Below are 72,089 nucleotides of genomic sequence, written 5' to 3' on the forward strand. Positions count from 1 at the left end.
ACAGTGACATCAATGCCACACTCACAAGTGCGCAAATGTCTCCTTTGAGCCCCCATAACACATATTGGTGTGGACTATTGGTTGTCATGACGTCGGCGGCGGTATCATGAATACATGGGTTTCGCCGCACCCAAAGTCCCATGGTGTAGGTTGACGTAGTGGTTAATCGAAGGGCTCATCATCGGGAACCATCAATAGACCTTGACGATTGCAACTCAACAACTTAAATAAGCTTCTGCGTACATGTATGAAGACACTGTGTTTCGGGATGTTTCCGAGAGGCAACAAAAATTCATACTCTAGCCCATCCTCATATTGACGGGCACCACAGCTCAACATGCCCCATGAACCTAGAGACTTGGGTGTGATAGATTCACGCTTAATGGTTTTGGGACAACGACTTGGCAAACAAAGTTTATGCCTTATTGTGGGGTGGTGAACCACTACCTCCCGCCTTCTTTCCAGTGGCCTCCTTACTACTGGGGACTTCTTGACTGCTTCTCGAACTCGTGAGATTTCAATTTTTTATTTGCTTCTTGGATTTTCTTCTTAGACTCTTGGAAATTTATTTTGATTACTCATGCGGGATAATTGATTGGCCGCGGACTTCGTATACTTGCTTTGACATTCAGGTTGAACTTCTTGACGACTTGTCTTTCAGGATATATTGGGGATCCACCTTGAGAACTTGGAAGGCAACTGTCACCTCCGTGGACTAGGAAAAACCCTCTAGCACTTTATATGGAGCTTCTAGTTGCACACCTGAGGGAAGCCAAAACTAAGGGGTCCTCAGGTGGTTGGACAATTGTTTGTGGGCCGACCTAATGGGCCACATTGTTGAAGACCGAACTACATGATGATCTCGTGAACAAGTAGGAAATCTGTAAAGGTTGTCGTGTCATCCAAGCTGTGTAGCCTAGATTAGCGTGTTTACACCTGGCTGAAGTCGGTTGTATCACTAGTAGAAAACATGGTTATAGTTTCGGTTGGTAAGGCCCTTTAGTCCCACTTCACCAATTAGTTCTAATAACTTGGGACTAAAGGCCCCCCTTAGTCTTGGTTTTCCACGACCCGGGACTAATTCCCTTCCACGTGGATGGCAGCGCGTGCTGGGGGCGAGGACCTTTAGTCCCGGTTGATAACACCAACCGGGACTAAAAGATTTGGAGATTTGGGGTTTATTGTTTATTTTCCATTTTTCATTTAATTCTTTTTCATTTCAAACATATCTTACGCTACTACATACAATACACGTTATATATGCATATATCATAGGATTTCTTGTAGGACACTTCATATATATCATAGTATTTCTCATACGACCATGCATATATATATATGCATATATGCACAAATATAAATATTTTTGTATATACAATTTCTTCTACAACTTGGAGATCAATTATATGCATGCATTAATTGGTGAAGTGTTATTCTCCTTTGGGATCTATGACGTGCTCAAGCAAACATCCCAAAATATCCTCTTGAAGTGCTCATATGCGTTCCTTTGGTAGGAGTTTATCCTGCATCTCATGCATCTTTAAAGAGGGAGACCAATATGAATATATTAGTTGTGTGTATATACTAGACCATGATAAAAAAATTATGAATAGTGTTTACGTACCCCAAGAGTTATTGCATCTTTGCAACTCCGTTCAGTCATAAGGCAAATGTTCTCGCAAACATAGTATGCACATAGATTAGTCCCGTGTTCCTACCGCATGTAGAACTTTACAAGAATAGAATTCAGTAAGATAATAATCAAGTATTATAATGGTATTGAAACTAGAACTAAAGAGATGCCGAATGTAGCTAGTACTACTTAATTACCTTGGATGTTGACCATTGCAACTTTGGTTTCCATTCACCGCAAAACTTCTTGATGAACCGTGTACAAACCCTGCCGGGCAAAGAAAAAGAATAAATGAGTCACTGATTACTTGATATCAGGAAATGAACTAAAGAGGCCGACATAGTGCGATAATGATTGAAATTACCTGTCGAGCATCAACCTCAGGTTCATGTACTCTTTAGGTTCTTTACTTAGTGATTCCAGTACAAGAACTTTTCCCTCGTCAACCATAATGATTAGCAGGATAAATTTGAAATTGCGTTGTATAAGAGGGCATGCATGCATAACTCGTTAAGTACTATACGTACACTTAACATCGAGTAAGCAAAACAAAGTTTATAGTACAAGGCAGTATCGGTCACGTGAAGTTGTAAGGAAATAATATTGTTGGTTGGGTATTTAGTATCTCCGAAAAAAGGAACAAGTTGTCCTTTATTTCATCTTTGTTTCTTATTAACTTCTCCTCATGAATGGTATTTGGGTTAATGAAGCCAATGCGAAAGAAGCCATCTCTTTTCATTTCAAACATCTTCATTCTCCATAACACCACACAAAAGAATATAGTGAGGATAGTTAGAGGCAGATGAATGAGCTGATGAGAGCTAGAGACTTAAATTAGAAAAAATAATAACTTACAGACAATAACAACTAAGGAGAGATTTGTCGAGTGTGTCTTGATTGAATAACTACCAGACTTTTGGATTTTCAATCCGCAAATCATTTCATTGAAGTAATGCTCTCTCTTGACTTTCACCATGAGGCTCTCTCGCCCGAGTTTTGTTTCCCTCATGTACCAGGTATGCAATCTATACATTTGCGTTGGTAGCTGCTCGACAAGCTCAGGCCTGACGAGAGGTTGCCCGGTGTCAAATGTCCATGTTATTTTATACCCTTCCACCATGGGCATTTCCTCGTCGCCTAGGAGTTGGTCAATAGTGACACCGACCTCTCTAGCCATGTAGGGGAAAGGGTTAGAAAAGTTTTTTGTGGGTGCAGAAAATCTCAGTGTAAAGACTACGTGTACTAATTGTCTCGGCTATCGTCCATGCTACCTAAGGCTTCCTATAGTCAGGATGGCTCTGATACCAACTATGTGGGGACCCCGACTTACAAGTCGAGATCGCCGAATGAATGTGCTCAGTGATCCCAGAGATCATTGCTCACCGAACACACAGATACAGAATATAGAAAGTCTTACATCCAGGTACCAAATTATTACATCACGTGACCGAGTGGTCAAGTTCGCAAGGTAGGGCCTATAAGGCCAAATCAAACAGATACAACTAGTAGCGGAAATCGTAGGGCTAAGCGGGTGCCCATGCCATCGGCCTACACCAACAACCATTCTGATTGGGAAGCGTCATAGTTCGTAGCGCCGTTTCCGAAGATGCACTCTTCTCGAAACTCCGGTCCTTCCATGTTTGGTCAATAATATAACTAGTGGCAAGCCAATGAGTACTTTTGAATGTACTCGCAAACAACCCATGATATGAACAATGGAAATGAAAGGATAACAAGTAATATCCATCTTTGGTGGTTAACAACTTGCCTGTTTCATAAATGATATGAACAACATAAGCTAAATGTTGATTTGAAGAACATGTTACAGATATCAATATATCTGTCGACGGCTGAACACTCTGGGTTCACCCTATATGCCAAGTCACCAAAAACTTGGTCATATCATCTGTTTCATAAAACACCATTTAATTTGCCATACACACACACACACACACACTTAGTTTGTGCGGAAACGACTAGACGTAGTTTAAGCACCAACACCGCACTGTCCTTGACCGTGGACACGGCTATTCAGATAGTTTTACACTCTATAGAGGTAGTACGCTGGACCCACGAGATCCAGGAATCTTCCATGTCATCAACGACTCGCGGTATATAACATACCCGAGGTAAGTACCCGATCAATGACTTTCCCCTAACGATACTAGACAAACAGGTCCACTCGATTGGTACCCAGCCCACATGATGTACGTATTAAGAGCACCGACTCTGGACAGTATCAACCATGCGGGGACCAACGGTGTGCCTGGAACACGTAAAAACAACATAGTTGCCATTCCTCGCACGACCCCCTCACGAGAGTGACCACACATCACTCCCACCACTAGGAATGTGGCTCTCTTCTAGCACCAACTAGAGTAATCAACAAAGCCCTGTCCCTTAAAGGGGTAACGTGGTCGTACATGTAAGGTTGGGACGGTCAACACATCATAAATCTAATCCCATTTCCGAAACCATACACACTCAAAATACAGCGGTGCACCACTTCACCAAAAGTGGCCACCTAACTCATCATCACCCTCGGGTATTAGTGGCACCCCATGGGGTTTTACAAACCTTAAATTTATACCAACATCATGCTCCTGCTATTATGCTTAGCTCTACTTGTCAACATGATAATAGCGTGACCCTCATAGGTGGTAGGATCATGCTCAACATGCAAGTACTATGAAGGAGCCATTGGTAACATTACTTCAATGATTTTCCGGTACTTATGATCATATGCAATGGAAATATTTGCTACACTAGCATGCAATATAACATATGCTCAGACATGGTCAAAGGGCTGCTTGGCTTGCTCAGCTAGGTATCCGGTGTATTCAAGTCCAACTCCTTCGTCACGCGGGTTTTGTATCGTTGTACTAAATAAAAAGCAATAAGTGGCCCACTCCAAAATAGATCACAAAGTAACTATAAAAATGTTGTTTAATTCTGATAAATCCATATTGTTATTCTAAAAATATTTCTCTCTGGTTTTAATGAAAGAATATTTTTAAAATCAATTTAACAGAAGCAAAACTATTCCAAATTAACCCTTTTTATTATTATAAAATACAATAGTTGTTGCAAAAATTCATCCAATGGTTCTGTTAAATACTAAACATTTTTAGGAAAAAAAAGTGGAAGAATCATATTATTTCACTCGAGTATCGGGGCCCTGTGGTCAGTGGCTGCAGGCAGCGAGGGAGAGAGAGATGAGCCACCGAGAGGTGGGGCACACATGTCGGGGTCATCTCCTACCTCTGGCCAGAGAGGAGGAGGAGCACGTCGGCGTGGCTACCAATGTCCTCGGGCCCTAAGGACGACATGAATGTGTCCGGCTCGTCGCGGCCTACCTGTTGGTGGTCTAGTCGACGGTGGAGGGGCTCTGGTTGACCCGGATGAGGTAGCCATGGAGGAGGGGTTTCAGGTGAAGGTGGAGGTAGCAGCTACGGGCACAAATTTGCTCGGGGAAGAGGGGAGAAAGCTTCCTCGTGTGGAGGGGAGTGCTCTGGTGGGCAGAGGGATGCGAGAACCGATGTGTAGCCATAGATCGACCGGAGCTCTGAGGCGCAGGGGCCTTGGTTGATCTCGAGTATCGGGGCTCTGCTTGCTCAAAGAGGTGGCTAGGGAGGTGATTGAGGTCGCAGCGAGGTGGAGTGAGGGGTTCTGGAGCGATGGGAGGGGCTATTTATAGGCCCGCGACGGTGAGCCGACTCGAGAGCGCCGATGATCCTCCATGGCGTGCATGGTGGTGCAGAGAGAGGCTGGGGTCGAAACCACGGTCTCAAGATGTGGTTTTGGACCTCTAGGACTCACTGCGAGAGAGAGGGAGAGAGGAGAGGCGCGCTATCGTGGCCGCGCTCCTCTGGCGCTTCTGGTGCGCGTGGGAACGCGTCGCACTGGCTCTTAGCGTCAGAAAGGAGGGCCCCTGAGGGTTGCGTGATGTAGAGGGGCTGTCGGGGGAGAGGAAAGACACCGTGGGGAGGCTGGAAATGGCCGATGGAGTCGCCCCCACCTCGGTTGCTATCTGTAGCGCCCAAGAGCGCAGCTTTAGCATGCCATGGCATGCTGCCACGCTCTGGGTGTCTTGGACTTGTCTAGCGTGTCCTGGGAGATGCTTTGCCATTGGAGTCCCATAGGAGCCTCGGCTGGTCAAAGAGAGACAAGGAAACATGTGTTGTCAGCCTTGGACTGAAGCATAAATTGGAGATTTTGGTTTATCTACTTTGAACCAGAGAGGGGCCACTTGACTGGAGTTAGGCATTGATGTCGGCCACCTAATCTATGAGTTTGGGAGAAAGGGGTTGTGTTTAGCTAAGGTTTGGAGGGGTTTTACGCATCTGTCAGAAGGTGCTCGACAGTGGTTTTGGGTGGTTGCACCCCACCACCGGCATTGCAACTTAACAGGATTGGGTTTGGGGCTAAAACATGGGGCTTCACCAAGTTTGAGCTCCATTGGACACGTCTAGCTTTGTAAACATGAAAACATCCCTAAATGACAAGATATGTTCCTTCCAAAGAGAGTGTGGGCAAATCAATTCCCACAAATCACATTTTTGGCATGGAGTCCTCATTTGAGGTATTAGGCACTCCTACAAAGTTTCAGCTCCATTGGATATACTTTGCTATGTAGAGTTTCTATAACTTCATTTTGGACAAAAGGGGTTTTGCACTTATTTGATGACCTTAACCACCTTGGATCAAGGTGAATTTTTATATGATACCAAATATGGCTTAGGGATACCACTAGAATTTTCTAGGAATTTATTGAGAATATTTCCTTTGGAAATATTTCAAAAGGTCAAAAGAGACATAAAAGCTTTTTAGGGTTTTATTCAAATAATAATAATAGAAATAGGGGTTTAAAATCTTATGTATGTAAAATATATGTCCTTGTGAGTATCTCCAATTTTTTGTAAGGCAGAAAAGTATTTATCCATATAGGATTACCATTTCTGGCCTCAGAAATGGACATGCAAATAAAATAGGAAAATAATTCATAAATTAATTATTTTATGGTTTTTGTGAGCTAGAATGTTTTTAGAACCAAATCACCAACTTTGGGTAAGAGCACTCCTTACCATCAAGGTCTTGTAGTGCAACCCAAAGCAGGGTTTTGAATTACGCAAAAATAAGAAAAAGGGTTTTGAAAGTAATTAGGTCATGGGAAATGTGGTTTTCGATATCACATAATCAAGCATACAAGCATACAATGACAGTCATGGCACTCACAACATTAGTTTTGAAAAAGTTTAAATAAACCCAGATTTTTGAATGACAGAAAAAGTGATAGTGGAAACAGGGTGTGACACCTCCGTAAGGTACATAACTATTGTTCTTCCATTTGCTTTTCTTCCCTTCGATTCTCTGATGCGCTCTAGTTTGGCTTGTCCGGTTTCATTCCCTTAGTAGGTGCACGTTCTCTTGAGAGACCCAACATATTCACCACCGGTCAACCCTAGCCACTAGCACACACCATGGTTGGTTATTGGTCTTACCCCGGTGCCGAGACACACGAGTTTGGTTCTTCCTGGCTTCTTCTGCCCTCACTTCGACAACACACATAGGTGGAGGTTCCTCTCCTTTGATCACATGTTCTCTGGATCGATCAATTTCAAGTGATTGTTTGCTTGTTTGTTTGTTTTGAGATGTGCTGCTATAGCGAATTAACATTTCTAGCCTTTGCTTCTCTACTCCTAACTATGGTCACCCCTTTATTGGTTGGATTTATCCCACAACTGATAATTTGGCCTTGATTTTATCTACTAGTGTAGTGACATGGCTATTCGATTCCTCCTAGGCTTGTTTTTGCATAGTACATACCACAGTGATACGTAAATAAGCTTGCCTCCTTTTATTAATGACCATGTGTCGAATCCATAAAAAAAGGTAAACTTTTCTTGATTTATTGTACCGACACTTTAGCCATGGCTGACTATGGCGATTTAGTACTATAGGCTATTCTTTTGTAGCATTTTTCTAGAACAAGTGTTGTCATTTTCTTAGAATAAATCTTATTTATGTCATGTGCTTTTAGTGTAAGGGTAGTTTTTCTACTCTTACATGTCCAGTGTGAGCTATAAATCATGTGTATCTGCATGACAAAAGGGGACGATGGTGCCTGCGTTGTAACCTCCAAGTCTAGCTACTTATGGCTTAGCAAACTACCTCTCCTCAGGCGGCTGCCTCAGCTTCCCCAACCATGATAATGCGAGATGTAAGCAGTTTGGCTGCAACCTTGTCTGTTTCTTGGTTCTGGTGCGTTCCTTGTATTCCCTCTCTCTGCATGTTAACCTGAGATGGTCTGGCCACCCAGCCAATGATTTAGTTGTCTTGTTGTTTGTGGTGGTTGTCTTGTACCCCCCATCTTGTTGTTTAAATTGGTCTCTTTGTTGCTACTGGAGAAAAATCATATACTGTTGCAAGGCAAAAACACAAAACATGTTATCTTCTTATGTTTTTGTATGTAGCAAGCTAGGGGTTTTGTACGCTTAAGTTAAGTGTTTTGCCTCTTCAGATCCATTGCAGGTCAAGCGGTGCTGACTTTGTTGCTAGAAACAATTAAACTTCTTAGGTGCCTCTAAGGTCCATCATTGCATGGTTTCTATTTTTGTTGTTGTAGCCTTTAGGTTAGGTTTTTATTTGGTAGGCATATTACCTTATTGACAGTGAACTCCATCCATTGATAAAAAAATGGATGCTATTTGAGTCCGTCAGGAATTGTTCTAAGTTAGTTACTAGGGACGTGGATGTTGTGCATGATAGATGGACTTGGATGCTGTGCATGATAGATCCATCTCTCATGCATGTGAAATCTAGAGATGCATCCTTTTGTTCGTCATATACTAGTTTAAATGTGGAGTTCAACCTAAAGCCGCTCAACATCAAACTCTTTTGTTTCAAGAAATCGATAGATGTGCATCTGCACAATATATTTGCTCAGCTTAGTGTGGTCTCACGTAAGGCTTGAAGATACTTATTTAAGATATCAAGGCCTATGACGGGGGGATAACCCCGGGGTAGGCTCACTGGCCTGCTCCACTATGTTCCGGCGTAGATTGGGGCGAAAGCCTGCTACGGCTCCCCCTGGCCGTTTGTGCATCCTGTGTCGGCTAGGGGCGCAGTAGTCTACTCTTTGGCCGGATTGCTAGCTGCCAGCCAGTTGGGCAGCACCTATTGCATCAGCTCCTCTGGTGCGACGAAGGCCTTCGCTTAAAGGCGAAGGAACTTCAGCTGGGGTACGATGGAGTGGGATACGTCTGGCAACAGTTGTGGTGGCTATACCGCTGACCAGTGTTTGCTGTGCCCCGTCAACCATATACAGTGCTCGTCCGCCACAACCCACTCCATTACCTGGCCCGGTGTGGCTACAGTGGAGGCGGTCGTACCGTTGATCGGTGCTGGATTCTGCTGGACGACGGCCTCAGTGCCATCCGTGCTTCGCGTGAGGGGCACGCACTGATCCCATTGGCCATCCGGCGGGTCCCAAAGCCTGATGGGACCCTGTAGCCGGTGGGCCCCGCCAGCAACAAGACTGCTCAATGACAAGCCCACTGACTAGCCGGAGAAGCTCACAGTCGGATCCCCCATCTTGTACTTTATAGCCATATTGTAGGCCCGGGGGTTCGTCTATAAAACCCCCTGACCCGCCTTCATGTAGAGGGTTGGTCGATCTTACACACACACACACTCATACAAGAGAGGTAGACTGCGGGCCAACTGCCCCTTCTTCCTCCTCCGTCGAACAGCTCCAGGAGCATCTTGTAGCTCCACTGGTTGATTAAGCATTCCGGCAGGACTAGGGGTGTTACCTCCCACAAAGGGCCCCGAACCTGGGTACATCATGCGTCTTATATCGCTAGTTACCAATCCCGTTCCCGAAGCCCGTCGGTGACCATTCGGCCCCAACCACTCTCGACAAGCCTAACCATGGAATCTGTCATGAGAAAACAACAAAAGTTGGCGCCCATTATGCGGTCGTCCACGGCACCGATCGGAGTTACGCTCCCGGCGTGACCCTTCGCCAACTCCACCAGAGGCATCACCTCTGGACCGATCAGCACGCCTGTGGAGCCTGCCCCCATAGATACTTCACGGTGTTGATCGTCGGCTCCACCTGCCCCGCAAGTTTCGCCATCGAGCCCCTCGGCAAGCCGCGCTGCGACGGCCTCGCTCCCACCGAGCCCCTCCGCAAGCCATACTGCGTCGACGTCGTTGCTGACGTCGATCACCTCTGCGCCCTCTTAGGAAACCTAAACCTTGACGATGGACCCCGCCACCTGGGCGAGGAAGTCGACGTCGATTCACTCTTCACGCTCTTCGGCAAGTACGACAGCTATGTACTCGACTGCAGCGACCCACCAGCATTTGCGGGGGTCTTCTGTCCTGTGTGATGCCGCCGTCTCCTTTGTCATACGGAGGTGATGGTCACTCAATCCAGCACCAGCTCGGGTCATGTTAGGGTTCCGCCGAACTCGGCTACGACCCGTTCGGGCCCTTCTGACCCTCTTTGCTCTACCCTCGAGGGGTTGCAAACGCCCATCACACCAACTGCCAATCCCGCGTCGGCTAGAGAGGGGTTGGAGGAGGCTCACAAACAACTGTTAGTAGAGGGCTCCGCCCTCATAGCTGCGAAGCGCCAGATGGAGGTTGCGCAGCACGAGTACAACCCCGCTTACGGCTTCACGTGGGCCGCCGACGGACCTAGCAGGAGTGGTGAGGTTCAAGGTCGTGGTCGGGTTGTTGCCGACATCCTAGGCAACAAGCTCTCCGTTTACGACACCCCCGCATCTATATTTTTTGATGGTTCCAAGCTATTATCTTGTCAACTTTGGATGTTTTGTATGCACGAACATGCTATTTTATATCTTTTTTGGGACTAACCTATTAACTCAGTGACAAGTGCCAGTTTCTGTTTTTCTGTGTTTTTGACCTTTTTCAAAGAAGAATATTAAACGGAGTCCAAACGGAATAAAACCCGCGGAATGATTTCTTTCCATAACAGAAGATACGCAGGGGACTTGAGAACCAAGGCAAAGCACCCCCGGGGGAGGTCACAAGCCCCCTAGCTGCGACCTGGTGGGCGCCTAGCACGCTTGTGGGCCCCCCGTGGCTCCATTGCCCTACTTCTTCAGCCTATAAATTCTTTAAAAATCCAAAACCACCAGAGAGAGCCACGAAAATAATTTTCCGCCGCCGCAAGCTTCTGTATCTGTAAGATCCCATCTGGGGACCGTTCTGGTGCCCTGCCGGAGGAGGGGATTCGAAAACAGAGGGCTTCTTCGTCAACACCATTGCCTCTCCGATGATGCGTGAGTAGGTCTCCACAGACCTTCGGGTCCATAGCTAGTAGCTAGATGGCTTATTCTCTCTCTTGGATCTTGAATACATAGTTCTCCATAATCTTCATGGAGATCTATCCGATGTAACCTTCTTTTGCGGTGTGTTTGTCGAGATCCGATGAATTTTGGATTTATGATCAGATTATCTATGAATATTATTTGAGTCTCCTCTGATCTCTTATATGCATGATTTCGTATCCTTGTAATTCTCTTCGAGTTGTGGGTTTCGTTTGGCCAACTACATCTATAATTCTTGCAATAGGAGAAGTGCTTGGTTTTGGGTTCATATCGTTTGTGTCCTCACCTAGTGACAGAAGGAGTAGCAAGGCACGCATCGTGTTGTTGCCATCAAGGGTAAAAAGATGGGGTTTATATCTATTGCATTAATTTATCCCTCTAAATCATGTCATCTTCCTTAAGGAGTTACTCTGTTTGTTATGAACACAATGCACTAGATGCATGCTGGATAGCGGTTGATGTGTGGAGTAATAGTAGTAGATGCAGACAGTATTAGTCTACTTGTCTCGGACGTGATGCCTATATGTATGATCATTGCCTTAGCTATCATCATGACATTGCGCGATTCTATGAATTGCTCGACAGTAATTCGTTCACCCACCGTAATACTTGCTATCATGAGAGAAGCCTCTAGTGAACACTATGGCCCCCGGGTCTACTTCACACCATATTTTCAGATCTACACTTTTACATTGTCCACTACAGGAATCGGGCATTTTGCCGTCATGACTCTACAGAAGGCAAAGAGGTTATTACGGATGGCAAAATTTTTGCCGTAAGCCCATGACGGCAAAAAATGTCGTCAACCCATGTGCCCGCATAGCGTATCTTTGTCGTCAGCTCCTGGTAGAGCAGATGGCAAAATGTTTGTTGTCAGTGGAATTATGTTGCCGTCAGCTTCTTTGGTAGACGGCAAAAAAATGGTCAGAAGACGGAATGGCCTAGCTAACGGACGACGTTAGCCCTTTTTGCCGTCTTCCTCACCCGTACATGACAGCAAAATATGGCATTTTTTTGCCGTCTTCCTAACCTATACTAGACAGCAAAATATGTCATATTTTGTGCCGTCTGTCTAAGCTGTAGATGACAGCAAAATATGGTCTATTTTTTGCCGTCTTCCTAGCCTGTACATGACAGCAAAATATGGTCTATTGTTTGCCGTCTTCCTAGCCTGTACATGAGAGCAAAATATGACATTTTGTTTGCTTTCATGAACATGACAGCAAAGAGCATAAATAGACAATTTATATAACATAATCCATACAACATATATATATATAACACAATTCATACAACATATATATATATATAACATAATCCATATAACATATATATATATATAACATAATCCATACAGCATATATATATAACATAATCCATGCAGCATATATATATATAACATAATCCATACAGCATATATATATATAACATAATCCATACATCATATATATAACATTCATAATCCATACAACATATATATAACATCCATAAGCCATACATCATATATATAACATCCATAGTCCTTACATCATATATATAACATCCTTAATCCATACATCATATAACAGATCAATAATCCATACATTATATATATAACATCCATAATCGATACATCATATATATAATCCATGTCATAATATTTGGCATTACGATAAATGTCTTGATGTCTCGTAGTCCAAAGAACATCCGTATGACAACCTACAAGATGAAGTCATGCACATATGTCAGATTTTGGCAAACAATAAATTAAGGTTATCTAGTTCTTGGCACACAATAAAATTTGAGGAACACATAGAAATTCTCCAAGCAGGGAGACTCACAAATAAAAAACATAACTCGCAACTACATTGTGACCGGACATGTTTCATTACAAGTAGGAATAGAGTAAGATCATAGTATAAATATAAATGATTTCTAAATAAAGATGGTGTATTGTTTGAGTGCTAACATACTCACTGTGCATCCTATTGTGTCGCATATACAACTTTGTATATAACCATCATGACAAGGAGAAATGTACAAACAAAGTAGCAGCAACAAGTTCTAAGTTTCGGGAAAAATGCATGTTGTCTCTCTCCTAATTTAGAGATGTGCTCCACCATATTTTCGAATTAACCCTCACATACATACTAGAGGAAGTGCCCTGAAGATATTTTCTTACAAATTTTAAAGATCCTAGGAAATCAGTAGATTGAAATTCAGACTATACAAAGCATAGTTTATGTATACAAGAATGACAACATGATAGTATGTAATATAGCAGTAGAAATTTAACATGATGCCAGTTTCACATTTTTAGTGACAGATTAATAATTTCACACAAGGAAACACAACGGCGTAGGTTGACATAGTACATCGAAATGACACTTAATCCCCTGCACATATACATCCAAATACAGATCATGGTATATATGCATCAGTAAAAACTCAAGACATAGGTAATGTTCAGGTCCATGTATGTACTTGGAACGTACGTCCTGACTCCCTCTCAAACATAATGAAAATAATAAATGAAACTACAAACTGAACTGAACTCTCGTGAAGCTGACTGGATATGTGCTAAGTCAGATAGTCCACCCAGCAATCGAAATGAATATATCACTTAGTCACTTAGTCAAACATAGTGGTAGTGGATCACTAGGTAGTCGTGAATGTTGGCAAGAGGAAATAAACCACTCCACGCCATCAATAATTGGTTTGAAAAGTAAATAGTAATTAAACATACTAATTTTTTTATTAATGTCGTGCATGTTACACACATGCCATCTGTACGCAAGATATTGATGGCCGGTCAATATGTTACATTCTCAAATATAAATTCTTCACTACACATGTTACCAGTATTTTAATGCTTTCTCCTTTATTAATATTAGGGATAGATATTCATGTTTATCATATATAAGAAAAACAATGACATGATATCAACAATTAGAGCATATTAACAATTCTGCTATGTCATTCTATGGGTTCAAATGGGTCAAATACATAGCTTCAAGTGGTCTCGTAATCATGAAGATATCAAGTGGTCTCTACTTGTAAATGATATATGGAGGCACTAACCATAGCAGATCTCAAAGATGCGGAGAACCATCAAGGTTACTGCCAGGAGCATGAGCATATGAAGATCCAGCATTATTCGATCCATTGGTCGATGGATGATGCATGAAGTATTACATGGTTAGAATGACACTCGGACTAAGAAATGCAATAATGATCCTTGCAAATATTTTAGTTAACTAACCATAGGACGTGGAGTAAGGGCAGAAAAATGATAAGCGGGCATACCATTCTGGGTACAATAAGCCTTCGAATTATGTTAAGAGCGGTGAAGGTTAAGCACCGATAGTAAAAGACTAGATGTGTTGGCTATTAAGGAATTGTGCTTGGCTATTAAGGAACTAATCGTAAACAACTGAAAGTTTTGAGTATGTTGTGCCCACACCGCCTGCTGCGTCCTCTCATCAATCAGTTGCCTCTCCTCTGCCCTCTCTGTCGTCCTCTCCGCAGCCGCGCATCGCCTCTCCACTATCAACTTCTCCTCGAGTAGGAACTACAGAATATGGCATCACAATCACATCTTCAAATCCAACATTATGTAATAATTACAAAAAGCATATGTAGAAGGACTTGTGTAGAATACCTCCATCTCGGCCCTTGCTGGAGTCATGCGTTCACATACAAAAGATTTTGGGAGACCTAGCCGAGCCTTTTGCTAAGCTAAAGTGCCAGCGGAGGACCTAGGGAACATGGCTCCTGCAATAGCCTCCTTGCCATGTTTCTTCCCCTCTCCAGCGATCATAACCAACTCTTGGGCAAGGGGCACCGATGCCACATCTTAGTCGGGCCCTCTCAACTTTGTTGCTACCTCTCTAACTTCGGTCACCCGATTGTAGGCGGTTTGGCTGGCACATGTTCAAAGGAACAGTTGACACATGTTGTTTTCGTAATAAATTTAGTGCCAGGCCATCTCAAACCTAACTTTTTAAGTGTTCCGAATCATCAACTATCATGTATACTAATTGTGTAAGTACTTTAGATAAATACTACACAATTTGGAATGTCATGTCTTCCAATGTTAATATAAGAACCACCATTTAGAAAATAAGCACCACCATTAACGAATGCCAAACTATTTGTATCACATGAATTCGGTAGCATAGGACATTCACAAGGAAATATGAAGAGGACTGTATACTTAGTATCTATATTTGTTGATTCACGTGTTGGCCTTCAATTAAAGATTGCAGAATACTTGGCAGAAAACCAACATAAATGATGCTGACATTATGGTGCCGATGAAGTGATTTGTCCAAGCCACATCAATAAACAGAAGGTCCGATGAAGTGGGATATTTTTTCATGTGACGAATATTGGTTATTACCCCGTGTGTTGAAGATGCAGCTGAAGTGTTGATCTTTGAAAATATACCGACCGGGACCTACATAAGTTGATTTCCTATGGTCACTTTTCCTCTGTCCCGGACTCCAACTATGCATGCAGGTGTAGAAGTTTTCTTTCCTATGGTTTTCTTTCCTATGGTTTGCAACTGCATTCCTCTCAACATGCAGGTGTAGAAGAACACCAATCCTATGCTTTCCCTTCCATTGACCTGAATAGCACCTGAGCGTCGAGGCGAATGGGGAGGGATCGTACCCTGAACTCAACAGAACTGGACTGAATAGAAGGGGAAATGGGAGGATCGACCTGCAACGTGAGAATGGGGAGAACGCAGCCCCGACCTGGATCCTTGGGCGGCACAGCGACCTGTGACCAGCGGTGGGGCGACTAGCAGGGAGGCCCGACCGGCGATCGACGGTGGAGCGGCCGGATGGCCTACCATCCTGCCATATCGCACACACCAACGACGATGTCGACCGGTGAGGGCAGCGGCGGCAGCCGGGGAGGTCACCGGCGGCGGCTGGGAGACTCGCGGTGACTGGGAGCAGCGGTGGGGAACTCTAGCTGGGGATTTTTTCACTCGCAAGAGGAGAGGGCCAGGCAGCGACCGGCGGGGAGGCGCGAATTGGCCGGTCTCCTCACTCACGGTGGGGCGGGAAGGGAGCGGAGAACGACGGCGGCGGCCATTAGGGAGGCCGGCGGTGGCGACCGAGGAGTCCGGTGCCGGTGACAAGGGAGGCCGGCGGTGGTGGGAACCTAGCCAGCTCTATGCGCGAGAGGATTAGGTCACGAGAGGTGAGGTGCGGGGAGCAGTTTTCGATCTGGGCCGGGGTTGCTGGTTTTTTTATTTTTTTCAGTCGTTGCCGTCTTCGGAGTAGAGAAAGAGACGAAAAAGATTTATTTGTTGCCGTCAGCTGACCCAAATAAAAGACAACAAATCATGTGTCCGTTTAGGCCCGCTAAACGCAGACGTGCACAGACTTTTGCCGTTAGCCCGCGCGTAAGAAGACGACAAAAATGCTACCTTTGCCGTCATCTCGCTAAATAGTTGACGGCAAAACTTTATTTTGCTGTGTATATTTTTTTGCCGTCTACTTTATTTTTTATTTTTAGCGATAGTATTTTTTTGCCGTCTACCCATGACGGCAAAGTAACCGTTTGCCATCAACACCGACGATTTACTGACGGCAAAGATTATACCTGTAGGAAAAATAGTTGATTCCTATAGTGGTTGCACTTTCCACCTTTAGGTCTCACCTTGTAAATAATAGTGAAGGGATTGACAACCCCTTTATAGCATTGGGTGCAAGTTTGTTTGTTTTTGTGCAGGTACATTGGTGCCTTATCTTGATACTCCTAACGGATTAATACCTTGGTTCTCAAACTGAGGGAAATACTCACTGCTATTTTGCTGCATCACCCTTTCCTCTTCAAGGAAAAACGAACGCAAGCTAAATATGTAGCAAGAGGAATTTTTGGCGTCGTTGCCGGGGAGGAGTATTCAAAGTGAAGCATATCCAAGTAACTATCGCAAACTCATCTCTTGCATTTACATTATTTGCCTTTTGCCTCTAATTTCCCTCTCCCCCACTTCTGAAAAAAAAAAATTTACAAAAATATTTGCCTTTTGCGTTCGCCCTTTTCTTTCGCTTGCTTTCTGTTCGCTTGTGTGCTTGCTAAGTCACCATGATTGAAAACACCAATTGTGCGACTTCTGGAATACTAATAATAATGATTTTAATATTACTCCGATTGCTCCCGCCACTAGTGCAGAATCATATGAAATCAATGGTGCCTTGCTGAATATTGTTATGAAAGAGCAATTTTCCGGCCTTCCTAGTGAAGATGTCGCATCCCATGTTAATACCTTCATTGAGTTATGCGATATGAAAAAGACGAAAGATGTGGATAATGATGTGATTAAATTGAAGCTATTTCCGTTCTCATTACGAGATCGACCAAAAACATGGTTTTCATCTTTACCCAAAAATAGTATTGATTCTTGGAACAAGTGTAAACATGCTTATATATCCAAGTATTTTCCACCAGCTAAGATTATCTCTCTCCATAATGATATCATGAATTTTAAGCAACTAGATCATGAACATGTTGCAAAATCTTGGGAGAGAATGAAATTGATGATTAGAAATTGTCTCGCTCATGGCTTGAGTCTATGGATGTTAATACAAATCTTCTATGCTAGTTTGAATTTTTCTTCTAGAAATATCTTGGATTCCGCCTCCGGTGGAACTTTCATGGAAATCACATTAGGAGAAGCCACAAAACTCCTAGATAATATCATGACAAACTATTCTCAATGGTACACTGAAAGGTCACCTACTAGTAAAAAGTGCATGCTATAGAAGAAATTAACTCTTTGAGTGCTAAGATGGATGAGTTAATGAAATTGTTTGCTAGTAAAGGTGCTCCTCTAGATAAAAATGATATGCCTTTGTCTTCCTTGATTGAGAATAGAAATGAAAGCTCAGATGTTAATTTTGTTGGTAGGAATAATTTTGGCAACAAGAGTGCTTATAGAGGTAACTTTTTTCCTAGGCCTTTTCCTAGTAATCCCTCTAATAACTTTGGCAATTCCTACAACAATGCTCATGGAAATTACAATAAATGACCCTCTGATCTTTAGAGTAACATTAAAGAGTTTATCAACTCACAAAATATTTTCAATGCGTCCATAGAAGAAAAACTGCTCAAAATTGATGACTTGGCTAGGACCGTTGATAGAATATCTCTTGATATTGATGCTTTGAAATTGAGATGTGCTCCTCCCAAGATTAATATGGATGAAACTTTGAAAGCTATGCGTGTTTCCATGAATGAGAGTAAAGAAAGAACCGCCCAAATTCGTGCTAGACATGAATGGCTTAAAAAGGCATGTTCTCGTGATGAGAATAACGAAGATCTTAAAGTGCTTGGTGTGACTCCTATTGAATCCTTGTTTTCTAATGTCAATCCTAATGATGATGGGGCTGGATATGAATCCACTTTGGTTGAGAAACGCCCCAATGATTTGGAGTCTTTCTATCTTGATGCTAAAAGCACTGAAAGGGGAGTAGAGGATATAAAAACTTTGAGTAGTGATGAAATTACTACTTAGGATTTCAAGGAATTCAATTATGATAGTTTCTCTTTGATTTAATGTATTTCCTTGATGCAATCCATGCTAAACTTTCCACATGCTTATAGCCAAAACGAGGCTTTTACCGATTATATCGTCGATGCTATGATGAAATCTCTTGAAGAAAACTTGAGTTGGAGGTATCTATTCCTAGAAAACTATTGGGGAATGTTGCATGGGAATCAAAAATTTCCTACGCGCACGAAGACCTATCATTGTGATGTCCATCTATGAGAGGATATTTGGATCTACGTACCCTTGTAGATCGCACAGCAGGAAGCGTTAAGAAACGTGATTGATGTAGTGGAACGTCTTCACGTCCCTCGAACCGCCCCACAAACCATCCCACGAACCGTCCCGCGATCCGTCCGACGAACCGTCTCGCGATCCGTTGCATGAACTGTCTTGCGATCCGTCTCATGATCCGTTCCGATCTAGTGCCGAACGGACGGCACCTCCGCGTTCAGCACACGTACAGCTCGATGACGATCTCCACCTTCTTGATCTAGCAAGAGGGGGCGGAGAGGTAGAAGAGTTCTCCGGCAGCGTGATGGTGCGCCGGTGGTGGTGATGATCTACTCCGACAGGGCTTCGCCTAAACTCCACAGAAATACGATCTAGAGGAAAAACTCCGTGGTATAGGGTCGAGAAGCATGTGGAAAAGTTGTGTCTCAAAAACCCTCAATACCTCTAGTATATATAGGAGGGAGGGAGGGGAGGAGGCAGCCTCAAACCCTCAAGGTTTGTCCGAAATTGGAGGTGGAGGAGTCCTACTCCAATCCTACTTGGAGTAGGATTCGAGCTTCCCACTCGAAAACTCTTCCACCTTGTGTTTTTCCTTCTCAAACCTTATGGGCCTTAGTGGGAACTTATTCCATCCCACTAGGGGCTGGATTATCTCTTCCCATTGCCCATGAGACCCCTTGGGCCGTGACACCCGTCCCGATGGTCCCCGGCACCCCTCCCGGCACTCCCGGTACACTACCGATGAGCGCGAAACTTTTCTGGTGACCACAACAGGACTTCCTATATATCAATCTTTACCTCCGGACCATTCCGGAGCTCCTCGTGACATCCCGGATCTCATCTGGGACTCCGATTAACTTTTGGCTACCAACACCTATAACTCAACTATACCGAAACGTCACCGACCCTTAAGTGTGCAGACCCTGCGGGTTCGACAACTCTATAGACATGCCCCGAGGTACTCCTCGGTCAAGACCCAACAGCTGGACCTGGATGCCCATATTGGATCGTATATATTCTCCGAAGAACTTAGCGGTTGAACCTCAGTGTCAATGATTCATATAATCCCATATGTTCTTCCCTTTGTCCTTCGGTATGTTGCTTGCCCGAGATTCGATCGTTGGTATCCGCATACCAATTTTAATCTCATTACCGGCAAGTTTGTTTACTCGTTGTGTAACACAAGATCCCGTGACTTACACTTAGTCACATTGCTTGCAAGGCTTGTGTGTGATGTTGTATTACCGAGTGGGCCCCGAGATACCTCTCCATCTCATGGAGTGACAAATCCCAGTTTTGATCCATACTAACTCAACGGACACCTTCGGAGCTACCTGTAGAACACCTTTATAGTCAGCAGTTACGTTGTGACGTTTGATGCACACAAGGTATTCCTCCGGTGCCAATGAGTTATATGATCTCATGGTCATAGGAACAAATACTTGACACGCAGAAAACTATAGCAATAAAACGACACGATCAATATGCTACGTTCATAGTTTGGGTCTTGTCCATCACATGATTCTCCTAATGATGTGATCCAGTTATCAAGTGACAACACTTTTCTATGGTTAGGAAACCTTGACCATCTTTGATCAACGAGCTAGTCAACTAGAGGCTTACTAGGGACAGTGTGTTGTCTATGTATCCACACATGGATTTGAGTTTCCAACCAATACAATTCTAGCATGGATAATAAATAATTATTATGAACAATGAAATATAATAATAACTAATTTATTATTGCCTCTAGGGCATATTTCCAACAGTCTCCCACTTGCACTAGAGTCCATAATCTAGTTCACGTTACCATGTGATTTCATTGAATCCAACACCCATATAGTTCTGGGGTCTGATCACGTCTTTCTCGTGAGAGAGGTTTTAGTCAACGGTTCTGAAACTTTCAGATCCGTATGTTCTTTACAAATCTTTATGTCATCTTATAGATGCTGCTACTACGTGCTATTCGGAAATACTTCAAATATCTACTCTACTATACGAATCTGTTTCACTACTCATAGTTTATTCGGATTAGTGTCAAAGCTTGCATCGACGTAACCCTTTACGATGAATTTTTTAACCACCTCCATAATCGAGAAAAATTCCTTAGTCCATTAGTTACTAAGTATAACTTTGACCGATGTTCGGTGATTCAATCCTGGATCACTCTCTATACCTCTTAACAGACTTGTGCCAAGGCACATATCAGGTGCGGTACACAGCATGGCATACTGTAGAGTCTACGGCTAAGGCATAGGGGACGACCTTCGTCCTTTCTCTTTCTTCTGCCGTGGTTGGGCTTTTGAGTCTTACTCATATTCACACCTTACAATACAGCCAAGAACTCCTTCTTTGCTGATCTAATTTGAACTCCTTCAAAAACTTGTCAAGGTATGAATTTCATTTGAAAGTTTTGTTTCAGCATGTTGATCTATCTTCATATATCTTGATGCTTAATGTTTTAAGTAGCTCTATCCAGGTCTTCCTTTGAAAAACCCCTTTTAAACAATCTTTATTCTTTACGTAAATTCTACATTACTTCTGATCAACAATATGTCAACCACATATACTTTATCAGAAAAAATATAGTGCTCCCACTCACTTCTTTGGAAATACAAGTTTCTCATAAATCTGTTACAAACCCAAAGCTTTGATCATCTCATCAAAGCGTATATTCCAACTCCGAGATGCTTGCACCAGTCCATAAAAGGATCGCTGGTGCTTGCATACTTCTTAGTATCCTTAGGATCGACAAAACCTTCTGATTGTATCACATACAATCTTTCCTCAAGGAAACCGTCGAGGAAACAATGTTTTGACATCCTGTGTGCAATAATTCATAAATAATGCAGCAAGTACTAACATAATTCCAACAGACTTTCAGCATCGCTACGAGTGAGAAAATCTCATCATAGACAACTCTTTGACCTTGTCAGAAACATCTTTGCGACAAGTCGAGCTTTTCTTAATGGTGACTTATCACCATCATCGATTGTCTTTCTTTTAAAGATCCACATTTACTCAATAGTCCTACGACCACCAAGTAGTTCTTCCAAAGTCTACACTTTGTTTTCATACATGGATCCTCTCTCGGATTTCATGGCCTCCAGCCATTTGTCAGAATCCGGGCCCACCATCGCTTCTACATAGCTCGTAGCTTCATTGTTGTTCAACAACATGACCTCCAAGACAGAGTTACCGTACCACTCTGCAGCAGTACGCGACCTTGTCGACCTACGAGGTTTGTAGTAACTTGATCCGAAGCTCAATGATCACCATCATCAGTTTCCACTTCAATTGGTGTAGGCGCCACAGGAACATCTTCCTGCACCCTGCTACACACTGGTTGAATTGATAGTTCACTAACCTCATCAAGTTCCACCACCCTCCCACTCAATTCTTTCGAGAGAAACCTTTCCTCGAGAAAGGACCCATTTCTAGAAACAAACACTTTGCTTCCAGATCTGAGATAGGAGATGTATCCAACTATTTTGGATATCATATGAAGATGCATTTATCCGCTTTGGGTTTGAGCTTATCAGACAGAAACTTTTTCACATAAGCATCGCAGCCCCAAACTTTAAATAAAGGACAACTTAGGTTTCTTCAAACCATAGTCTATACTGTGTCATCTCAACGGAAATACGTGGTGCCCTATTTAAAGTGAATGCGGTTGTCTCTAATGCATAACCCATGAACGATAGTGGCAATTTGATAAGAGACATCATAGTATGCAACATATCTAAATAGGGCATGGCTATGACGTTCGGACACACCATAACACTATGGTGTTCTAGGTGGCATGTATTGCGAAACAATTTCCACATTCGTTTTAACTGTGTACCAAAACTCGCAACTCAGATATTCAACTCTATGATCATATCGTAGACAATTTATCCTCTTGTCACGATGATCATTACTCCAAAATAGCTTTGAACTTTTCAATATTTCAGACTTGTTATTCATCAAGTAAATACTCTTGTATCTACACAAATCGTCAGTGAAGTAAGAACATAACGATATCCACTGCGTGTCTCAGCACGCATTGGACTGCACACATCAAAAATATATTACTCCCAACAAGTTACTCTCTTGTTTAATGTGGCATGATCTGCATGTCTCAAGTGATTCAAAATCAAGTCAGTCCAAACGATCCATCTGCATGGAGTTTCTTCATGCGTTTATACCAACAGGTATGGTTTGCATGTCTCAAACGTTTCAAAAATGAGTGAGTACAAAGATCCATCAGCATGGAGCTTCTTCATGCATTTTACACCAACATGACTCAAGGGGCAGTGCCACGACTAAGTGGTACTATCATTATTACTTTGTATCTTTTGTCACCAATATTATGAACATGTGTAACACTACAATCGAATTCAGTAAACCATTTCATTTCGAGTTACTAATCACTTAGCAACCGAACCAGTATCCAATACCCTCGTTCTACTAGGAGTACTAGTAAAAGTACACATCAATATCATGTATATCAAATATACTTTTGTCGACTTTTGCCAGCCTTCTTATCTACCAAGTATCTAGGGTAGCTTCGCCTCAGTGATCGTTTTCCTCATAACAGAAGCACTTAGTCTCGTGTTTGGGTTCAATTTTGGGTTTCTTCATTAGAGCAGCAACTGGTTTGCCGTTTCATGAAGTAACCCTTCTAGCCCTTGCCCTTCTTGAAACTAGTCGTTTTACTAACCATCAACAATTGACACTCCTTATTGATTTCTACTTCGCAGTGTCAAACATTGCGAATAACTCAAGGAGCATCATATCTATCCTTGATTTGTTTATAGTTCATCACGAAGCTCTAGCAGCTTAGTGGCAGTGACTTTGGAGAACCATCACTATCTCATATGGAAGATTAACTCCCACATGATTCAAGCGATTGTTGTACTCAGACAATCGGAGAACATGCTCCACGATTTGAGCTTTTCTCCTTTTACTTTGTAGGCAAAGAATCTTGTCGGAGGTCTTATACCTCTCAACAAGGGCATGAGCATGAAATCTCAATTTCATCTCTTTGAACATCTCTTATGTTCTGCGACGTTTTCAAAACGCCTTGGTCGCCTTGCTTCTAAGCCAGTAAGTATTGCGCACTGAACTATCATTTAGTCATCAAAGATGTGTATGTCAGATGTTCGCAACATCCATAGACGATGCCCGAGGTGCAGCACACCGAGTAGTGCATTAAGGACACAAGCCTTCTGCGCAGGAATGAGGACAATCCTTAGTTTTACGGACTTAGTCCGCAAAGTTGCTACTATCAACTGTCAACTAAATTTTCTCTAGGAACATACAAAAACAGTAGAGCTATTGCGCAAGCTACATTGTAATTCGCAAATTCCATTAGACTATGTTCATGATAATTAGTTCAATTAATCAGATTACTTAAGAACTCCCACTCAAAAAGTACATCTCTCTAGTCATTTGAATGGTGCATGATCCAAATCCACTATCTCAAGTCCGATCATCACGTGAGTCGATAATATTTTTAGTGGTAAGAATCTCTATGCTAATGATATCAACCATACGATTCATGCTCGACGTTTCGGTCTCTTGTGTTCCGAGGCCATTTCTGCACATGCTAGGCTCCTCAAGTTTAACCCGAGTGTTCCGCGTGTGCAACTGTTTTGCACCTGTTGTATGTGAACGTTGAGTTTATCACACCTGATCATCACGTGGTGTCTCGAAACAACAAACTGTAGCAACGGTGCACAGTCGGGGAGAACACAATTTTGTCTTGAAATTTTAGTGAGAGATCACCTCATAATGCTACAGTCGTTCTAAGCAAAATAAGGTGCATAAAAGGATTAACATGACATGCAATTCATAAGTGACATGATATGCCCATTATCACGTGCTTCTTGATCTCCATCACCAAAGCACCGGCACGATCTTCTTGTCACCAGCGCCACACCATGATCTCCATCATCATGATCTCCATCAATGTGTCGCCATCGGGGTTGTCGTGCTAATCATGCTATTACTACTAAAGCTACGTCCTAGCAATGTAGTAAACGCATCTGGAGACACAAACGTTAGTTTGAAGACAACCCTATGTCTCCTGCTGGTTGCCATACCATCGGCGTGCAAGTCGATATTAACTATTACAACATGATCATCTCATACATCCAATAAATCATATCACGTCATTGGCCATATCATACCACAAGCAGACCCTGCAAAAACAAGTTATACGTCATCTAATTTGTTGTTGCATGTTTTACGTGCACTACTAGGAAAAGGGCTATAGATGATATAGATACTAATGGCGCACCACACAAGCAGTGCGCCACTACTATATAGTAGTGGCGCACCATGTAAGGTGTGCCATTAGTGTGGTGGATAATAATGGCACACCACACTCTCGGTGCGCCACTACTATATTTTTTTATTTTTATTTTTTTTTGCAAAACTACTAATGGCGCACCAGCAGCTGGTGCGCCATTAGTAACCTGCTTACTAATGGCGCGTCTGTTAGTAGTGCGCCACTACTATAAGTTTGTTTTTTGTTTTTTTTTGCAAACTACTAATGGCGCACCAAAGCTAGTGCGCCATTAGTAACCGGTGTTACTAATGGCGCATCTGTTGGTGGTGCACCACTACTATTTTTTTACAGAACTACTAATGGCGCACAAGAGGAGGTGTGCCATTAGTAACCAGGGTTACTAATGGGGCATATGTAGGTGGTGCGCCATTAGTAACCTGGGACTAGCTAGATATTTTGGACAGCCACCTACCACACTCACTTTCCCCACTTTCATTCTCTCCACTTCCTCCTCCAAGCTTGTCTCGGGTGCCTCCTCCTCCTCACCTCATTTGCATCATAGACTCACCCAAATTAAGTGGTTAAATTACCTTTTTTTGATAGGTAAGTAAGGGGAAAGCTTTTATGTTGTAGATCTACTTTTTTCTCCCTCCAACAACGTGCACATGCACTTTTTATGGCCTAGCTAGATCTACGTATGTTTGCTATGTTGCATATGTTTGTGGTGTTGCATATATGTTTGTGTTTGCAGGTACCGGTATTTGAAATGCGGTAGTTGCCAATATTTTCCCGGAATGTTGATTCATTTCCGTTTCGGCGAGAATTTGGCACTATGCATTCTTTTTTGTCCTATTTTTAGGCAAAGTCATGCCAATTTTTTTTTGGTTCTAAAATATCGTTTTGCTCTACCCCGTAGGCGACCATGGTCCGCACGATGACCGAAGGCATCATGAATAGGTTTTTGAGCTCCGCGAAGGCCGAGATGCTTCAAAAGAACGAGACGGAGATAAGATGTCCGTGTCGAAGATGCAAGCTGAAGAGCCTTATGGACCTGGATTCTGTAAAGGTGCAGGACCACCTGCTCTTGCGTGGTTTCATGGATGGCTATCGGTGGCAAGGTGATGAAGATAATTATGAAGTCGTCCATGGGGGCCGGGAAAGAAATGACGAAGGGCATGAGCAAGACAACCTCGGCGAGGGCGGGCGAGAAGACGAAGAATCTCCATGACACAGTCATCATGTAGAAGATGCCGGACATGATGATGAGGAAGATGCCGGAGCAGACGAAGGGCATGATCATGAAGATGAAGATGCCGGAGCATACGACGATGGACCATCGATGGCCTGGGTGCAGGACCCTCATATTCAAGAGCTGCTTCTCCAGCAGACGGATAACGCAAGAGGTGCCGCCCGAGAGAAAGCCAAGATGGATCAACTGGAGATAGACGCGGTTACTCCATTGTATGAAGGATGCAGGCCCGAGGATACCCGCCTGAAAGTAACGCTCATGGCTCTGGAGATGAAGGTAAAACACAAAATGACCGACACATGCTTCGACGAGAACATCTCATTCTGGCACGAACGTCTTCCCAAGGGGAACAAGTGCCCGACCAGTTTCGAGGAGGCGAAGAAAATCTTGTGTCCTCTGGATTTACCGCACGTGAAATACCATGTGTGCATGAAAAATAGCATCATTTATCGGGACGAGCACGCGGAGTCTACCATATGTCCGGTGTGCGGCGTCAGTCGATACAAGAAAAGGAAGAATGCTCCACGAAGAGTGGTGTGGTACTTTCCGATCAATCCTCGCCTGCAACGATATTTCGGAGACCCTAAGGTAGCAAAGCTCCTCCGTTGGCACGCGGATAGGGAGGAGAAAAAGCGAGAAGATGACGCAAATGATCCAGAGATAAATAAAAAAACACAAGATGTTGAGTCACCCTAAGGATGCGAGCCAGTGGCAAGCGTTGAACTACGAATACAAAGAATTTGGGGACGATCCAAGGAACATCGTGCTGGGCGCGAGCACCGATGGAGTCAATCCGTTTGGCAGCCAGAGAAGCACACATAGCACCTAGCTTGTGTTTGTGTGGATGTACAACCTTCCCCCCTGGTTGTGCATGAAGAGGAAGTACATTCACATGACTATGCTAATTGAAGGGCCAAAACAACCAGGGAACGACATCAATCTATATCTGGGGCTGCTGAAAGAGGAGCTAGACAGGCTGTCGAAAACGCCAGCCAATACGTGGGACGCCGCAGAGAAAGAATATGTCCCTATGAGAGCCACACTGCTCACGACGGTGCACGACTATCTCGGTTACGGATATGTCGCGGGGCAGGTGGTCCACGGATTTTCTGGATGCGTGAGGTGCATGGATGACACAATGTATCGCCAGCTAGATAGAGATCCCGGGTCTTCAAAAACCGTGTTCATGGGACATCGAAGGTGGCTTCACAACGATGACACATGGAGAATCGCAAGTATCTGTTCGATGGTGAAACCGAACCCCGAAGACGCCCCCTTATGAGGAGCGGCGAGGAAATATACGAGATGTTGAAAAATTGGAAAGAGTGCCCACCGCCGGGACAGGCGCCAGAGCCGGGAAAGAAGCGAAAGGCGCCAGAGCCGCTGCTGAAGGTATGGAAAATGAGGTCTGTTTTCTGGGACTTGCCGTACTAGAAGATCCTCCGTGTGCCACACAGCCTTGATGTCATGCATATCACGAAGAACGTGTGTGAGAGTCTGCTTGGTACCCTGCTCAACATGCCAGAGAGGACCAAAGATGGACCGAAAGCAAGGGCAGACTCGAAATCAATGGGCATCAGGGAGGATCTTCACGCTAATAATGATGATGATGATGATGATGATGAGGCGAAGCAGGACATGGAAAGTCGTCGCTAAGGCAAAAAGTCCAAGAAGACCGGAAATGACTTCCCTCCCGCGTGCTTCACTCTAAGTCAGAAGAGATCGATCAGTTTTTCACCTGCCTCGTAGGAGTAAAACTTCCTTACGGTTACACGGGGAAGATAAGCAGATACCTAGACTCAGCGAAGCAGAAGTTTAGCGGGATGAAGTCTCACGACTGTCACGTGCTGATGATGCAGATACTTCCAGTTGCAATCTGTGGGATCATGGACGCGCAAGTCTGTGAAACACTATTTGGCCTATGCAACTTTTTCGACATCATCTCTCAGAAGTCGGTTGGCGTGAGGCAACTCAGAAGGCTACAGGAAGAGATCGTGGTGATACTATGCGAGCTTGAGATGTACTTCCCACCTGCATTCTTCGACGTTATGGTGCATCTGCTGGTCCATATCATGGAGGATATCATCCAACTCGGGCCGACAATCCTGCACAGCATGATGCCGTTCGAAAGGATGAATGGTGTCATCAAAGGATACGTTCGCAACATGTCACGTCCAGAGGGAAGCATATCTATGGGATTTCTGACCGAAGAGTGCATCTCCTACTGCATGAATTATCTAGGCATCGAAAACCCCGTTGGTCTGCCCGTCAACAGGCACCTCGGTAGGCTCGCAGGATGGGGTCACCGTGAGGGTCCCCGCGAAATGCATGTCGACTTCGAGGGTCGACTCGCCGACTTTGAAAGAGCAAACCTAGTCGCGCTACAACACATAGACGTGGTCGATCCTTGGGTCGTAGAGCACAAAACCTTTATTTAAAAGACGTACAATAACCGAGGCCAACAGAGGACGGACGGAGATATAATCAAAGAGCACAACTCATGTTTCACGCGTTTGTTCAAGCAGAAGCTTCTGTCGTACCCTTTACATGAGGATTCTTCCATGGAAGAACAACTCATATTCGCCTTGTCACAGGGTGCCGAGCACAACCTGATGACGTATGAGGCGTACGGTACCAACGGCTACTCATTCTACACCGAGGGAAAGGACATGAAGAGCGATGGTTATCAGAACTCTGGGGTAACGATGGAATCCTACACCGGTAACGACAAGGACAGATACTACGGAAAGATCGAGGATATCTGGGAGATGAGCTACGCTGGAGAGAAGGTCCCGATGTTCCGTGTCAGATGCGCCAAGAGCGGCACAAAAGAAGACCGGTATTTCACCACCATGGTTATACCCGAAGCAAAATCCAAGACCGCAGGCGCAAACGTCACCGCGAAAAATGAGCCATGGGTACTGGCTTCCCAAGTGGACCAATGCTTCTTCATTACCGACCCGCCAAAGCCCAGTCGTGTTGTCGTGAGGAGAGGCAAAAGGAAGATCATCGGAATGGATGGAGTCGCCAATGAGCAAGACTTTGACAAGTATGGCGACCCGAAGATGGAATATGACGACGATGATGAAGTACCAGCATACACCACAAGAAGAAGCAAGACCACCCTACCTAAAGGATGTCCGTTCAAGAGAAGAACTCCATTTACGAAAAATAAGGGCAAGAAGATTGTGAACAAATAGCTAGCTAAGATCGATTGTATTTAAATTTGATGATATTTTTTCATATTCAATATGAAAAATATTGAATATTCATGAGGACACTCGATCTCGATCCCCTCCATCTCGATCGCTATAACCCCTCGCAAGATCCCCCTCGCCGCCGAGCACCCCCCGCACCCTCCCCTTCTCCCCCGCACTAGATGTTGTTGTTAGGCATTAGATATTCATAGGCATCTAATTGCAAACATAAAAAAAACATACTAGACATCTACTTGCAAACATAAAAAAAATACTTGGCACTTCTCAAACCAAGGTGCAACCAGCACAAGAAAACAATGCATAGAAAAAAGAGGAAAAAAAAGAGGGGGGAAGAGGATTCGAACCAGCAACCTCCTGCTAGGAGGCAAAACCCACGGACCACTGCGCTGCTACTTCGGAGGTTAACAACATAGAGAAGGCGCACCTCATATACATGCGCCATTACTATATAAAAAAACATTCAAATGGCGCACCGCTCGGGGTGCACCATTCCTAAGTCGGGTCGCGCCCTCCTCTCTTCTCCCGTGGCCTCCCCCCTACCCCCTTTCCACCAAACAGCAGCGCCCGCCGTCTCCCCGCTCGCCGACCGCCGCCGGACCTGCTTGCTTTCTTTCTTGGTTCGTGGGATTCGGCCCGGGTTCCGCCGCCGCCCAGCCCAGCCCAGCGGCCGCGCCGGAGGCGTGGGTGGTCGGTTTTTCCGGAGCCCGCTGTCCTCCTCCACCTACAGCTCGTCCCCTCTACGGTCACGCCGCCGTTCGTGCTTGGGCTTCGACGAGGTGAGTAGCAGAGCACCACCGACGGCTCCTTCTTCAGATTCCGGTGAGTCATCTTCCACCTCTCCCGTTCATCCCCTTCTCCTCGTGGCGGTGACCTAGGGTTAGGTTTAGGAGCTCAATAGTCAATAGTCAATAAGGAATTTTGTGAATTCTGCCGGCCCTTGCTCGATTTGGTGCGGTTCTTCGAGCTGTTGCCTAGGGTTGTTCGTCCGCCTGGCCTGCCCCTTTTTTGTGTCTAACACAAAGCAGGCTTGATATGTCTTTTGTCCCTTTATGCTAAATTACCCACTTATGCCCTGGAGTGTGGTCTCGGACCTGTTTGCTTGGTCTATTTCTGTTTGCATCTAGCCAAGGGTCTGATTTGACCATGCAAAAGTAATCGATTCAATTGCTATAGAAGAGCTAGTATTTTTTGGTTTGTTTGTCAGTGAATGGTGGTGCAAAACCATGATGCTTCTGTCTGTTTTCTGGATTCTGTTGGCTTATGGGAGAGTTGGCTCAGTTGCTTGGTTTATGTCGTAAACTTATTCTTGATGCTAATAATGTTCGAGTTTCTTCTGTGGGGAAGGGCCACATGTCAGAAATCTTTGTGTACGGTGGTCTTCTGCATCATATGGAAATTCTCCATCTAGTGTAGTCAATAGATTTTGTTAAGTGACTGTGTCATGGTTTTGGTTCTGTTTTTAAAGAGGAAAGCCATTTTTTTTCAGGCTTCAAGAAAATAATTTCCCAGAATAATACTGCTAAGCCCAAGCTTGTTAATCGGCATGTACTTCTCTGTGATATATTGCTAATGTCTGCTCTGATGTGCTTGGTATTGTAAAGTGTCTTTTTTTCTACATCAATAGCCTTTATGCATCCAAGTTATCAAACTATGTGAACTAGAAATGATAATAGAGAGAATTGATCATTACTTTTCTGAACTGTTGCAGAAGTCTCAATAGTTCTTTCAAGTTCGTACATTGAAAGGCTTGTTTCACAAATAGAGAGAGGCTTAGCTCTGGATCAAGAGTAAGACCTTTCCAGCTTATACCAAGCTCAGGTCTGGTTGATGGTTTAAGTTGCAAATCTAAGGTAACATCAGCTGCTCCACTCTTATTAGAAAGTTGATATGCATTCGACGGTTTCAGAGTATTGTCAATATTTAGACTCAGCTGACTGCTGACTGAAGAAAAGGGTGCCACTGAGGGAACATGTGCTTTTCGATGCTGAAAGATTCTATGATGGGGTATGTTCAAACCAGCCTGCATTGTAGGCAAACCTTCAAGTTGATTAACCGGATCCGGTGATACCTTAAGATCTAAATAGATAGTTTTCCCAAGGTAGCGTTAGAATAAGATTCTGTGCCACTTGTTGTTTGCACATCCTTGGGAGGTCTTGCTGAAGGAAAAATAGAAAACCCCTGATCTAGTTTCTCTCTCTTGAAAGGGGAACTTGAGTTGATTTTGGCATTCTCACGGGACGCTAACTGTAAATCTAGAGTTAGAAACTTGTGACTCTGTGATCTAGCAACGGGAGCAACACTCCCTAGTCTACCACTCTCTCCACGAGAGGGGGTCTCATTTGAGCCATTAAGTAGCACGCCTTTCTTCTCATTCGTTGCTGGAGTAAAACATCTACTGGGAATATCTAATTTAGATCTATTCAAGACAGGCTCATTGCTAAAGACCAGCAACTACCAAGTAATATTTGCACATAGGTTGTAAGACATTAACCCAGCCAGTTCAAGAGTAAATAGTTCGTTTGCCTGCCAACGTCAGAACAAATGGAGCAATCATCTGACAAAAACATGGAGCATAAATAAAACAGCAAGCAGGCATGAAGAGAAGACGTAAAGCATCATTGTTCCCCATCAGCATATAGTATACCGACGACAACCAAACTACAAAAGGCCTACCTATCTGTGTCATTTCAAGGTCTATTAAGCAGTGAGTTTAAGACACTGAAATGCATTGATACAAGAGACACATCTTGGTTCTTGAAACTCTATAAAACAAAAACTCATACTACTAACTAGTTATGCCCATGGTCAGCCACCGAACCCGATGCTCCAAAACCAGAATTGGCACTCTAGTGGAGATGTCATTTGTTCTACTTCCATCACCCCCTGGGCTTAAATACACATAATGTGACTATGCCCGCTTATTTCACTAGCATTGATACAAGAGGCTTATTTCACTAGCCTGCCAAGATTTCTTGCAGATTTCATATTTAACATGTTGTATTTAACCTTTTTTTCTTATCAGTTTCATCCTTATATGACTCTGCAACATAATAAAGGTGGTTGAAGAAAGTTGTGCACACGCAAGAAAGTTGGTAGTAGTATTAGTAGTTTGGGATATTCGTTTTTTAGCCCGGGCTCACCCTTCTCCGAGCTCTCCGACCATCGTGTCGTGATGATTTTGCAGGTACCCCGAGAGGCCCTTGAGTTTGCCGGAATGTCGATTAACTTCCGTTCCAGCAAATTCGGGTACTCCATATGTCCTATTTTCAGCAAAGGTCATGCTGAAATTTTCCGTGAATTTTAGCATGACTTTGCTAAAAATAGGACATATGGGGTACTTGCGACTAATGCATGGGTCGGGGTATCTTAGTACTTAATTAAGTACGATCAACTGCCCCTTTATTGTTGCTGCATTAAACCATAGGTGGCAATAGAGCCAAGTGATTAGGCCCAACTTTTTGACCAACTGTTTCCTATTTTGAGCGAAACATGGCCCACAACGATGAGGCCGGCGGTTCGGGCAAGCCATTCTGGGAGCTGTCCCAGGAGATGGAGGAAGAACCTCACCGCTATGAGGACGCCGCGGAAGACACCGATCCCGAGTACACAACCCCTAGTGGCGTCGGGGATGACACCACTGGTGGTGCCGCCGAGGATGCCACCACCTATGATGGCAGCGCACGCACAGATGGCAGCCAATCGTAGAGGCAACGGAAGGACCGGCGGCCGAACGTGCTCAGCACCGTAAAGGAGGAATTTACTGAAGTGAACTCCGACGGGTATCCAACGGTGCCCAAAGAAATAGTCAAGGGGTACGCGGTTCAGCTCGGGTGCATCCTCTGGAGCACTGTCTCGATCAACACCAAGAACCTAAGGCATAAGGACCGAGGGAACTTGCGCAACCTCCTCTTCACGAAGCTGCACGAATGATACAAGTTCCCCGGTGACATCGCAAACACACGCCTCTCAAGGAATAAAGTGAACAGTGCCGCCCTCATGAAGATGAGCAAGGCCCTGTCTACTTGGAGAATCGTGGTGAAGACAATGATTGACAAAAGGTGATAGTTATGAGAAGATCAAGGCGAAAAATCCTTCGATCAGCGAAGATGACTACAAGGAGTTCAAGATCAAGTGCGAGAGCAAGGCAACCGCGGAATCAAGTCAATGGGGGAAAGAAATGCGGGAGTTGAACTTAGAGGTCCACCAACTCGGTCCCGACGGTTACAGAGTGGCGGAACCTATATGGGACAAGGAGGACGCGGAGCGTGCCGAGCAAGGCCTACCACCCTGCTTCGAGAAATACATGGACAAGTAGACACGGAACTATGTCAAGGCCCGGTACAAGGTGGACCCAGTAACAAAGGAGCTTACCACGGATGCGAAGTCCAGGGCGCTTGAGCGTGTTCTGGTAAGGAATACACCCCACGTAATTAGCTCCATATGGTTGCATTCTGATTAATGAAGCCAAATTTCTAAATGGTTCATTCCTTCCGCAGGACACTGAAAGCAGTAGCGCGGGGTCGTCTCAGAGCTCCCATTGGGACACCAAATTTCAATAGGGCGTTTAACATAATGAAAAACAAGGATAAGTCAAGTAAGCCGTCGTCAACTGGTCGTGTGGCCGGCAAAGGCTTGCCCACGAAATGGTCGTCATACTATAACGCTGGTGGGCGAAAGGAGAGAAATACCAACTTGGAAAGCCAGTCGCACGAGGTTGAAGAACTCATGGCAAAAGTGGCGCCGATTCCGGAGATGGTCCAAGAGCTAGTGCAACACCAAGTGGGAGGGGTGATCACCGCCATTGTGCCTACCTTGATTGAGGGGCTGCAGGCGTGGACTGCGGGCGGCCAACAGGGGCCGCCCCCGATTCCCAGCTTCACGGCCAGCAACTCGCACAACGCGCAGGCGACGCCATTGGTGTCTCCGGCGCCGATGCCATTGGTGTCTCCGGCGGCGGCCGGCACCTCGGCAGCAAGCGGCCCCTCCATCACTTGCACGCCCGCCGTTGGCGGTGCCTCGACATTAGCCAAGCTCGACGCCATCATGCTAACTAAGCCTCTCTTGGCCGATGACTTCATCTCCTTGCCTTTGACTGGGCATCCCCTGATGCCCTACATGTTTTCGCAGGGCGCTGGCGCCGACGTTCCATGCACTCTCCTGCACTTCATGGGCGGCGAGTTGACCGATGTCGCCAAGGGCAGAATCGTTCAACCGGGCAACCGCATGTTCCACGGTAAACCGATGCCACCCACCATGTATAGGGTTCAACTGGTTCGGGTGCTGCCAGGCTGCGACGACTTGTTACCTCCGTTCCACCCTGCTGGGGCCGACAAAGATGATGTGATGACCCTCAGGGCCTGCTTAAGCTGGCCCTTGCTTTGGCCGAAGAGCCAGATTCGTTTGGGGGCGGGGGACACCACCCCACAGACAACACCGCCAGTCGTGCCGACGCCAAGCCATGGCAAGACCGCCGCAACGCTACCGGACATGCATATGGCACAGGATCCGGACATGCATATGGCACAGGTTTCGGACGACGACGATGACGACGATGGTACATTTACCAAGGTCGATAAGTACTTTGCCAAACATGGGTACGGTGAGGAATTCTTGGGGCCTCCTTCTCAAGAACCCAACCCTGCAAAAGACGACCGCGATCTAGCTGGTACCGCGGAGAAACCCAATTGCAACAGGCGTTGTCTGGCGTTTAGTTTTGAGGAGACGCCTCCAGCTGCCGCCTTCACCGAGCCTCAGATAGCCGAGGTGCAAAATATTATCAGCCCCAACACACTCAAGAAGGTGGTCTCTGTGCAGATGATCTGGATCCCATTACATCAGCAGAAGAAGGGACGGAAAAGAAAGACTAACCAGGGTGCGAGCCAGCCGGCACTGAGTACGATCCGTGCTCTGGACGGGCCACCTTCACCTAAGGATATCTCGAGGAGGGTGCATGTGGCGGGTAGGCCGACGCTACCGACTAATCTGCTCAATGCTGCAACCGGTGCTATGCGGAGTCTGCATGACAGTGTTCTTTGTTTGGAGAAGCGGCGTCTCTCCGAGAATAATGTGGCATACCCGGTTTTCGTGGCCAAGGTGCCAGAGGGCAAGGGCATTGTCGATAGCGCCATCGGGGGTATGATCGTCCTGCGGTTTGCTGACATCTTCGCTATGTTTAACCTTCATCCGCTGCACTACACCTTCGTTCGGCTATTTTCGCTGAGTATGGAGATGCGGATCATTAGAGACAAGACCCCGGACCTAGTGATAGTCGACCCCTTCTATATGCGTGCCAAGATCTCGGGTAGCGCTGGGGACCGGCAAGTCGTGAGTTCATACCTCAAGGGCGTCATTCTGGCAAACTCAGAAAAGGATAACTTCCTCGTGCCTTACTTTCCCTGGTAAGTGATCCCCTCATCGCCACGTAACATATGATTTCTTAGATTTTGATCGTCCTTTTTTTTCTAACATTCCGTGTTTTGTGCAGTGACACACGTTGCACACTCATCTTCTTAAGCCTGAAATATTCCACGGCCACGTATTTCGACTCGGACCGTCAGTCAAAAAAAGACTACACAAATATCAAGAAAGTTCTTGATGAAGCTCTTCCCGGCTACGCCATATCTGGAGGCACCTTCAGCAGGAGAAGTCTCAGGCACGGCAAGCACATGTTCACCCACAATACGACGTTCGCCTGCGTCAAGCAGCCGCCTGGCAGTCAGAAGGATGCCTACTACGCCCTCCATTACATGCGGGCGATCATACGGGATAGTAATCACCTTCGGCTACCAAATAATCCCAAAGATTGGGCCGCACGCTTGTCGGCAATCCAGGTTGTGGACATCAGACAAGAATTCTTTCGCATCCAGTCGGAGTTTGCGGAAATCATCCATCAAGATGTCCTTCGTACCTCGGGTCAGTTCTACCTCAGATCTCCGTTGTCCAATAGTGAGATAGATACAATGCTACAAATGCAGGTTGACAACGACCGCAATTTCATGACCATCACGAAAGACGGCGGCTTCATCCATGTTCCCGTGAATCGCTACTAATTCATGTTGCAACATTAAACTTTAATGAACTGGTATGTCTCTTTGGTTTGGACAGTCGTTCAACTTATATATAATTGATGCTATTTATTAGTAGGACCATGAATCGTGCTTTTATAGTTGTAATATTAAAATTTAATGAACTTGTATGTCTATGTGAATTGCTACTAACGTTTTGTTTGGCTAGTGCATAGAGATGCCGTCGTATGTTGTGTACAAGGGTAAGGTTCCCGGAGTCTACGACGACTGGGAGGAGTGTCGGAGACAGGTTCACCGATTCAGCGGTAACAGTTACAAAGGGTACACCACAAGGGTGGAGCCGGAAGTTAGATACGCGCGCTATCTAGCGGGAGAGAGGAGGGAGCGTTCGAGGAACCGGATGAAGACTAGTTTCATTGCGATTATGCTCATCGTGATGACCGCAACTCTCTTCTATGTGATGGTAGTTTAGATGGTCGATATATCGACTTGTACTGTGAAGACAAACTCGCTACTCGCGTGTCACGCCCAAGATGCGACCCTATCCTCAATTTGGCCCGAAGGCCTCGTCAGGGATAGAAGCGCATCTCGTCGTGTCGCAAGAATGGATATCGTTACAAGTACATGTACTGAAAAGAAGAGATATGTAAAGGGTTGGCTTACACTCGCCACAAGCTACATCAGAGTCACATCAGTACATTACATAATCATCAAGAGTAAGAGCAGGGTCCGACTACGGACGAAAACAAACGACAAAAGAAGAACGTAGTCCATCCCTGCTATCCGAGGCTGCCGGCCTGGAAACCATCCTAGATCGATGATGAAGAAGAAGAAGAAGAAGCAACTCCAAATGAACAATCAACGTGCTCGCGTCAGGTAACCTTTACCTGTACCTGCAACTGGTGTTGTAGTAATCTGTGAGCCACAGGGGACTCAGCAATCTCATTTCCAAAGGTATCAAGACTAGCAAAGCTTAATGGGTGAGGCATGGTTAAGTGGTGAGGTTGCAACAACGACTAAGCATATATTTGGTGGCTAACTTACGAGTACAAGAATAAAGAGGGGGAAGATCTACGCTTTGCGGACGTGAACTACAGATGATCAAATGAATGATCCTGAACACCTACCTACGTCAGACATAACCCCACCGTGTCGTCGAGGAAGGAACTCACGAAAGAGACAGCCAAAGTTACGCACACAGTTGGCATATTTTAACTAAGTTAACTTCAAGTTATCTAGAACCAGTGTTAAACAATGTTTCCACGTTGCCACATAACCGCGGGCACGGCTTTCCGAAAGATTTAACCCTGCAGGGGTGCTCCAACTAGTCCATCACAAATTACCACAAGCTCGCGATCTCGTCAGATTCCCTAGTGGAAAACCTCAACTCTGAGATTACCCAAAGCATCACCGGAATCCCGATACACAAGATATCTCACCAAAGGTAAAACTAATCCAGCAAGGCCGCCCGGCGTGTTGACGATCCCGATAGGAGCCGCGTATCTCGTTCTCAGGACACGACGGATAAGCACATCGTACGGTGGCCTGATAGAAATCTCCCGAGTTGCCCCGGGTTGGCCCCGCAAACGGCTCTAGTTTTGGATCAGCACCAACAGCACTGGCCCCCCTGTATTATGTGAAATTACTCCTCGGGTTCATGACGCCCTATGCTTTCAGTATTAACAAGTTATTATGTTGGGCAAATGTAGTACCAATGTTGGGCCTTGCCAAACCAGCTTTAATCTAAAACGAATTATCAAGGGGGTCCCCATAACAACCCCGATCGTGTTAGGAGCGCTCGTTTATGGAACATAACACCGGTAGCCTAAACTAAGGGGGCAAAGGTGGAACAAAACACCAGGCTAGAAAGGTCGAGCCTTCCACCTTTTACCAAGTATATAGGTGCATTAAGTTAAATAGCATTTAATATGGTGATATAACAAGGGTTAAGCAATGCACCTGGAAGCAATGCACCTGCAACTAGTAACGCTATCACAGGGTTAAGCAAGGGGTAACATAGCCAATCAGTGGTTTGCTAGGTCGAACAGGTTGAAGTTTATCATGGCATTGTTGAGAGGCTAAAATTTAACATGTGGTAGGCAACGAGACATAAGCGATAGAAGTGATAAAACTAGCTTGGCAATGATAGTAATGGTATCTAGGGAAATGATCATCTTGCCTGAGATCCCGCTTGGAAGAAGAACATCTCCAAGATGTCGGCGAACCAACGTAGTCGAACGGGTCCTCACATTCCGACACGCTTGCAGAACTCTATCGGAACGGAGCAAACCGGAAACAAACATCAACACAAATATTCACCACACGATTCACAACATGATGCATAACCTACTATGATGCATGATCAGTTCAATGATGCAAGGGATGGCATGGCAAAACACTTCACGCAAACACTACACATTAAATGAAGCTCGATATGCAACGGGTTGCATATCGACGAAACTCCACGGTTAATTATTTAATTCACTCCCGATTATTTACACGGCCATATTAAATTGTTGTTAACATGGCAAGGGTGAAGCGATGATCCTTCACGACATCCTAGTCGGGTAACACGCGAAACATAGATCGGATCTACGGCACTAAAGACATGCAACACCATATGTTATGCCATGAATGCATTATGCATGCGAGTTTCAACACGCGCAAGAAGGGAGAGAGACAGGTGTCGCCACGTCGAGCGAGAGGGAACCATGGCGGCAAATCGGAAACGATGCCACGGCAACGTTCCTATCCCGACACTCAATGAGGTAACGTGCCAACGAATAGGGAGCGCGTGCGGGAACGGTAAATAAAGATGGGGTGATCCCGTATCTCGGGTTCCCATGTGTCGAGGGCACGGCGAAAAGAAAGACAACGTGCACGGGCAAACAACGGTGCATACATTCATATAACTCATACATCACATTCGTTACACGACACGTCTCATTGGTATACCTTCGAAGCGTGCAATCGGAGCGGTTCGGTTCGGAGAAGGAGACCAACGATCGTCGTGGAAGTTATCGTACACGCGCCGGTAGTTGAAGTAGTGGTACACGGTCTCGTCGATGGTAGTCGTTCGCTCGGCGTCGTGGTTCTCAGGTCTTCGGCGTCGGTAGTCGATCACGGGTCTTCGGCGACGTCGAGGAAGTCGAACTCGTTTCCGGGGGTCGTCGAGGGCGTTGTGGTTCTCGGGCCTCGTCGGAACCACGAAGGAGGGAATGGCGCACGCGGCGGCGGCAACCAGTAGCACAAGCTAGCGACGGAGACCACGGCTACAAGCGGCAGCAACTAAGAGCAACAGCTACACGCAAGCAAGCTCTAGCATCTACAGCTACTAGCTAGCTAGCCAGGCAAGCAACAACTACAACTAGAAATGCTAGCAACGGCAAGCACGCAAGCAGCAACTAGCTACATGCATCAGCTGGCACAACACTAGTCATCGGCAACGCGGCAACAGCAGCACACTAGCAGGCACAACAACTAGCAGACGATAGCCGCGGCAGGAAGAGCAACAACATAAGCTCGGCAGCAACTACAGCAAGTAACAATAGCAAGCGGCCGGCACAACAGCAAGCAATCGGCAGCAACAGGGACAGCACTCGGCAGGCAGCATCCTCCGGCATAAAACAACCACGTGCACGGAAACAACGGCGGCGGCTATAGCAGCAACCCGGCGGTGGCTACAGCGACAGCCACAGCAGGCAGCTACGAGCAAAGGCAACAGCAACAGCATGAAGTAGAAACGCAACAACTCGGCAGAAGCAGCAGCAGCAGCAAACGCAGCAACTCGGCAACAAAAGGCAGGGGCGACGGCGAGGAGAGGAGCTCCCGCTCCGGCGAAGGGAGGCCACACCGCGGCAGCGGGGCGGACGAGGCGGCCATGCGGCGCGGGGTGGCACTGGAACCAGCAGCCGACGACGGCGCTCGGGGAGCAGGGCCGCCAGGGCGCGGCGACCGGCGCGGGCGGCGCGGCGACCTTGACGGGGAGACCTGGAGGCGAGGGACGACGCGGGGCCTCCAGCGGTCGAGGAAGAGGTGGCGAGCGGGCACCGCAGGGCGGTGCGGGCAGACGAGGATGCGAGCACGTCGGGTGCGGCGCCGGTGGAGGACATCGGCACGAGCTGCTGAGGCTGGCCGACGGAGGAGAGGCCTTGGCGGGGTGGCGCACCGGCGACGGGAGCAGATAGGAGGCCGGCGCGGCGAGGCTGGCGGCGACCACGCGGGGAGAGGAGAGGGAGCGGCGACGGCAGCTCGGGCAGGATGGCGCGACGACGGGCCTCGGGGTTGCCGCGCGAGGAGGTGGGGAAGAGGGGCGAGGTGGCCGGCGGCGGGGTCCAGAGGAGCGGCGCGGCTCGAGGAGGAGGCGGCGCAGAGGGGCGAGGCGGCCGGCGGCAGGGTCCAGAGGAGCGGTGCGGCTTGGTGCGACCATGAGGAGAAAGAGAGAAGAGGGACGGGGGCTCCTGCGGTGCTAGGGCAGGGGAGGGGCGCTGGCTGGGCCTCGGCCTGGCCGGCTAGCTCCCTTGGGCCCGGGGAACTCCCTCCCTCTATGTTTTTTTAACAACCTTTTTTTTTTAAATCAGACAAGTTTTTTACTAAAGAAAAGGCTTTTAGCAAAGAAAAGGAAAAATAATAATAATAAAAAATAAAATAAAGAAAATGCCTTTGCTCCTTTAAAATCAATCCCAACTCTAAAAGTAGATTGGGTTTTTTTTAACAAATAAAAAATTAAAACCCTTTTGGAGAATAAAATAAAACCTATTTTAATTTAAAGAATAAAATAAAAGCTTTTAAAAGAGACAAGAAAAAGAGACGGTTTAAAATTGAAACAAAAGGAAAAATAAGATTAAAACCAAAGGGTTGCCCCCACATTTAATAAAAATGACATTTTAAAAGAAGACGAGTTTTTAAAAGAGGGGTTAAGTTTGGAATCTTTAGCAAAACCACAAAAACAAATTAGGAGGGGAGAGGAGGGTTTTAGGTCCGCGGTGCAAGAGGGTTTTGCGGTGGCTCTCACGCACGCATTCTCAACACGCCAACAAACGACGTCACTCTCACAAAGCTCTAACGCCTAACAACACGGAGCGACAAGCAACACCGACAAATAACACATTTGACATGATGTCATGCATGATGCGATGATGCAAACTATATGATGACGCAACCAACAAAATAAAAATAGCCACACGATGGAAACGGAAAGAAAAGGGAATCTTGTGGAACGTCGGCATCGGGCTGTCACATCGCGGTCTCGAGACTTGTAATGTTCTAACTTTGTTCGGTATTTTAAATTCGGAGACTAATATGATGAATTGTATTCGGAGACGAATCTTCTATTGTATTCGATAAATATGTTGTTTATAGGTTGTGCTATCTATATTCTGTGCAATAATATATTTTGTAATCTGTGCAAATATCAGAAAAAAAATACCTAATATTCATACTAGAGGCGCATCACTCAGCACACTAGTGCGCCATTAGTAAGCCAGAGCATATGGGTAAATATGGCGCTGGGAGGCATACAAATGGAACACCATAAACTATACTTATGGCGCACTAGGATCTATACCAATGGCGCACCGGGATCTATACTAATGGCGCACCAGGATATATACTAATGGCGCACTACCTGGTGCGCCATTAGTATACCACATACTAATGGTGCGCCATTAGTATACCAAATACTAATGGCGCACCGTGAGCAATACTAATGGTGCACTACCTGGTGCGCCATTAGTATACCAGATACTAATGGCGCACTTGTGGTGCTCCATTAGTAAAAAAATCTAATGGCGTGATGCTAGTGACGCACCTATAGTGCGCCATTAGTAGCAAAAATAGGTGCGCCATTAGCAAGCCTTCTCCTAGTAGTGGTGGTTGCTATGGGTATCTAGTAGATCGCATCTTACTTACGCAAAAACCACAACGGAGATGTGCAAATTGCTATTTAACCTCTCCAAGGACCGCCTCGATCAAAAACAATTCAACTAAAGTTCAAGAAACAGACACCCGCCAGTCATCTTTATGCAACGAGGTTGCATGTCAATCGATGAAACCATTCTTTCGTAAGCGTACGAATAATGTCGGTCTGGGCCGCTTCAATCCAACAATACCGCCGAATCGAGAAAAGACTAAGGAGGGCAGCAAATCAAACATCACCGTCGACAAAACCCTTTGTGTTCTACTCGAGGTAACATCTACGCATGAACCTAGCTCTTGATCCCACTGTTGGGGAACGTTGCATGGGAATCAAAGATTTCCTATGCGCACAAAGACCTATCATGGTGATGTCGATCTACGAGAGGAGATTTGGATCTACGTACCCTTGTAGATCGCACAGCAGGAAGCGTTAGGAAACGCAATTGTTGTAGTGGAACGTCTTCACGTCCCTTGAACGGCCCCACAAACCGTCCCACGAACCGTCCCGCGATCCGTCCCATGATCCATCCCGCAATCCGTCCGACGAACCGTCTCGCGATCCGTTGCACGAACCGTCTTGCGATCCGTCTCATGATCCGTTCCGATCTAGTGCCGAACGGACGGCACCTTCGCGTTCAGCACACGTACAGCTCGATGACGATCTCCACCTTCTTGATCCAGCAAGAGGGGGAGGAGAGGTAGAAGAGTTCTCCGACAGCGTGACGGCGCGCCGGTGGTGTTGATGTTCTACTCCGACAGGGCTTCGCCTAAGCTCCGCAGAAATACAATCTAGAGGAAAAACTGTGTGGTATAGGGTCAAGCAGCACGTGGCAAAGTTGTGTCTCAAAAACCATCAATACCTCTAGTATATATAGGAGGGAGGGAGGGGAGGAGGCAGCCTCAAAGCCTCAAGGTTTGGCCGAAATAGGAGGTGGAGGAGTCCTACTCCAATCCTACTTGGAGTAGGATTCCAGCTTCCCACTCGGAAACTCTTTCCACCATGTGTTTTTTCCTTCTCAAACCTTATGGGCCTTAGTGGGAACTTATTCCATCCCACTAGGGGCTGGTTTATCTCTTCCCATATCCCATGAGACCCTTTGGGGCGTGACACCCCTCCCGATGGTCCCCGGCACCCCTCCGGGCACTCCCGGTACACTACCGATGAGCCCGAAACTTTTCCGGTGACCACAACAGGACTTCCTATATGTCAATCTTTACCTTCAGACCATTCCGAAGCTCCTAGTGTAGTCCTGGATCTCATCTGTTACCAACACCTATAACTCGACTATACCGAAACGTCACCGAACCTTAAGTGTGCAGACCGTGCGGGTTCGAGAACTATGTAGACATGCCCTGAGGTACTCCTCAGTCAATATCCAACAGCGGGACCTGGATGCCCATATTGGATCCTACATATTCTCGAACATCTTAGCGGTTGAACCTCAGTGTCAAGGATTCATATAATCCCGTATGTTATTCCCTTTGTCCTTCAGTATGTTACTTGCCCGAGATTCGATCGTTGGTATCCGCATACCAATTTCAATCTCGTTACCGGCAAGTCTCTTTACTCGTTCCGTAATACAAGATCCCGTGACTTACACTTAGTCACATTGCTTGCAAGGCTTGTGTGTGATGTTGTATTACCGAGTGGGCCCCGAGATACCTCTCCGTCACATGAAGTGACAAATCCCAGTCTTGATCCATACTAACTCAACGGACACCTTCGGAGATACGTGTAGAACACCTTTATAGTCACCCAGTTACGCTGTGACGTTTGATGCACACAAGGTATTCCTCCGGTGCCAGTGAGTTATATGATCTCATGGTCATAGGAACAAATACTTGACATGCAGAAAACTGGCAATATAACGACACGATCAATATGCTACCTTCATAGTTGGGGTCTTGTCCATCACATGATTCTCCTAATGATGTGATCCCGTTATCAAGTGATAACACTTGTCTATGGTTAGGACACCTTGAGATTCTTTGATCAACGACCTAGTCAACTAGAGGCTTACTAGGGACAGTGTATTTTCTATGTATCCACACATGTATTTGAGTTTCTAATCAATACAATTCTAGCACGGATAATAAACAATTATTATGAACAAGGAAATGCAATAATGACTAATTTATTATTGCCTCTAGGGCATATTTCCAACAAAACCTTCATGATGAGTGGGAACCTACTATCAAAATCAAGATTAAAAACTATGAATACAATGCTTTGTGTTATTTTGGTGTTAGTGTTTCCGCTATTCCAAAGTCTTTGTGTGATGTTCTAGGCTTCAATGAGATTGATGAGTGCACTCTTAATTTGCATCTTGCGGATTCTACTATTAAGAAACCTATGGGAAGGATCAACGATGTTCTTATTATTGCAAATAGGAACTATGTACCCGTAGATTTCATTGTGCTTGATATTGATTGCAATCCGACATGTCCCTTCATTCTTGGTAGGCCTTTCTTTAGAACTATTGGTGCTATCATCGATATGAAGGAAGGGAATATTAGATTTCAATTTCCATTAAAGAAAGGCATGGAACACTTTCCTAGAAATAAAATAAGATTGCCTTATGAATCCATGATGAGGGCTACTTATGGTTTGAGCACCAAAGACGACGATACTTGATTCTATCGCCTTATGCCTAGCTAAGGACGGTAAACAATAGCGCTTGTTGAGAGGCAACCCAATGAATCTATATTTTCTTTTTTTCTTTCTGTTTTGTTGTTTCCACACCATCATAATTCTGTTATGATTGTGTTTTTTGTGTTTCTTTTTGTGTTTGTGCCAAGTAAAACCTTTATGACTAGTTTTGGTGATGGTTGTTTGATCATGCTGAAAAAGACAGAAACTTTGTGCTGACGAAATTATTTTTAATTCCTATCCAAAAAGAGCTTTTGAGTTGGTTCTTTTTGCTTCTGGTTGATACGCAAATTTCCCTAATTTTCGAAAGTTTTCAGAATTTTGGAGAAAAAATAATTATACGAAGTATATAGATTGCTAAAGATTGGTTTGTTTTTGACAGATTCTGTTTTTGTTGTGTTGATTGCTTATTTTGATGAAACTATGGATAGTATCGGGGGATACTAGCCATGGAATAGTGAGAATACAGTAATCTAACATCAGTCTAAATATAAATCAAGTTTACTACAGTACCTACAAAGTTGGTAGTTTGTTTTCTTATGCTAATGATATCACGAGTTTCTGTTTAAGTTTTGTGTTGTGAAGTTTTCAAGTTATGGGTGATGTTCTCATGGACAATGGGATAAAGAGTGTAAAGAGCTCAAGCTTGGGGATGCCCAAGGCATCCAAAGCCAAGTTCAAGGACACCAAAAAGCCTAAGCTTGGGGATGCCCCAGGAAGGCATCCCCTCTTTCATCTTCAATCCATCGGTAACGTTACTTCAAGCTATATTTTTATCCACCACATGATATGTGTTTTGCTTGGAGCGTCGTATATTATAGGAGTCTTTTCTTTTTGTTTTGTCGCAATCATCCTTGCTGCACACCTTTTTGAGAGAGACATGCACTCATCCTGAATTTGCTTGAATACTAACTGAGCTTCACTTATATCTTTTTGAGCTAGATAACTTTTCTCTAGTGCTTCACTTAGATCTTTTTATAGCGCGGCGGTGTCATATTTTGAAGAAATAAAAACTCTCGATCTTCACTTATATCTTTTTGAGAGTTCTCTCTCTAAGTAACTTTCCAATTGGCGTGTGCTATGAATGTAGTCCTAAAGATGATAGGCATCCAAAGAGGATATAATAAAAACTTCCATATTCAAGTGCATTGATTAGTAAGAGAAGTTTGATTCCTAACAATTAGTTTTGAGATTTGGATTTGGTAATATTAGAGTTATGTTAGTAGGGTGTTGTGAATCTATAAATACTTTTGTTGAAGTTAGTGATTCCCGTAGCATGCACGTATGGTGAACCGCTATGTTAGGAAGTCGGAGCATAATTGATTTATTGATTTTCGTCCTTTGTGTGGCGGTCGGGATCGTGCGATGGTTAACACCTACCAACCCTTCCCCTAGGAGTATGCGTTTAGCACTTTGTTTCGATTACTAATAAAACTTTTGCAATAAGTATATGAGTTCTTCATGACTAATGTGAGTCCATGGTATAGATGCACCTTCACCTTCCTCAAAACAAACCACCATTGCTAGCCTCTGTAGTGCCGCGCAACTTTCGTCGGTGCACAAACCAACAATATACCTTCCTCAAAACAACCACCATACCTACATATTATGGCATTTTCATAGCCATTCCGAGATAAATTGCCATGAAACTCCCACCGTTCCGTCTCTTGACTTGCTTCGTCACATTCATATTTCCATTGCATGATCGTAAGATAGCTAGCAAGATGTTTCACCGTCATATGCTAAGCTAGATCGTTGCATATCCCGGTACACTGCTGGAGGCATTTCCTATGGAGTCATCATTGTTCTAAGTATTGAGTTGTGAGTAAGTAAAAGTGTGATGATCATCATTATTAGAGCATTGTCCCCTGTGAGGAAATAAAAAAAGAGGCCAAAGATACCCACAAAAAAAATGAAAATAGGCCAAAGAGCCCAAACAAAAAAATAGCGAAAAAGATAGAAGGGACAATGCTACTATCTTTTTCCACACTTGTGCTTCAAAATAGGACCATGTTCTTCATGATAGAGAGTCTCTTGTTTTGACACTTGCATATACTAGTGGGAATTTTCATTATATAACTTGGCTTGTATATTCCAATGATGGGCTTAATCAAAATTGCCCTAGGTCTTCATGAGCAAGCAAGATGGGTGCACACCTACTACTTCTCCTTTTGAGCTTGCACACACTTATAGCTCTAAGAGGATCCGTTGCATTGTAATCCCTACTCATTCACATTGATATCTATTGACGGGCATTTCCATAGCCCTTTGGTATGACAAGTCGATGTGACCATCTCCTCCTTTTTGCCTCATAACCTCCACCACACTCTATTTCACCTAGTGTGCTATATCCATTGGTTACGCTCATGTATTGCGTGAGAGTTGAAAAAGTTTGAGAAAGTAAGAGTACGAAAACAATTACTTGGCCAATATCGAGGTTGTGCATGATTTAAATTCGTTGTCTGGGGATGATGGAGCATAGCCAGACTATATGATTTTGTAGGGCTAACTTTCTTTGGCCTTGTTATTTCAAAAGTTCATGATCACTTTGTTAGTATGTTTGAAGTATTATTGTTTTCATGTCAATAGTAAACTATTGTTTTGAATCTTACGGATCTGAACATTCATGCCACAAGAAAGAAGTTACAAAGGACAAATATGTTAGGTAGCATTCCACATCAAAAATTCAGTCTTTATCACTTCCCTACTCGTGGAGGAGCAGGAGTTAAGCTTGGGGATGCTTGATACGTCTCTAACGTATCTATAATTTTTTATGGTTCCATGCTATTATCTTGTCAACTTTGGATGTTTTGTATGCATGAACATCCTATTTTATATCTTTTTTGGGAGTAACCTATTAACTCAGTGTCAAGTGCCAGTTTATGTTTTTTCCGTGTTTTTGACCTTTTTCAGAGAAGAATATTAAACGGAGTCCAAATGGAATAATACATGCGGAATGATTTTTTCCATAACAGAAGATACGCAGGGGACTTGAGAACCAAGGCAAAGGACCCCGGAGGAGGTCACAAGGCCCCTAGCCATAGCCTGGGGCGCCTAGCAGGCTTGTGGGCCCCCCGTGGCTCCTTTACCCTACTTCTTCCGCCTATAAATTCTCTAAAAATCGAAAACCACCAGAGAGAGCCACGAAAATACTTTTCCGCCGCCGCAAGCTTCTGTCTCCGCAAGATCCCATCTGGAGACCGTTCTGGTTCCCTGCCGGAGGGGGGGATTCGGACACGGAGGGCTTCTTCATCAACACCATTGCCTCTCCGATGATGCGTGAGTAGTTCTGCACACACCTTCGGGTCCATAGCTAGTATCTAGATGGCTTCTTCTCTCTCTTGGATTTTCAATACAAAGTTCTCCATGATCTTCATGGAGATCTATCGGATGTAACCTTCTTTTGCGGTGTGTTTGTCGAGATCCGATGAATTGTGGATTTCTAATCAGATTATCTATGAATATTATTTGAGTCTCCTCTGATCTCTTATATGCATGATTTGTATCGTTGTAATTATCTTCAAGTTGTGGGTTTTGTTTGGCCAACTTGCTCTATAATTCTTGCAATGGGAGAAGTGCTTGGTTTTGAGTTCATACCGTGCGGTGTCCTCACCTAGTGACAGAAGGGGTAGCGAGGCACACATCATTTTGTTGCCATCAAGGGTAAAAAGATGGGGTTTGTATCTATTGCATGAATTTATCCCTCTACATCATGTCATCTTGATTAAGGCATTACTCTGTTTGTTATGAACTCAATACACTAGATGCATGTTGGATAGCGGTCGATGTGTGGAGTAATAGTAGTAGACGCAGACAGTATAGGTCTACTTGTCTTGGATGTGATGCCTTTATGTATGATCATTGCCTTAGATATCATCATGGCTTTGCACGATTCTATCAATTGCTCAACAGTAATTCATTCACCCTCCGTAATACTTGCTATCATGAGAGAAGCCTCTAGTGAACACTATGTCTCCCGGGTCTACTTCACACCATATTTTCAGATATACACTTTTACTTTGTTGCACTTTCCACCTTCAGATCTCACCTTGCAAATAATCGTGAAGGGATTGACAACCCCTTTATAGAGTTGGGTGTAAGTTTGTTTGTTTTTGCGCAGGTACATTGTTGCCTCATCTTGATACTCCTACTGGATTGATACCTTGGTTCTCAAACTGAGGGAAATACTTACTTCTACTGTGTTGCATCACCCTTTCCTCTTCAAGGGAAAAACTAACTCAAGCTCAAGAGGTAGAAGTGGCCCATGAGGAGATGGCCACTATGGAGGGTGAGGAACATGTGCGTCAGGAGAAACATGTTCAAGGCCTCCTCGCTGCCGCCAACGAGCAACAGGGTCACCTTGACCCAAACCACACCTTCTCCGGATCTCCTAGTTTCGACTACGAAGGTCACCAGATACCCAACTCTGGTCAGCAGGCTCAGCATTCTTCGTCCCCTCACGACTCTGGCCAGAAGGCCGAGGGGAGCCGTGGTCGGCGCTCCTATTGTTGGAGCGAGCATACGGCGGTTTCCAGCCGCCTCCATGAGCCGGTTGAGAATGATGACCAGTCGGTCCGCGTCATCCCCCGTCTGCACGGCAAGAGAAGGCCCGCACACTTGCGCCTCCCGTCCGGCCCGAACTCTTAGCTCGGCTCGATCCGCGTATCCTCCACAGCGAGAATGACGCTCGAACCCGCCTTGACCGGCTGGCGCAGTAGGCCCTCCTCGAGGAGGAGGGTCCCATCCGTGTGGCATGCTTCGGTCCTCGAATCCGCATGGAGCCATTTCCTTCCGGCCTCGGTCCGGGGATCCGGGCATTGTCACCATTGCTGGCGACCACAAGAAGTCAATCGAGTATGCACGCAACAGCAGTTGGCTGGCCGAGGCGCTCGTGATTACGGAGGAGAAGAGTCAGCTCCACCTGCTCGTGGCTCATGCCATCGAGCAGCTGGCCGTGCCAACTCCCCCGTCCCAGTCGGCCAGCGAGGCCACGTTCGAGCCGTCCAAGGACACCAAGTAGGTGCCACTCGACCCAGCCAACCCCAAGAAGTGCGTCACCATCGGGGCCAGTCTTAGCCCAAATAGGAAGGCAATCTCGTCGACCTCCTCCATTAGAATCGAGATATCTTTGTGTAATGCCCCAAGAGTGTAGCTTCCCTTTTTGGAACCTTCTCTATGTGATTTCATGTGATGTCACCTTCTTTATTATTCCTTTGCATGCATGTATTCCATATCATTCCATGCATTGTGTTTGATGCCTTGTGATCTTATGTGATGGTGTGATGACATGTGGTGTGATGTGTTGATGCTATGTTTGAAGTTGGTGTTGCTTGTAGTAGGGAGTATCTAAGTTGCTTTGCACTAGATTTTCAAAACCCTCTTCCTCTTACTTATCTCAAGCCCAAATATTCTTTTGCTCCTTCTCTATTTTATAAATGCCCATGGTTTAGGATATTTTTTGGTCGATTTCAGATGTGATTTTGCTATTTCGAAAAGGTGTTTTGAAGGTGCAAATAATTACCAAACAGATCTAATAATACAGTTTTCCAAATAATTCTTTTCCAATTTATTCAAATAGGTCATAATTTCTTATGACCAGGGGCATTTTTGTTTAGTTTTTAACCCCAACAGATTTGTCTATAATTTATTTCCTTTCTCTCGTATTTTTGTATTTGGAAAACCCCAGGGAATTAATTCCCTTCTATCTGGCGCCACTAGTGGGCTTCCTCCCACTAGCAGGACCATCTCCCCCTCCTCTCTTTTCCTTCGCAGCCCAGGCGCGTGTCCCTCCTCTCATGTAGACGCCGTCCTATTCTCCTTCCTCCATCAGTCTTTCTTCAGAGACAGAGGCAGAGCAACGGCAGCAGACGCCATCACGGACATCGAGGCGTGTCCCTCTCCCCTCCTCCTCCATAAAAGGTCCCCCTTGGCGTCCATGCAGCTTAGGGTTTCCCTCTCGTGCCTCCACCTCCATCCCATCGTCTTCTCCCTCTCTGTCGACGACACCAGGTAAGGGGATCAGTCCTCCACCAAGGCCGCGAGATTTGGAGCTCCTCGATGTCGCTCCCGTACCTATACTTCCCCTCCGACGCCTCAGTGAGCACGCATGATCCTCCAGGAATCCATTCCCGCGGCTAGGACGTCAAGATCTGTTGTGCTACCTCTCCTTCACAATAGCGGCTTTCTTCCCAGACGAACTTCCCGAGCGGCTACTTCCTCCTTCTTCCTCTACTTCCTCTCCGGACGAAGTATCCACCTCGTCCAGTAGGTGAGGTAGATCCATCCCCCCTTCAACCCTGTCTCAGATTGCGAGCAGTAGGCCATAGGCTCGACGGCGTTCCTTCCCTGTCGCCGGAGCCGCCGCATCACGTCGAGCCGTCGTTGTAGGTCCTCTCGAGCAGAGCTAGGAGTTGAAATGGAACCGTTGGAACTCCTTATCCCTTCCATCTAGGAGCCGTAGCTGGATTTGTAGTATATCGCCGGCGAGCACCGTCCCTTGTTCTGGCCACCGTCGGGCAGAGGAGTTGTTGCGAAGGGTTACTCAAAAGGGTAAACTCCCCTCTCCTGTTAAGCTCCCATCTAGTAGCAGAGTGGTATTGGTGGTTTTGGTGCTAGTTGCAGGTCGTGGGTGCTATCCCCCCTCGGCACCCCTTTGCATTTTATTTGTTCGACACGGTAGCTTAGCAGAGAGCATTCCCTGCTCTCTTGTCTGTAGCTGTCGAGCCAGAGCACCTCAGCCGAGTGGTATTGTTGCAGTGTTGTGACCAGGAGGTACAGGGTTCGATCCCTCTCCCCCTCCTTTTTTTCTGTGTATTTGTTTTCTTGTGCTGTTTTTCCTTTGGCTTGTTGTAGTTGTTGCTGTGGTGTGCTTTAAACCATGAGGGTATTTTTTCTCCCCTCAAAACAGCATGTTCATCATAGTATTTTTGCTAGTTGTGAATAGTTGAGGGTGTAGGCTTGTGAGCATGTGTGTAGGTATGTCCTTGGGAGAAGAGTATGTGTAGGTTGTTTTGCAAGAGGGTATGTATGTGTAGAATTAAGTATGTGTGTGTGTGCCTTGTGAGTGTATGGCACTAAGGTGGTGTACCCATGTTGTGCAAGTGTGATGGATATGTGTGTGTGTGTCCTATCTTGTGCAAGTGTGTGCTTATGTGTGTGTGGATGATGTTGTGTTTGTGTGTGTGTGTTTCACACATGCCCAAGGCATGATGTGCCTTGGAGGGCACATGAGCATATTATATGTGTAGGTGTAGAAGTGCTTATGTGAGTGCAAGGTAGTAGTGAATTCTATTTAGCATGTGTAGGTGTTGTGATGCTTGTGCTTGTGGTATTGGTGTGGGTATGGTGATGTGCTAAGGCACAAGACCATGAGGTCTACCCCTCATGTGCACCAATGTAGTGTTGTTAGAGTGCAAGTCGATGTGTAGGTGATAATCTAGTGAGTAGCACATGTGATGATGCACTATTCACTACATGTGATTCCATGTAGTTTTTCTTTTCTATTTTGTGCCCATTTGTTCTATGCAAGCACATAGGTTTTATATATGTTTTTGGGGTAGAATCATCCTAGGAATCCATTGGTGTAGTCAGTTTTACCTTTGTAACATTTTCTGGAGATGACATATTTCAGATTTGGTCTATGTTTGGAGCTTGGTTCCATGAGATGTGGTGAGCCCAAGAGGTTGACTCCTTGTTGTGGCATTAGAGGGTGACCCCCTCTATGGCATGTTGGTTTTGTTTCATATGTGCAAGTGGTGCTTAGTCAAAGTAGGCATGTGGCTGAAATTCTAGTTTAGTGAAAATCTGTGATTTTCACAAAGTCTGAGAATCTACTTATGTTTTCTTCTCCTCTTGTTGTGCTTGTAGAGGTCCATGTGTTATGATTCAGCCTTTGCTTTCAACTAGGAAGTTGTAGATTTTGTGCTTGTCTAGATCTCTTTAAATTTTCATTACATTTGGAGTCCTATAGATATTGTTTTGGGTGCTTTCAAAATGCTTCAGAGCATAAACAGCTAGTGAGAATCTGGAATTTCCACTAAGTCCCTGAAAACTGATATTTTTGGTCAAGTTAGCAGCTGTGTAACTTTCTGTGTGAAACTCCTTTGCAGTATCATTTTGCTTGTGCTTGTAGTACTTTTGAATAGCTTCTGCCACATATCCTATTTGGCATGTTTGGGTGGCTGTAGGTGCTTTGCATGTAGCTCTCAAAAGCTATGATGCTGTTTATGGCAGATTGTATAGTTTTGATGTTTTGATGCTTGTGAGTTCATAGATGATGGTGTGGTGATGTTCCTTGCACCATCCCATCCATGTTGGTTTGTTTTATGTCTTGGCAACCTGGAAATACCAGAAGTATGCCATTGGTGTGTGTTGTGGTGATTTTGATATTGCCATGAAACCCAAGCACTTATCCCTTCCTAGCAAATCTTGAATGGCTAAGTAGGCTTTGCTAAGCTTCTAATGTTAGCGTTGCTAGATGCAGGTGATTTGTCTCATGTGATAACATGAGTTTGATATCATTATGTTAAATCTGTTATTTATTTAATGCACCTATATACTTGGTAAATAACGGAAGGCCTAGCCTTTTCCCGGGTGTTTTGTTCCGTTATTGCCGCCATAATTACCGGCTACCGATCTTTGATTCCATAACTGATCGCTCCTAACACGTTTGGGGTTGTTATGGGGACCCCCTTGATAAATCGTGTAGTGTTAAGACTTGTCCGACATGACCCAACATTGGTTTAAATCTGCTAATCAATTAATAATAATCTGCATAGGGAATAGCTACCGTGAGGAACTTAATCAACAACCCGGTCCAGTGCTCCTCATGAGTGTTGGTCCCACCTTAGCGATGTCCGGGGCCCCAATGGTCACCCAGAGGTTTAGCCATCCCGACGTCTAGCTCAACCGTCAGGTCCGGAGACTGAGATACGCGACTCTTATCAGGGACGTCGACACGACGGGAGGTCCTTCTAGTCTTGTCGTACCTTAGCGATATATCTTGCGTATAGGAATCCCGGTGAAGCTTTGGTTCTCCCCGGAGTTGAGGTTTTCCTCTAAGGAATCCAACGAGATCACGAGATTCTTCATAGAGGATTACTTTACGGCCCGTGACCGTTTGTGATGGACTAGTTGGAGCACCCCTGCAGGGTTTAATCTTTCTGAAAGCCGTGGCCGCGGTTAAGTGGCAACGTGGAATATTTATTAACATCCGGTTACTGATAGCTTAATTATTGTTCGCTAGTATAGACCACCTCAATACATGTTCTACGTAAGTTAGCCACCATATAAAGCTTAGGATGCTGCAACCTAAATACTCCACCTTCCTTACCTAATAACTTGACTAGTTCTGACACTAAGGTCATAGATTGTTGAGTCCCCGTGGCTAACAGATTCCTTCAAAACACGAACAGGTTCAGGTACCCCCGAGACAGGTGACCCCGACGGCACGCAGCTAGCGTGGCAGTACGATGAGGAGAACGACCGCATGTACGTGAACTATCTAGAAGACTGAGGCGTGGTCGTGATCGTGGGCAAGCTTGCAGGGTAGCATAGTCATTTCTCATCTTTTGTAGTCCGTAGCGGAACTACCTTGTTTGGATGCGTGATGTAACTCTGATATATTTATGAGATGGCAGTTTAATCCCTTATTGTCATTCTTCTATTATTATGTATGTGCTATGTTACCGTGCTTGCGAAACGCTTAGATGCGCTTCTTTCCAATCCGGGGCCTCTCTCCCCAAATCAGAAAGGACCCATCTTAGTCGTTACAAGTTTGTAATCAGAGCCTTACGACCATAGGAGCCTTTGTGTGATCGTACTTGGCCGTGTCGAGTGTAGTAAAATGTTTTGAGTCTTAATTATATCGGAGAGTAGGATTCTTTTTTCTCCTCTGCCATGCTCTGGTGAGGTTCCCGACTTAGGAAATCTTAATTCTACTCCTCTTCTCGCTCAATTTTTTTAAGATCATGCGGGTATTTGTGAAATCTATATGATTTCGATGTGACGGAGTTCTGTCTTGGTGCCTCCTGTCTGCCTTGATATCTTCCAGGGAGTTGAGCTCTAGGGGATTCTTGCGCACATCGCCATCATTCAGATTTCTGAGTATCTAAGAACGAAGGATGTTCGTAATTGCTTCAATACTAGTAGTGGCGAGATAACCCCAATGTCCCCAGTACTGGTGCAGATTGTTCGGGAGTACTGCCATAATTTGTATCGTTGTGATCACGAGGGTCTGTTGTAGACGAAGGTCCGAGATTCTGGTTGTGTGTTGATGGATGTGAGAGAGGTGACGGGTTAGTATAGGAGTTGTGTGATATTACTCCCTGTATCCGTGTACCAGATTGCATGACCAGATATTTCAGGAATTCATAGGTGGGGTATCAAGTAGTATCTTATAGGACAATCTTCATACAGATGCATGATGTGAGGTTGGGATTTGATATTCAGTGGTTGTGTTTGTTCACGGTCATCTTAGAGTGGTTCTCCTTGTGTTTTAAAGAGTCCTTGTAGCTCGCTACGACTCGGGGATACTTCGTATGTTTGTACCGAGCAGTTCTAGCTCATACTTGTTTGCAAGTGGTCTTAATTAGAATTTTGTCGACCGTCACTTTGAGGAAGCATTCTTACTATTTTGTTCGAGTGCAATTGCTATATTCATGTTCAGATATTCCTATCATTTTGATTCAGCTATATCTTCAATTTATTCTGTGGGCTAATGTGTCGTCCGTCTTCAGGATGGCTCCACCAACTCGTCAGAACCCAGGGCGTGAGGATGTGCCGCCACCACCTCCTCCTCCGGAGAATCCTCCTCCGCCACCGCCTCCTCCTACAGAGGCTTGGCAAGCGGTGATGGCTGCTACAAACAGAAACACTCAAATGTTGCTACAGTTGTTGCAAGAGAGGGGTAATCAGCAGCAAGGCAATTTCCAGCATGGTGGCAATCAGTTTGCTAATCTGAGTCAGTTCCTGTCGAATCAGCCAAAGACTTTCACTTCCTGTGACCAACCATTTGATGCTGAGATTGGATCCACGACATGAACAAGCATTTTGAGTGCAACAATGTTCGTCCTGAGGATTTCGTCATATTTGCTACATTCCAGCTGAAGGGGCAAGCATCTATCTGGTGGCAACAGTTGAAGGATTCCAGGGGCGCTAGAATGATCACTTGGGATGAGTTATGCCGTGACTTCAGATCCCACTACATTCCTTCCAGCTTCGTGGAGGAGATGCGTGAGAAGTTCAGGCGCTTGAAGCAGGGTGGTAACTCCGTGTACAAGTACAACGTCGAGTTCAACGAGCTAGCCCGATACGCCTTGCAGGATATCCCTGATCAGAAGAGCAAGATTTATCAGTTGAGAGGTGGCTTGAAAGAAGATTTGCTGTTAGCTCTTGCTTTGCACGATCCTGAGGAGTTCGACAAGTTCTACAACTTAGCTCTCAGGGTAGAGGCAGCCTTGCTCAGAGTGGAGAATTCTAAGAAGCGCTTCAGAGATTCCAGCTCTTCCTCTACTTAGGTGGTTTAGAAGCAACATAATTTTTGTGTGTCTCCTCCTCCTCCTCAGCACTCGCGGCAGCTCAAGCATTCTGGTGGCCATGGTTCTTCCCACCCTACCAACCCAATCTTTCAGCAGAGATTCCAGAATCAGAAGCAAGGGCCTCCTCAGATACAGTACCATCAGCCAGCAGAGGTTACTTGTCACAAGTGTGGGCAAAAAGGTCACTACGACAACAAGTGCAGTTCTGCCGCCTCCTCCTCCAGGCAAACTTCCTAGCAATGCTCTTGTGGAGTTAAACCCCAAGTCAACTCGAGTCAACATGGTGAACGTGGCTGAGGCGGAAAACTCGTCAGATGTGATCATGGGTAACCTCCTCGTTAATGATATTCCTACTAAAGTGTTGTTTGATTCTGGTGCTTCGCATTCGTTCCTCTGCATTCCATTTGCTTCCAAGCATAATGTTCATGTTGAAGAGCTTCCTAGACCGTTGTCAGTAGTTTCTCCGGGCAAGTTCATACATGCTAGCACTCGTGCTCCAGATGTTTCTGTCAAGATGGGTAGTTATTCTTTTCTGGCTTCTCCGTATGTCTTGGGCTAGTCTGATATCGATTTGATCCTTGTTATGGACTGGTTGGCCATGAACAAGGCATCGATTGATTGTGAAGCTAAAGAAGTGAAGCTTACCCACTCTTCGGAGGACGTGATTATATTCGCGGCACGCGATGATACAATCCGTCTATTCTCTTTGAATGAAAAGGGTGAGATCAATCCTATTTCGCAAGTCCCAGCGGTCTGCGAATATGAAGACATGTTTCCAGAAGAGCTTCCAAGGATGCCTCCACACCGAGAAGTTGAATTTTTCATTGAGCTTGAGCCAGGTACTGATCCTGTGTGCAAACAGCCGTACCAATTGGGTCCAGAAGAGTTGAAGGAACTTAATAGGCAACTCGATGAGCAGGAGCGTTTGGGTTTGATCAGACTGAGATCGTCTCTGTGGGTTGTGGAGTTCTATTTCTCAAGAAGAAGGATGGCCCGGACCGGTTGTGTGTCGATTACCGTCCATTGAACAAGAAGACAATTAGGAACAAGTATCCACTTCCGAACATAACTGAGTTGTTCGAATAGTTCAAAGGGGCTAAGATCTTCTCCAAGCTCGATCTCAGAATGGGCTATCATAAAATTCGCATTCGCGAAGAAGATATTCCGTAGACTGCTTTCAGGACTAGTTTTGGCTCGTATGAGTATATGGTCATGTCTTTTGGTCTGGCAAATGCTCCTCCGACATTTTGTTGATTGATGAACTACATATTCTCTCCATTCCAGAATGACTTCGTCCTGCTCTATCTCGACGACATTCTGGTCTTTTCTGAAACTAAGGAAGAACATGAAGAATATCTCGGATTGGTGCTTGATAAGCCGAGGGAGTACAAATTGTATGCCAAGTTTTCCAAGTGTGAACTCTTGCTGAAAGAAGTCGTCTATCTTGGGCACATTATCTCTGCTGAGGGCATCAAAGTTGATCTGTCAAAGGTGCATGCCATTGTTGAATGGGAGCCTCCGCAGAATGTGAAGCAGCTTCGAAGCTTTCTCGGGCTTGCAAGCTATTGTAGAAGGTTCATTGAGAACTTATCGAAGATTGCTAAGCCGCTCTCAAGTCTTCTTCAGAAAGGTATGAAGTATGCTTGGTCTCCAGAGTGTCAGTTGGCCTTCGACACACTCAAAGAGAAGCTCACCTCCACTCTAGTCTTGTTTCCTCTAGATGATTCCTAGCCTTACGAGGTGTTCTGCGACGCTTCTCTCTAGGGTCTTGGTGCAGTTCTGATGCAACACAAGAAAGTGGTTGCTTATACCTCCAGGCAGTTGAAGCCAGTGCAGAAGAATTATCCTGTGCATGATCTTGAGCTAGCAGCTATGGTACACGCTCTGATGACTTGGAGACACCTCTTGTTGGAACGAAAGGTTGAAGTGTTCACCGATCACAGGAGTCTCAAGTACATCTTCACTCGGCCTAACCTGAATCTTCGGCAAATTCGTTGGGTGGAAATGATCCAGGATTTTAATCCGAGTGTTGAGTACACGCTAGGCAAAGCTAATGTCGTGGCAGATGCCTTGAGCAGCAAGGCGTACTGCAACAGTCTCATTCCGCAACCTCTCCAGCCTGGGCTTTGTGAGTCTTTCAGGAAGCTCAACCTTCAGTTAGTACCTCAGGTATTTCTTGCAAACCTTCAGATCTCTCGTACATTGGAAGATCAGGTCCGAGCAGCACAACTTCTTGATGCAATGGTGAAGAAAGTCAAGATTGGCGTGGAAAAGGGTCTTCCTAAGTATAAGTGCTTCCTTGTTGATGCCAGAGACATGTTGTTCTTTGAGAATCGTCATGTCGTTCCGAAAGGTGATCTCAGAAAGGTAATCATGGAAGAAGCTCATAACTCTCTGCTCTCTATTCACCCTGGTAGCTCCAAGATGTATCAGGACTTGAAACAGAGCTTCTGGTGGACTTGCATGAAGCGTGAGATTACTCAGTTCGTAAATGAATGTGATGTGTGTCGAAGGTGAAAGCAGAGCATCAACGTCCACCACGTCTATTGCATCCTTTTCCCATTCTCGAGTGGAAGTTCGATCACATTGAGATGGATTTCGTCACCGGGTTTCCGAAGTCCAAGAAGGCTAATGATGCCATCTTCGTCATCATCGACAAGTTGAGTAAAGTGGCTCATTTTCTTCCAGTCAAGGAATCCATTTCGGCAACTCAACTTGCAGAGTTGTACACTTCTAGGATTGTGTCTTTGCACGGCGTGCCTATGATGATTTCTTTGGATCGCAGAAGTATCTTCACTTCCAAGTTCTAGGACACTTTTTAGTCTGCGATGGGCACGAAGATACGCTTTAGCACAAATTTTCATCCTCAGACTAGTGGTCAAGTGGAGCGAGTCAATAAAGTTCTTGAGGATATACTGAGAGCCTATGTTATCTCTTTTGGCATGAAGTGGGAGGATTGTCTGCCTTTCGCTGAGTTCTCGTATAACAACAGTTATCAAGCTAGTTCTGGCAAAGCTTTGTTTGAAATTCTCTATGGCAGGATGTGTCGTACCCCGCTCAACTGGTCCGAGACCGGCGAGCATCAGATTCTTGGGAATGACTTGATAGAAGAAGGTGAGGAGATGTGTCGGGTCATTCGTGAAAACCTCAGAGCAGCTCAGTCCTGTCAGAAGAGATATTATGATAGCAAGCATCGTGACATATCTTATGACCTTGATGACTTCGTCTATCTCAAGGGGTCGCCTATGAAGGGTACGCAACGCTTTGGCATCAAAGGCAAGCTTACGCCTCGTTTCGTTGGCCCGTTTAGAGTGGTTGGCAAGAGAGGCGACCTTGCGTACCAGCTTGAGCTCCCATAAAACTTTGCAAATGTGCATGATGTGTTCCATGTCTCTCAGCTCCGGAGGTGCTTCAAGACCCCCGAGCGCACTGTTCATCATCAAGACATCGACCTTCAGTCTGACCTATCTTATCATGAGCATCCAGTTGCGGTTCTCGAGGCGACTGAGCGCAAGACCCACAACAAGACTTTCAAATTTCTCAAAGTGCAGTGGTCACACCATTCCGATAAAGAGTCTACTTGGGAACGCGAGGATCACCTCCGTTCTGAATTTCCAGAGTTCTTTGAGGCGTAGATCTCAGGGCGAGATCTTTTTGTAGTGTGGGAGAGTTTGTAATGCCCCAAGAGTGTAGCTTTCCCTTTTTTGAACCTTCCCTATGTGGGTCCACCTTGTCATTGTTATGAGAAATCAATGCATATGATTTCATGTGATTTCACCTTGTTTATTCTTCCTTTGCATGCATGCTTTCCATATCATTCCATGTATTGTATTTGATGCCTTGTGATCTTATGTCATGGTGTGATGATATGTGGTGTGATGTGTTGATGCTATGTTTGAAGTGGGTGTTTCTTGTAGTAGGGATTATCTAAGTTGCTTTGCACTAGAGTTTCAAAACCCTCTTCCTCTTACTTATCTCAAGCCCAAATATTCTTTTGCTCCTTCTTTGTTTTATAAATGCCCATGGTTTAGGATATTTTGTGGTGGATTTGAGATGTGGTTTTGCTATTTTGAAAAGGTGTTTTAAAGGTGCAAATAATTACAAAACAAATCCAATAGTACTGTTTTGTAAATATTTAGTTGCTCCAAATAATTCTTTTCCAATTTAGTCAAATAGGTCATAATTTCTTATGACCAGGGGCATTTTTGTTTTGTTTTTAACCCCAACAGATTTGTCTATGCTTTATTTCCTTTCTTTGGTATTTTTGTATTTGGAAAACCCAAGGGAATTAATTCCCTTCTATATGGCGCCACTAGTGGACTTCCTCCCACGAGCAGGCCCATCTCCCCCGCCTCTCTTTTCCTTCGCAGCCTAGGAAAGCGTCCCTCCTCTCCTATAGACGCCGTCCTGTTCTCCTTTCTCCGTCAGTCTTTCTTCAGAGACAGAGGAAGAGCAATGGAAACAGACGTTGTCACGGACGTCGAGGCGCGTCCCTTGCCCCTCCTCCATAAAAGGTCCCCCTTGGCATGCGTGCAGCTTAGGGTTTCCCTCTCGTGCCGCCACCTTCATCCCATCGCCTTCTCCCTCTCTGTCGACCACACCAGGTCAGGGGATCAGCTCCTCCGCCATGGCCGCGGGATGAGGAGCTCCTCGCCGTCGCGCCCGTACCTCTACTTCCCCTCCGACGCCTCGGCGAGCACACGGTATTCTCCAGGAATCCATTCCCGCGGCTAGGATATCATGATCTGCTCTGCTACCTCTCCTCCACGACGACGACTTTCTTCCACGACGAACTTCCCCGAGCGGCTACTTCCTCCTTCTTCCTCTACTTCCTCTCTGGTCGAAGCATCCACCTCATCCAGTAGGTGAGGATGATCCATCTCCCCTTCCTCCTTGTCTAAGATCGCGAGCAGTAGGCCATAAGCTCGACGCCGTTCCTTCCCTGTCGCCGGAGTCGCCGCGTCACGTCGAGCCGTCGTTGTAGGTCTTCTCGAGCAGAGCTAGGAGTTGAAATGGAACCATGGGAACTCCTTTTCCCGTCCATCTAGTTGGATTTTTAGTATATCATCGGCGAGCACCGTCCCATGTTCCGGCCACCGTCGGGCAGAGGAGTTGCTGAGAGGGGTTACTCAAAAGGGTAAACTCCCCTCTCCTGTTAAGCTCCCATCTAGTAGCAGAGTGGTAGTGGTGGTTTTGGTGCTAGTTGTAGGTGGCGGGTTCGATTCCCCCTCGGCACCCCTTTTGAATTTTATTTGTTCGACACAGTATCTTAGCACAGAGCATTCCCTACTGTCTTGTGTGTAGCTGTCGAGCTAGAGCACCTCAGCCGAGTGGTATTGTTGAAGTGTTGTGACCAGGAGGTACAGGGTTCGATCCCTCTCCCCCTCCTTTTTTTTATTTTGTTGTGTATTTACTTTTTTGTGCTGTTTTTCCTTTGGTTGGTTGTAGTTGTTGTTGTGGTGTGCTTTACACCATGAGGGAATTTTGTCTCCCCTCAAAACAGCATGTTGATCATAGTATTTTTGCTAGTTGTGAATAGTTGAGGGTGTAGGGTTATGAGCATGTTTGTAGGTATGTCCTTGGTAGAAGAGTATGTGTAGGTTGTTTTGCAAGAGGGTATGTATGTGTAGAATTAAGTATGTGTGTGTACGTTGTGGGTGTATGGCACTAAGGTGGTGTACCCATGTTGTGCAAGTGTGATGGATATGTGTGTGTGTCCTATCTTGTGCAAGTATTTGCTTATGTGTGTGTGTATGATGTTTTGTTTGTGTGCGTGTGTTTCACACATGCCCAAGGCATGAACTGCCTTGGAGAGCACATGAGCAGATTATATGTGTAGGTGTAGAAGTGCTTATGTGAGTGCAAGGTAGTAGTGAATTCTATTTAGCATGTGTAGGTGTTGTGATGCTTGTGCTTGTGGTATTTGTGTGGGTATGGTGATGTGCTAAGGCACAAGACCATGAGGTCTACCCCTCATGTGCACCAATGTAGTGTTGTTAGAGTGCAAGTGGATGTATAGGTGATAATCTAGTGAGTAGCACATGTGATGATGCACTATTCACTACATGTGATTCCATGTAGTTCTTCTTTTCTAGTTTATGCCCATTTGTTCTATGCAAGCACATAGGTCTTATATATGTTTTTGGGGTCGAATCATCCCAGGAATCCATTGGTAAAGTCAGTTTTGCCTTTGGAACATTTTCTGGAGATGGCATATTTCAGATTTGGTCTATGTTTGGAGCTTGGTTCCATGAGATGTGGTGAGCCCAAGAGGTTGACTCCTTGTTGTGGCATTAGAGTGTGACCCCCCCTATGGCATGTTGGTTTTGTTTCATGCTTAGTAGTTCATATGTGCAAGTGGTGCTTAGTCAAAGTAGGCATGTGGCTGAAATTCCAGTTTAGTGAAAATCTGTAATTTTCACTAAGTCTGAGAATCTGCTTATGTTTTCTTCTCGTGTTGTTGTGCTTGTAGAGGTCCATGTGTTGTGAATCAGCCTTTGCTTTCAACTGGGAAGTTGTAGCTTTTGTGTTTGTATAGCTCTCTGTAAATATTCATTCCATTTGCAGTCCTGTAGATATTGTTTTGGGTGGTTTCAAAATGCTTCAGAGCATAAGCAGCTAGTGAGAATCTGGAATTATCACCAAGTCCGTGAAAACTGATATTTTTTGCCAAGTTAGCAGTTGTGTAACTTTCTGTGTGAAACGCCTTTGAATTATATTTTTGCTTGTGCTTGTAGTAGTTTTGAATAGCTTCTGCCACATATTCTATTTGGCATGTTTGGGTGGAAGTAGGTTCTTTGCATGTAGCTCTCAAAAGGCTATGATGCTGCTTATGGCAGATTGTATAGTTTTGATGTTTTGATGCTTGTGAGTGCATAGATGACGGTGTGGTGATGTTCCTTGCACCACCCCATCCATGTTGGTTTGTTTTATGTCTTGGCAACCTAGAAATACCCAAAGTATGCCATTGGTGTGTGTTGTGGTGATTTTGGTATGTAGGACGTCATTTCTTGTTCCATTGTTTCCCGTTGATCCGTAGCTCTTTATATGGTTTTGCATCGTTTTCCCGTGACGCATCTTTTCATGTCATACTCATGCATGTCAAGATTTCTTAGATTGAAGTTCTGTCTAGCAACTTGTATTTTCTTCTAATGCTTGTGCTAGTGAGTAGAATAGGGATGCATGTTCATATTCATCTCATGCATCATGTGCTTGTTGCTACTTGAGGTGATGTTGTTCACTGGATGCTATTTTTATGTTGGGTAGCACTGGGATCGGAGAATGAGTACGTGGATCCGGGAGAGTACGGGCAGGACGAACAAGAGCAGTTCCAAGCTGAGGACATAACAGGCAAGATGATATGACCTTGATTCCATCTCTAGACTTGTTATGCCAGATTACGTTTCTTCCGTAAGATGCTTGCTGCCTACCACTGAAATATTTGCCTCCTGATATTGCCATGAAACCCAAACACTTATCCCTTCCTAGAAAATCTTGAATGGCTAAGTAGGCTTTGCTAAGCTTCTAATGTTAGCATTGCTAGATGCAGGTGATTTGTCTCATGTGATAACATGAGTTTGATATCATTACGTTAAATCTGTTATTTAATTAATGCACCTATATGCTTGGTAAATAACGGAAGGCCTAGCCTTTTGCCGGGTGTTTTGTTCCGTTATTGTCGCCATAGTTACCGGCTACCGGTGTTTAATTCCATAACTGATCGCTCCTAACACATTCGGGGTTGTAATGGGGACCCCCTTGATAAATCGTGTAGTGTTAAGACTTGTCGGGCAGGACCCAACATTGGTTTTAATCTGCTAATCACTTAGTAATAATCTGCATAGGGAATAGCTACCCCAAGGAACTTAATCATCAACCCGGACAGTGCTCCTCATGAGTGTTGGTCCCACCTGAGCGATGTCCGGGGCCCCACTGGCACCCAGAGGTTTAGCCATCGTGACGTCTAGCTCATCCGTCGTTTCCTGAGACTGAGATACGCGGCTCTTATCACGGTCGTCGACACGACGGGAGGTCCTGCTAGTCTTGTCTTACCTTAGCGATATATCTTGCGTATAGGAATCCCGGTGAAGCTTTGGTTCTCCCCAAATTTGAGGTTTTGCTCTAAGGAATCCGACGAGATCACGAGATTCGTGATAGAGGATTACTTTGCGGCCCTGCAGGACCGTTTGTGATGGACTAGTTGGAGCACCCCTGTAGGGTTTAATCTTTCGGAAAACCGTGCCCGCGGTTAAGTGGCAACTTGGAATATTTGTTAACATCCGGTTAGAGATAACTTAAACATAACTCTAATAAAATTGCCAACTGTGTGCGTAACCGTGACTGTCCCCTTCGAAGATCTCTCTTCGATTGGGAACATGGTGGGGTTATGATTGACATAAGTAGGTGTTCAAGATCACTTAGTGATCAGATAATCATCAATCGCTAGTATATACAACCTCAATACATGTTCTACATAAGTGAGCCACCATATAAAGCTTAGGATGCTGCAACCTAAATACTCCACCTTCCTTAGCTAATTACTTGACTAGTTCTCGCACCGAGGTCATAGATTGCTGAGTCCCCGTGGCTCACAGATTCCTTCAAAACACCAACAGGTTCAGGTACCCCTGAGACAGGTGACCCCGACGGCACACAGCTGGCTGTACGTGAACTATCCAGAAGACTCATGCATGGTCGTGATCGTGGGCAAGCTTGCATGGTAGCCTAGTCATTTCTCGTGTTTTGTATTCCGTAGCGGAACTACCTTGTTTGGGTGCGTGATGTAACTCTGATATATTTGTGAGATGGCAGTTGAATCCCTTATTTTCATTCTTCTATTATTATGTATGTGCTATGTTACCGTGCTTGCGAAACGCTTAGATGCGCTTCTTTCCAATTCGGGGCCTCGTTCCCCAAATCGGAAAGGACCGCTTCTTAGTCATTACACTTTGCATGGTCCCCAAGGACATGTCAGGATCCCCGAGGAAGTACGCCGAGCAGAAGCTTCATGTGAGACCTGATGCAAAGCCGGTCAAACAACCTTTGTACCGCTTCGCCGAGGGGAAGCGGGGCACCATCGGAGAAGAGATAGCACGGCTTCTTGCTGGTGGCTTCATCATTGAAGTTTTCCACACGAATTGGCTAGCCAATCCAGTCCTCGTGTTGAAGAAAAACAAAACATGGAGCATGTGTATCGACTACACGAGCCTAATAAGGCATGTCCCAAGGACCCTATCGCCCTGCCACAGATAGATCAAGTGATTCGTTCCACGCCCGGCTGCGACTTGTTGTCCTTTTTGGATGCCTATTCCGGCTACCACCAGATCAAGTTGGACCCAACCGACTGGCTCATGACCTCCTTCATCACCCCTTTTAGGGCCTATTGTTACACGACAATGACGTTCAACCTGAAGAACGCACGCACCACCTTCCAGCGCTGCATGCAGCAATGCCTCCAGCCACAAATCGGCAGGAACATACATGTCTACGTCGACGACATCGTCGTCAAGAGAAAGAAGCACTTTAGTCTCCTTGAAAATATGCGGAAAACCTTCTCCAACCTGCATGAGTACAAGATTCGTCTCAATGTGAAAAAATGTGTCTTTGGAGTCCCAGCAGGCCGGCTTCTAGGCTTCTTTGTGTCCATGCACGACATCGAGGCCAACCCTAAGAAGATCAAAGCCATCGAGCGCCTAGCCTCTCTCAGAAGTTCGTCGGCTGCCTAGCCTCTCTCAGCCGGTTCGTCAGCCGGCTGGGTGAGAATGCGTCGCCGCTTTACCAATTGATGAAGAAGACCACGAAATTTGAGTGGAGCGATAAGGTGGACCAAGAATTCCGTGACCTCAAGCTTGTGATCTCCAGCATGCCCGTTTTGGCCGCGTCAGCTGAAAAGAATCCCATACTCATCTACGTCGCGGCAACCACGTGCGTAGTTAGCGTCTCTTGGTGGTGGAGCGATGGGAGGAGGGCAGGGCGCTGCCGGTTCAGCGCCCAGTCTACAATCTTAGAAAAGTGCTCTCCACCTCCAAGCAGAACTACCCCACTATCAAAAGATGTGTTACATCATGTACTTTGCCGCCAAGAAACTGAAGCAATACTTCCAGGAGCACACCATCACGGTGGTGAGCGAGGCTCCACTTTTATAAATCATGGGCAACCGTGACGCCGCATGCTGGGTCGCCAAATGGGTCGGCTCATCGCCATGGCTGACCAAGACATCCGCTACGAGCCGCGCACCGCCATCAAGTCCAAGGTGGTGGCTGACTTCCTCATCGGCTGGGCCGACCCAGGTCTTGCAGCCGCTGTTGGAAATATGCCCGAGAGGAAATAATAAAATGGTTATTATCATATTTCCTTGTTCATGATAATCGTCTATTGTTCATGCTATAATTGTATTAACAGGAAACAGTAATACATGTGTGAATAAATAGATCACAATGTGTCCCTAGCAAGCCTCTAGTTGGCTAGCTCGTTGATCAATAGATGATCATGGTTTCCTGATCATGGACATTAGATGTCATTAATAACGGGATCACATCATTGGGAGAATGATGTGATGGACAAGACCCAATCCTAAACATAGCACTAGATCTTGTCGTTCGTATGCTAAAGCTTTTCTAATGTCAAGTGTATTTTCCATCGAACGTGAGATTGTGCAACTCCCGGATACCGTAGGAGTGCTTTGGGCGTATCAAACGTCGCAAAGTAACTGGGTGACTATAAAGGTGCACTACGGGTATCTCCGAAAGTGTATGTTGGGTTGGTATTAATCGAGATCGGGATTTGTCGCTCCGTGTGATGGAGAGGTATCTCTGGGCCCACTCAGTAGAACATCATCGTGAGCTCAATGTGACAAAGGATTTAGTCACAGGATGATGTGCTACAGAACGAGTAAAGAGACTTACCGGTAACGAGTGTGAACAAGGTATGGGTGTGCCGACGATCGAATCTCGGGCAAGTTCTATACCGACACACAAAGGGAATTGTATACGGGATTGATTGAATCCTTGACATCGTGGTTCATCCGATGAGATCATCATGGAACATGTGGGAGACACCATGGGTATCCAGATCCCACTGATGGTTATTGTCCAGAGAGTGTCTTGGTCATGTCTGCATGCCTCCCGAACCCGTAGGGTCTACACACTTAAGGTTCGATGACGCTAGGGTTATAGGAAATTGCTATACGAGGTTACCGAAGGTTGTTCAGAGTCCCGTATGAGATCTCGGATGTCACGAGGAGCTCTGGAATGGTATGGGTTTGGACGTCGGAAATGATTCGGGTGCCACCGGCAAAGTGCCGGGACAACCGCAAAGGTTCCGGAGGTCCACCGGGAGGGGGAACCAGCCCCAGGAGGCTACATGGGCCAAGTGTGAGAGGGAACCAGCCCTGGGTGGGTTGGTGCACCCCCCACACCCAGCCCAAGGCGCCTAGAGAGGGAAAGGTGGGAAACCCAAAGTCATGTGGGCCTAAGGACCACCAGGGGTGGGCCACCCCCCTCTCCCCCTCCTGGCCGCCACCCCCCTCTCCCATCTAGGGCTGCCGCCTGATGACCCACAAGTATAGGGGATCAATCGTAGTCCTTTCGATAAGTAAGAGTGTCGAACCCACCGAGGAGCAGAAGGCTGTGATAAACGGATTTCAGCAAGGTAATAACTTCAATCACTGAAAGTAGCGGTAACAAGTGATTGTGTAGCGAGGTGAAACATAGCAAGCAAAAAGTAACAAGTAACTAGTAGCAACGGTGCAGCAAGTGGCTCAATCCCTTTTATAGCAAGGGAAAAGCCTGAACAACTTTTTATAGGAGGAAAAACGCTCCCGAGGACACACGGGAATTTCTGTCATGCTAGTTTCATCATGTTCATATGATTCGCGTTCGTTACTTTGATAGTTTGATATGTGGGTGGACCGGCGCTTCGGTACTGCCCTTACTTGGACAAGCATCCCACTTATGATTAACCTCCCTCGCAAGCATCCGCAACTACAAAAGAAGAATTAAGACAAAGTCTAACCATAGCATTAAACTAGTGGATCCAAATCAGCCCCTCACGAAGCAACGCATAGACTGGGGTTTAAGCTTCTGTCACTCCAGCAACCCATCATCTACTTACTACTTCCCAATGCCTTCCTCTAGGCCCAAATATGGTGAAGTGTTATGTAGTCGACATTCACATAACACCAATAGAGGAAAAACAACATACATCATATCAAAATACCGAACGAATATCAAATTCACATGACTATTATCAGCATGACTTATCCCATGTCCTTATGAACAAAAGTAACTACTCACAAAACATAATCATAATCATGATCAGAGGCGTAATGAATAGCATCAAGGATCTGAACATAAACTCTTCCACCAAGTAATCCAACTAGCATCAACTACAAAGAGTAATAAACACTACTAGCAACCTTACAAGTACCAATCGGAGTTGCGAGACGAAGATTGGTTACAAGCGATGAACTAGGGATTGGAGAGGAGATGGTGCTGATGAAGATGTTGATGAAGATGCCTCCCCTCCGACGAGAGGAGTGTTGGTGATGACGATGGAGACGATTTCCACCTCCGGGAGGGATGTTTCCGTGGCAGGATATTCCTGCCGGAGCTCTAGATTGGATCTGCTCAAGTTCCGCCTCGTGGCGGCGGAGAAACCAAGAAAAAGCTCCCGTCTGATATTTCCAGACCAAAACCCTTCATATAGCAAAAGAGGGGGGCTAGTGGGCCGTCAGGGAGCCCACAAGCCCCCACTCCGCCACCAGGGGGGTGGCGGTGTGAGGGCTTGTGGCGCCCTGGCAGCCCCCCTCCGGTAGTTCTTTTGCCCAGTATTTTTTATATAATCCCAAAAAAATCCACGTAACTTTTCAGGGCATTTGGAGATGTGCAGAATAGTGGACTAAGATTTGCTCCGTTTCGAGTCCAGAATTCCAATTGCGTGAATTCTCCCGCTTCAAATAAGAGAGAAAAGGCATAAATCTGGTACCACAAGTAATATAACATCCCAAAAAGCAATAAATATCAACATGAAAGCATGATGCAAAATGGACGTATCAACTCCCCCAAGCTTAGACCTCGCTTATGCTCAAGCGAAAACCAAGTTCCATAAACATGTGCACATGTTGAGGGACGAAGGTGTCGATAAAACATAATACGGACATGAGGGCATCATGATCACACATAGGACAACAATACATCACAAAGATTCTTATGGGAAAGTAACAGTTCCTTCACAAAGCAAAGCATGAAGCAAAAACCTTACCGAGAAGTAACCAACAATAGTCCATAGTCATTGAAGCAATTGCAATTTATCACAACATCAGAAAGAGTCAAATAAAAGCTTGTAAGGAAAATCCACATACTCAATCATCTCTTTTGTTTTCCACAATTGTTACAACTCACGTGGTACTCATGGTGTCAAAGTTTCAGCTGGGCACAGAGGAAGATAGGGGCTTATAGTTTTGCCTCCCAACGGTTTACCTCAAGGGTAAAGTCAACAACAATAAAGCATTAAGACTCAATTCCAAGTTGATATATGAATATAGATCTTCCTCCTGTGATAAAGAACTTTATTATGCAGTCTGTCACTTTTATGTCTTCCTCATCACAGGTTCGTACAAAGTTTATTTTTCACACACTAAGAGATCATACATATTAGAGAGCAATTTTAATTGCTTGCACCGATGACAACTTACTTCAAGGATCTTATTCAATCCATAGGTAGGTATGGTGGACTCTCATGGTAAAACTAGGTTGAAGGTTTATGGATGCACAAGTAGTATCTCTACTTGGTGTGGGAGTTTTGGCTAACATGAGGTGGAAGCAATCGTCACATGCTAAGGGATCTCTAATCATATAACATTGTTCAGAACCTAGAAGACACAATTCATTATGTTGTCTTCCTTGTTGAACTTCTACTCGTAAGCATGTTATAGTTTGGTGAGTGCTCACAATTGTAAAAAGTGTCTAAGATGATATATTTATATGTGAACCTCTCTTTCCTTATTACTTATTAATTGCAACAATGGCTGAGGTCTATGTTGTTTTATTCTCAACAAGTTTCAATCATCATACGTGTCATAAGTGAAGTTATCACTTTCCATAAGATCGTCTCATGATCTTTCATGCCATCGTTCTTTTCATACTTTTGATCATGGCACAAAGCAAAGCCCTGACTAAGACACTCTTTATTATATAGCTCGTAAGGTCTAATACATCGGGGGAGAGACAAAAGCAAAAGACTCAAACTAAAAACTAAAGACTTATTCCTCTAAGAGAAGAAATAAAAACTGAAAAGGAAAGAACTAAAATAAAGATAAAAGCAAAATATATTAAGGTGATACGATACCACGGCACCTCCCCCAAGCTTGGCAGAAGCCAAGGGGATTGCACATACCAATGCTTAGTTAACTTCCTTCGGTGGTGATGGTGGTGGAGTTGTTGAAGTAGTCTGATCCTCCGTCTTCCAAGGCATAGGTGCTCCATCATGGCAGGATGAACGAGTCGCCGGAATCCTCAAATCTGCAACCAACCTTATTGATTTAAATCTGTACTCATACTCACAGTTTTGGTTCTGCAGGTCATAGATCTGGCCCTGAAGTTGAACCCTGTCATAGAGCCTGGAGAGGTGTTTCCCAATGTCAATGGCATCCATCTTTTGATTGCTAGTGAACTCCGTGATCATCATGTGATTGGAGTTGAGTCCACGCTCCACCATCCCTTGGCACTTGAAGACATATTGCTCCATTGCTTCGAGCCTTGTCTCCACGCTTCCAGTCTTCTTAGGCCCCTCAACATCACGGATGTGCAACGTCCCCTCACTCATCTTGATAGATTGAGGGTGTTTTAGCACTTCTGTGAGGTACGGATTGATGACCTTCTCGAAGATCTTGTCTTTAGGAGCGTTTGGGGAAGTCATGGTGATCTAGATCTGTCACAGAAACAGGCTCGAAACGAAAACAGAGGAAAACTATGTGATACGGAGATCAAAACCTTTGGGCGAGTATATACTGATTTTTTCTGGGCCAGAAGGAGTCCTCCGCAAGAAAACGGAGTTCGGGAGGCACACGAGGTACCCACAAGCTTGCCCTCCGCCACCAGGGGGGAAGGGGGCGGTGGCAGGGCTTGTGGCCGCCTAGTTGGCTCTCCGGACTACTTTTTATTTTTCTAATTTTCCAAAAATTCCAAAACTGAGGAAATTTCCTATTGGAAAAAAATCGGAGTCCAATATCTTACCGAAACAGATACATCTTCGTTTTCAAGGTCTGAAACTGGATGATAAACATCTCTTATGTACTCCTCTGGAGTTATGACATTGATGATATTGGTCTCAACATTTATGGGAGTACCAGAGATGTAATGCTTGATTCTTTGCCCATTTACCACTCTAGGAAAATTTCCTACCGTGTTATTGATTTTGATGGCACCGGAATGATATACTTCCTCGA

Source organism: Hordeum vulgare, chromosome 5H (genome assembly GCF_904849725.1).
Source record: "Hordeum vulgare subsp. vulgare chromosome 5H, MorexV3_pseudomolecules_assembly, whole genome shotgun sequence".
Classification (NCBI taxonomy): Eukaryota; Viridiplantae; Streptophyta; class Magnoliopsida; order Poales; family Poaceae; genus Hordeum; species Hordeum vulgare.